At 33.3% G+C, this 67,598-nt stretch overlaps 6 protein-coding genes, 1 long non-coding RNA gene and 1 pseudogene across 10 annotated transcripts in view; 2 read left to right on the plus strand and 6 right to left on the minus strand.

Moving 5' to 3' along the window:
- The first annotated feature begins 8,130 nt into the window (after window positions 1-8,130).
- Window positions 8,131-8,618, plus strand: LOC131632770 (uncharacterized). The gene is made up of 3 exons (XR_009293130.1): window positions 8,131-8,236; window positions 8,323-8,413; window positions 8,502-8,618. It is a non-coding gene; the product is annotated as an uncharacterized LOC131632770 (long non-coding RNA).
- Window positions 8,619-10,622: 2,004 nt separating this feature from the next.
- Window positions 10,623-11,792, minus strand: LOC131632781 (uncharacterized). The gene has a single exon (XM_058903510.1). The coding sequence runs from the start codon at window positions 11,790-11,792 to the stop codon at window positions 10,623-10,625; it is 1,170 nt and encodes a 389-aa protein (XP_058759493.1).
- A 4,531-nt stretch (window positions 11,793-16,323) lies between these two features.
- LOC131632782 (uncharacterized) lies at window positions 16,324-17,493 on the minus strand. Its single transcript, XM_058903511.1, has one exon. The coding sequence runs from the start codon at window positions 17,491-17,493 to the stop codon at window positions 16,324-16,326; it is 1,170 nt and encodes a 389-aa protein (XP_058759494.1).
- A 5,250-nt stretch (window positions 17,494-22,743) lies between these two features.
- LOC131632776 (uncharacterized) lies at window positions 22,744-25,500 on the minus strand. 4 transcript variants are annotated; one of them, XM_058903502.1, is made up of 6 exons: window positions 25,326-25,500; window positions 24,389-24,677; window positions 24,205-24,282; window positions 23,997-24,095; window positions 23,294-23,486; window positions 22,744-23,188 (listed from the first exon to the last, which is right to left on the minus strand). In XM_058903502.1, exons 3-6 carry the CDS (start codon window positions 24,235-24,237, stop codon window positions 22,941-22,943), a joined length of 573 nt encoding a protein of 190 aa, XP_058759485.1. In that variant the 5' UTR covers window positions 24,238-24,282; window positions 24,389-24,677; window positions 25,326-25,500; the 3' UTR covers window positions 22,744-22,940. The 4 variants fall into 4 exon arrangements, with proteins under 4 accessions (XP_058759485.1, XP_058759487.1, XP_058759484.1 ...); XM_058903504.1 differs by lacking the exon at window positions 23,997-24,095; XM_058903501.1 differs by having other exon boundaries at window positions 24,205-24,677.
- Window positions 22,941-25,542, minus strand: LOC131632783 (uncharacterized). The gene is made up of 5 exons (XM_058903512.1): window positions 25,326-25,542; window positions 24,718-24,810; window positions 23,997-24,118; window positions 23,294-23,486; window positions 22,941-23,188 (listed from the first exon to the last, which is right to left on the minus strand). The coding sequence occupies exons 1-5, from the start codon at window positions 25,540-25,542 to the stop codon at window positions 22,941-22,943; spliced, it is 873 nt and encodes a 290-aa protein (XP_058759495.1).
- Window positions 25,543-38,555: 13,013 nt separating this feature from the next.
- Window positions 38,556-39,661, minus strand: LOC131632784 (uncharacterized; annotated as a pseudogene).
- Window positions 39,662-61,200: 21,539 nt separating this feature from the next.
- Window positions 61,201-62,296, plus strand: LOC131632785 (uncharacterized). The gene is made up of 2 exons (XM_058903513.1): window positions 61,201-62,049; window positions 62,132-62,296. The coding sequence occupies exons 1-2, from the start codon at window positions 61,201-61,203 to the stop codon at window positions 62,294-62,296; spliced, it is 1,014 nt and encodes a 337-aa protein (XP_058759496.1).
- A 4,317-nt stretch (window positions 62,297-66,613) lies between these two features.
- LOC131632786 (F-box protein At5g07610-like) overlaps window positions 66,614-67,598 on the minus strand; it is a 1,170-nt gene continuing 185 nt past the window's right edge. The window contains exon 1 of the mRNA XM_058903514.1: window positions 66,614-67,598. This exon is cut by the window's right edge and continues 185 nt beyond it. Within this exon, the coding sequence (XP_058759497.1) occupies window positions 66,614-67,598 (985 nt within the window).

Raw genomic sequence — 67,598 nt, forward strand, 5'->3', positions numbered from 1 at the left:
AGTTGGTCATATAGTTTACCCTAATTTTCGCTAAAGCTAAAGGAGTTACAGTTGGAGTTTCTTCCATGTTAGCAGATTTTCCTGAGGGAGAACAGCCATCTTCATCTATCCTAATTTTGCTAACTAATGGTCTGGTCTTGTAATAAGCAGGGAAGAATTTATTCAGAGATGGGATATTTTCACCTGGTAATGGACCCATAAAAGCGAGAGATTTTCCAGAAAGTTCAAAGGGAATGATTACCTGGGAAGCGTAAATAGCGCGTATTTCTTCGGTGTTAGGGTTTTGAACGTGCTCTTGTTCCCCAGATCGTGTTGTTGATTGGAGCTTCAGAGCAGGTTGAAGAACATTTGAAGATGAAGCCATAGAGAAATTTCTGATTAAGAGAACAAGATTTTGAAGAGATTGAAGATGTTTGGATTTTTTGAAGAAGATGAGGAAATAGGAATAAAAGGTTGTGTAGAAGTGCAAGACCAAGTATTTAAAGGTTTAACGGAAACCTTTTTTTTTTTAAATCTTTTGGGTAAAATCCAAAGAACACGTGGCGGCTGGTGATTTAATTTAACGGCGGTCGAATAAAGTTAGCTTCACTCCTAGTATGTAGGAGTAATGATCAAGAAGTAAGGTTAAAACGTGGGAATGTAAGTTATGAGAAGACATCTTTGAAAATGACAAGACGTTTCGGAAACAGGGTCATCTATGATTATGACGTTAGTCAGCAGTCTTGGAACTCTCAAAGATCAATAAAGAACGAAATCTTATAATAACAAGAAACGCCTATTTCTGTTGACTCTCGAAACATGCATTTATTGGGGGCAATTTGTTAGCTGAAGATTTCGTTTTATATTATTTATCCTTCGAAGAAGTAGAAGATCGAAGGAAAGATGGTTACTGATGGCCATCCCTTAAAAATAAAAGAATGGCTACTGATGGCCATGCTTCGAGAGTAAAGATTTCTAAGTTCGCTATGAAGATAATGAATACTGAAAGCTAGTGAAAAGTATGTGTCTTCGGGGACTTAGACAAATTTGTAAATATATTCAAGTATTACTACTTAGCGTGTTTTTTCGTAGTGTTTGTTTAATACACTGCCACGCGTCGAAGACAGGCTCAGGCGGGAAGATTTGAAATTCGAAGACGGTTTCGTAACTGTCCAAGTAACAGATGGCATCGCTAGAAGTCCTTATGAGAAACGTGGCAGCGGATTAGTATAGGACCGTTAAGGTCGAAACTAGTATAAATAGGAGTCTAAATGTTAGGATTCCGTGTGTTCATTTTGTACAAATCACTCACATATTTACTCAAGTATCAAGCGTTAAGAGAAAGAGTTCGCTGAGAAAATGTACGTATGACACCACCATTTTAATACATGTGTATTATCTTTTGTTTGTTTTTATCTTCCAGAATTACTGCATTTCGTTTACTTCTTGCCATTTACATTTCTGTATCTTTACTTTAACGTCATTTACTTTCGAATTACTTTCATGCTATTTACTTTCAAAGTCTTTTACATTTCTGCAGTTTAAGATTCTTTACGTTTCAATAGTCTTTTTAATTTTCTATGTTATGTTACTTATCTTTTCATTGAAGTCACATTTATAACAAAGTGATTGTCAAGACTATTTGTTCTTTAATCGAACAAAGCTTATCGAAGAAGACAAATAATGAATATGGTCCGAATGAACGTTGATGACAATCTTCTTGACTATGTGTCCTAGGATCAATCTAGTCGATCCTGCAAGTAACCAAATCATATTTATTATAGTTTGGAAGACTAGCGGTTGTTTACCGGAAATCACCGTAAACACATACACAAATTGTAACATTGCCAACATGATTATAGGTCACTATGGAACCTGTCAAGTTAGAGGTCTTATAGAACATTGCATTCAATTTCACAACATTGCATTCAATTTCAGAAACTTAAAATTGAACATTACACATTACAGAAAACTTAAAATTAAACATTACACATTACACAGGTTTAGGAAAACTTAAACTTGCACATGATCCTTAACATTTACATTTCATTAGCAAATACAAATTAACCATGAACAAAATTGCTAAGCAAATTGTCTTCATCTTTCCATAAAATCCCTCTGACTTCTGTTGGATATGCAATTCAACATTCTTCTTCATTGCTGACTCATATAACTCCTTCAAGGCTTCAACAGATTGCATCTCCCTTGTCTTAGTTGAATCATCTGTCCATTCTTCATTTAAACTCTCCATTATGTTATGCCCTGGTTCCATATCATCATCCCATTCGAAGAGGTTGCACGTTTCATCGCTTTGCCAAAAGGGACATCTCCAGAAAAGTCTTCCTCGATTACGGCCGTTCTTGCAGCGATATGATGTCATACGAACATTGCAGGCACACATTCTCCATCTACGATTGCTCACACTTGTTGAATGTACTGCTGAAACCGAATTGCCTCTATTTGAAGAAGAATATTAGTTGGAACAATGAAGAAGGAAGAAGACGATAAATGGGTGAGAGGGAGAATGAGGCAATGAGAGGGGACAATTAGGGTTTCTTGCGTAATTATAATGGGGCTCCAACGTGTCAAATGAAAACATACAGTTGGCAAGCCACGTCACCCTCCGTTAGTGAAAACTAACGGGAGGGACAATATATCCTGACGTCTAATTTTGTAGGGACCATTTTTCTAAGAAAATTTTTACAGGGACTAAAAGTGGAGGGTCGCGTTTTTGTAAGGACCCCTAGCATAATTAACGCTAAATTTAAAGCAAGTGAAGATTGGAAAAAAAATCCAAATAACCACGTTTAATAAATAATTTACACCAAAAACCATGTTTTCGGCAAAATTACGCATATGACCAGGTTTCAGAGGTGGTCTCCACGTAGGAGCCACCTCAGGTGGCGCCAATGCCTATTTTAATTGAACCTATGCGCCACCCAGGGTGGCTTCAATGTACATTTTTCTCTTTTAAGCCACCTAGGGTGGCGCCTATGTGCATGTTCTTTTTTTTTTTGTTTTTTTTTTAATTGTTTCTATACTATTTTTTTTTAAATTTTTTTTTATTATTTATAAAATTGTTATTATTTTAAAGTATTAAAAAAATATATATATTAAATTGCAACAGATAAGATCAGTGAATCACCTAACTCGAGCGTTCACGGAAAACAGTAGTTCATTCATTAATTAAAAGGTACATAGAAAATAACCAACAGAAAAAGATAAAGTAAAACATCTAAGAAATCACCACGGTTAAAACAATGTCATTAGGTCCATGCATCATTTGAATGGCATCAATGTCGTATTCCACGTTATCCCAGAAAGTTATCGTTGCTCCCGTCACAGCATCGACCCTTATTTTAAGCCTCTTGATGCTTCTTATCTGTTCGCCGGCTTCGTACTCCCCCTCTAAAAATCTCAGGAGAGTCCTCTTGAGTTGCTCGACGGAAGAGATATTCCAAAACGTAACCGGCATGGGAGGTTTGACGGCGGAGAATATGACATGTCCGGTCCTTCTGCGATACTCCGGTTCAGGTTCGGCACGCCATGTTGATCTCTGGGGCGGCAACTCTGTTGTCCGGTGACATCCATCTGGCCTAATGGTTGTCCGGCGAGGCATGGTTGTGTTTGTGTGATTGTTTGGTATTTGGAGTTTGTGTATCTGTGTGTAAACTCAACCATAGGAGCCACTAATTTATAATAGTAGTGGGTAGAAAAAAGTAATGATGTTGCGTACTGTTTACAAGCACGCCTAACATGTATGATAAATGCAGACACACTGATCAATGACTGACTTGATGGGACTAGACGAAAGCATGCGTATTTGACTGTCCAAAATAAAGAGTGGCAGCATGGGCCATGAAGACAATTTCACAACGAGACAAAGACATAACTAGTTGATTTAATAAAGGATAATACAAATACATAACCAATAGAAATACAAATACAAATACAAATACAAATACAAATACAAATACTAATACAAATACAAATACAAAAACATTATCAATAAAAATACAGATACAAAATACAAATGACATACAACTAATTGTTGGTGGAATTTGATCCACGGTTAGGACAGGTATTTTTATTGTGCCCGACTTCACGACATATGCTACACTTTCGTACCATTTTCTCATGATCCATCTCGGTTGTGATCCGGGTGCTGTTCGGGCGACCTCTTTTCTTTCTCCGCATGTTATCATTATGCCAAACCACGTCCCCTTCATACGCAGGCCAATAATCCTCCTTTGCCATCACTTGAAATGAGTTGTTGTACACCCCGAGCAAGGTATCCGCCTTGTAAATGGGAGATAAAAGTGCTAACGGATCTTGATGTGCATATGAACATGCTGCAATTACATGAGAGCATGGCATCCGAAAGGCTTGAAACTTTCCACAATCGCACCACCCTTCATCTATAAGAACCCTGTATTGTTGTCTCGGAAGGCCCTCGTTATGGTCAATTGTTTCTTTAACACTGAAGGTCCGGTTGAATCGATTGAAAGATGTCACAATGTGGCTGTTGGCTTTGGCAGATTTCTCTTTCATGAATTTGACGCATGTTTCGCTCCATAATTGTCCGGATTCTATAACTGCATTCCAACGCTCACCTCTTCTTGCGAAAAGAGAAGCCATCCTATAGTATGTTGCTTCCACCAAGGCAGTAACCGGAAGGTGTCTGATGCCCTTAAACACCCCGTTCATAGACTCCACAAGATTCGTAGTCATGTGCCCCCATCGCTTCCCGTTGTCGTATGATCTGGTCCATTTCTCTCTAGCAAGATTGTCTACCCATCTGCCTGCATCTGGATTTGCCGCTACAATTTCTTGGCGATAATATTGGAACGTTGGTTGAGTCAACGCATATCCGGCATTGACAAGAGTCTTCCGAAGAGCCCTGTCCTTTATCTCCCGCATGAAATTTTGTGCAATGTGTCGAATACAGTAAACATGCGTTGATGTTGGGTTTTGCCACCCGTTTGCTGGATTGTTGTACGCACTCTCGATGGCAGCATGTCTGTCTGAAATCAAGCAAAGTCCAGGTTGGGGGGCAACGTGTGTCCGAAGATTTCTGAGAAAGAAACCCCAACCTCTAGCAGTTTCTCCTTCCACAAGAGCGAACGCAACAGGAAAGATGTTAATATTTCCGTCTTGAGCCACAACCATCAACATGGTGCCTTTATATTTTCCGTACAACCAAGTTCCATCTATTTGAAGAATTGGTTTGCAATATGAAAATCCTCGAATTGGAATATCACATTTCCTTGAAGGGACGTTCCGTCTGGAGATTGCGCCGGAAGGGTCTCTAAAATAGTAACGGTTCCAGGAGTATAAATTTGAAGCGCATATAAGAAATGTGGGAGTCGTTTGTACGAATCCTCCCAATTTCCATACACAACTTCGATCGCTTTGGTCTTCGCCAGCCACGCCTTTCTATAAGACGGAGTGTAGTTGTATGTTGCAACGATATGAGAGATTATCGTTTTCACCTTTAACGGTGGATCTTTTTCAACTAGAGGCAAGATTTCTTGACAAATAATGTCATAACTTAGCTTACGGTGATCTTGTGAAACATTTGTGTTAACACATGTGTGATCTTGGGAAATATATCCTATAACCCATGAATCACTTCTCTTCCTGTATGATGCATGCAACCTGAATCCACAATCAGTGTTTCTACAATAAATTTTGTACCTTTCGACATTGGCGCGATCAACTCTAAAATCAACATTGTTTGCCATATGAAATCTTTTTATGGCCATGATACATGCCTCCTTAGAACGAAATCTGTCTCCTACTTTTAACCGTTGATCTGTTTGAGTGTATGGATCATAGAAAATATCAGTCGATGGTTCGTCATCCCCATCAAAATTCAAGTTCCTCATGTGCGCTGGAGGCATATGCACTTGATCTCGTGGTACAACAACTTCCGGTTCATCTTCACTTTCCTCGTTGACCAAGTTATCAACTTCTATTTTCGGTGCTTCTTCTTCTTCATCTACAACGTCGACCTCTGCTTGCTCGTCTCCAAGTGCATCAATGACTTGTGACTCAACCATTTGTGTGGGTTCAACTTCTGGTAGAGTAACATACAGTTCTATGCAGTCGTAACCAGAATACTCATGATTGGCGAACATATTCTGCATGTCTTCATCGTCTTTGATCTCAACTTGGATAAACTTGACCGGGTTGTCCCCACGAAGAAATCGATATTGGTAAAAAATCTGGGATACACCACCCATTGCAAGCTTCGTCTCTAATCTCCCTTTGAAGTAACTGAAATTTGCTTTTCTGCTTAAACAAAATCGTTTAACCTCGGTGTTTCTAAACAGAAAACCAACTTCTTCGTTGTCATATGTCTCGCCAAAAACATGAGCGTTGATAATGTATTGTGGAGGGGCCATTGTTGAGTGGGTAAAAAGTGTTATTTCAGTTGTGAAATGAGATGTGTAATGAGTTATGTTATTTTCCACATTAGAGGTATGCTTTTATCATCACAAACTTACTGTGTTGAGTTGAGATCATTATGACACTGGTGAACTGCTGCACAGTCGACTTGACCAGACTCCATCACACTGAGCAGTGCATACTGTACAATCACATGCGAATAAAGTTGATGGAAAATGAATGCCTGAATCGTCACAAACGTACTGAGTTGATTTGAGGTGTGCTTGACACTGGTGAACTGCAGCTTTGCCGACTTGACCAGACACAACCATACTGAGCAGTGCACACTGTACAATCACATGCGAAGACTGTATGCTAATTATTTTCGGTGAAACAACGGCTAGAAACCCCTAAACCCTAAAAATACAAAAAGTAACATAGAAAACCCTAACCCTAATTTTGGAAAAAAAAATGGGTTGCATGTTTGCGCCACCTGGGGTGGCGCATTAGTCCAAAATTTAACAGAATGGCGCCACCTGGGGTGGCGCATTAGTGCATTTTCTTTTTTTTTTGTTTTTTTTTTGCCCTAATTTTGTCTAGTGGTCCCCACTGCCAAAACCCTAATCTAATCCGCCAGCATGTGATCTACCTGCATCAAAATACTGTATGCATGCATGCTTAGACAATTCAGCACCGAACACGGGATGCAGGCCTAGTCTATTCTGCCAGAAACAATTAATGCATGCATGCTTAGACAATTCAGCACAAAACACGGGAATGCATGGTCAATTCAACACAGAATGCATGTGAACCCATCTTTATCACTTTGATATCTGTATCACATGCATGCTCACCACTTGGCCATCATGCACTAAACATCAGCAACCACCACCCCTCTATAAATACTCTCATAGAATACTTTCTTTTCACCAACATATCTTCTTCTTCTTCTTCAAAAAACCACTTTGCATTTTCAAATCCGCAGAAAAGTTAAAGAGTTCTTGAAAATGGCTCAACAACTTCTTACCATGGATGAAACACACAGAGGAACTAGAGCAAACTTGGCGACATTTGTAAGTTCATACTTATTTATTTCTAAACATCTATGCGTATATGACATCCAGTTTAATCGATTTATTTGTGGTTCTTAGGTTGTTGACCGATTCCGTACACGGTCTCACGCTTATGTTGAACCCGACGAGAGGATTATTCTGAATCTACAAGCATGTGGTTTCGGACATATCATAAAAATGCACAACAACACCATAGACAGAAAATTCATCCTTGCCTTACAAGAGCGATGGAGGCCTGAAACCCACACGTTTCATCTTCCAATAGGTGAGTGTACTGTTACTCTAGAGGATGTTTATATGTTGCTTGGTCTGCCCATTGATGGCAAGGCTGTTAATGGATCTGTTCAACATGCTAATTCACTGTGTGAGAGAGTGTTAGGAAGAGATCTAGTTGTGCCTACTCAAGGTTCAAGAGGCCAAGGTATCAGTCTGGCCTCCCTTAGAGCTTATTATGATGAACTCGTCTTGATGGACAACTCTACCGAGGAGCATGTTTGGTTAATGACTAAGGTCTATATAATGCTGATGTTTGGTAAATTTTTATTCTCGGAGTCGACAAGTAACACTGTCAACTTTTTTTATTTAAGTAAATTTGATAGTATTAGCAAGATTAGGAAATATAGTTGGGGGTCCGCCGTTTTGGCGATGTTATACCAATCTCTTTGTAAGAACGCGGTTGCCGAGAAGTGCACCTTCTATGGATGTGCGTTCCTCCTACAAGTATGGGGTTGGTGGAGACTGCCGACGCTATCCCCTGCAGGCAGGAACAACTACACGTTCCCTTATGCAACAAGGTACGTCTTTTTCAACGCTATCCCTTGAACGCTAACTCTCTTTTACATAAAAATCTGAAATAACATTTTTGCTCTTTTTTTGTTAGGTTCTGTGGTCCTAAATTGGATTACAGTAAGAATCCGAGGGGGAGTGTTATTTTGTATCGGGACCTAATTGATCACCTCCGAGCTGAAGATGTATTACCCCTAAACTTTTATATGATCATATAGATGTATTACAATCCATCATCTTTTTTAATAATATGTTATTTTTTCTCCTACGCAGTTTAATTGGAGACCATACTTGTTGCTAGACCATGAGCCAAACGAGAGTGACCGGGAAGTTTGGACTACAGTGACACCTATAATAAGGTTCAACATCGTGGAGATGCACCAATCTGACCGTGTGAGACTACAGTTTGGCATGCATCAACCAATCCCGGATCCCCCCACTGATTTGGATCGCTGGCATATTAAAAGAGTTAACAATCAATGGGACCACGCAGATTATCGTACATTCGCACCTGAATTTTGTGAGATGTGGAAGCAGCGTCGCAGCCGTCTGCTACAATTCCCTGTTGCCCAACTCCCTATGTTTCCAACCGCGGAATACGTTGCTTGGTTTAGAACAGTCACAACCCCCGATATGTATGTGTCCGACCCCTACTACCTACACGACCCCCGCCAACAACAATACGCACAACAACCACCCCAACAACCACCCCAACAACGCCAACAACGCCAGCAACGCCGACAACGCCAAACATCCGAACAACCTTACCATGAAGAATATCAAACAACACCAACAACGCCCTACCAAAGTCAACCCATCCAACAACAATCATGGGGCTTCACCCAACAACTCCATGACGCCGACCCCTCCACTAGGCTACCTGTCCAACAACAATCATGGGGCTTCACCCAACAACACTACGACGCCGGCCCCTCCACCTCCACTAGGCAACCCATCCAGCAACAATCATGGGGCTTCACCCAACAACACGGCGACGCCGGCCCCTCCAACTACAATAGGCAACCCAGCCCCGACGAAGGTCTAGATGACGATTACGACCCAAACGAGCAAATGACCACTCAATCGTCACAGTACCAACAACATGGATACCCCACACCCCAATTTTCACAACACCAACAATATGGGTACACCACACCCCAACAAACAATGCCATTTTTCCAAGGTCAATCAAGCGCTGGGTTTTACCGGCCATATGACGCAACTCCACCGCCAAGACCAATCTTTGAGGGCATGGGGACCCGACTATTTGACAGCAGCATACAAGAATACATGTCCAATGAGCGCATGGAGGGGCTAATCCGAGGACCACCTACCCAGACACAACAAGAACAACCAAGGAATAGGGGGGGTCGTGGAGAAGTGGGTCGTCGAGATCCTTCCAACCGGATTCGAACAGTTCCAGATTGCGGAACTGGCGGTGAGAGGGGTCATGGTCCGGCTCCGGGTCGGAGGGGTCATGGTCGGAGGGGTCGTGAATAGCATAATATGCATGTTTTAAAAATTATCTTTTTTTTACCGTATTTGTAATGTTTGAACTGTATGACCGTATTTGTAATGTTGTTTCTCCATTTCTCGTATTTGTAATGTTTGGAATGAATGAGTTGTGGTGTTTCATTATTTATTTAATTGTTTTTTAAATTATGTTAAAACAATTTTTAAAAAATCAAAAAACAAAATATAATTAATATAAATATATATATAGAAATAATTAAAAAAAAACAAAAAAAAAACAAAAAAAAAAAGAACTTGCATGTTGGCGCCACCCTAGGTGGCTTAAAAGAGGAAAATGGACATTGAAGCCACCCTGGGTGGCGCATATGTTATGGACAAATGGGCATTGGCGCCATCTAAGGTGGCTCCTACGTGGAGGCCACCTCTGAAACCTGGTCATATGCGTAATTTTGCCGAAAACATGGTTTTCGGTGTAAATAATTTTTTAAACATGGTTATTTGGATTTTTTTTCTGAAGATTGAGCCAAGGACCCCGGACTCGGTGCTTCTCCATAATAACTTTCATGCTCGGCATGATTTTAGTTCAGTGCATCCTTAAACATTATCAACAAAATGTTAACGTAGAAGATTTTATACAAACTTAATGACTATTGTTGTGATCATATTCTTCCTTTTAGAAATGCTTAATGACATTTTATTTTTTTATTTGGCCACAGTACTGTTGGTCTTCAAATTCCTATTGACTCTTGCATTGACAAGTCGTATAACTATATTATTAAGAGATTGTATCAAACACAGTAACTATAATAAATTCAAAATTAATAACTAATGTTTTGAGTTTTATTAAATGAAATTTCGATATTACAACTTCTCAAGAAACACTGCTAATCTACTAAACTTTGCAGCATACATTATTTGTTTCTAGCAAGGCATGGTTTCATCATTAGTCCCACATGAACGGAGAGTGTTTGAGTAAGAAAGAAAACGAGGATTGGATCTACAATTGTGTGAGCCTATTTCTTCAACAATCATGAATGTTTCTTCATCCAAACCACAACTATAAATCTTTTGTTCCGTTGAAAAAACTAAAATATTGCCATTCATGACAGTAAATCCGGTAACATGAGCATCTTTCTCTTCTAACCCCAATGCATTCACTCTAACCTTCAATATCTTTTTCCATGAACATGACTTGTAATCTTTTAAAACCCAAATGGAAAAAACAGACTTTCTTAATTTCACTAAACAAATAGAACTATAGAAACTTGTCAATTTACCCCAATTAAATATGCCCATGTCACACTCGATGTGAAAACCTTTTATAGCTTCCCTCGGCAATTTAAGAATAGTTGAAGTTCCTTTTTCAAAATTATAAGACATTATGTAAGGTTTATAAAAAGGACTCGATCTCATAAAGTAATCCGCACAATCTGAGATGAAGTGAACGGCTCCATTGTAAAACACCGGCATGTCAAATTTCATATTCCTACCACCACTTAAAAAGTTGTTTTCCATTGATTTCCACACGCCTTCTTTTCCATGATATATATTGCATGCATAACTAGTTGGTGACCATTCTTCTGTGTTTTCTAAAAGCAATATGAAATGGTCATCAGAAGAAGAGCTGTTAGAACAATCTAACATGACATTAAGAGTAGAAAAGTTATGGGTTTTTCTAAATGACTCAGGAGAAGGAATGAAAAAGCAAGACTTTGTAATTGGATTGCAAATAAACAATTCAATTGGATCTTCATTAATGGTATGACAAAGAAGCAAACCATTACTAGAAGCTAGAATACAAGCTGAGTTTGATAAGAACGTCAAAACATTGTTAGGAACACCAGAAAGTTGTTGCTCTTTAGGTAAATGGTGAAACTCAATCCTTTTTAGATATCTTTGACTTATTTGATCATGTTGGAGGAAGAAACACGCATCACTCATCCCTAACAAATTACAAGATTGCTTTGTTTTGAAAGGAGATTCTTCTGGAAATTTAGAAAATGAACTGCAAGTTAATTTAAATTTAAAAATGATTTTTGCGGGTAACCAAGAAAATATCTCATAAGCAATGTCTTCTTGAGAGACTGCCATATTTTCTAGGAATGAAAAAATTGAAAGATGAAAAATATATGAAGACTACAAAAAATAGCTAAAGAAAAAGAGTAACAAATAAATGCAAGATGTGTGTGATAATAAAAGTTATGTTAGAGTTCATATATATAATAATAATACTGTCACTGCAAAAACAAATCTTTTGTTTTTCAACATAAAATCTTTTGGCTGAAAAATAATAATCAATTCATATAATAGGTAAGGTCGTTAAAATAAGAATTTTGTTTTAAAATTAACTACTTTCCAAATATCAAGAGACGTATCCGTTGGCAAAGATTTTGAATTCATATAATAGGCAAGGTTCCTTTGAATTCATATAATAGGAATGAAATTTGTACGTTAATCTATTTTTTCTATATTTACATTCAATTAAGATTTGTACGTGAATGTATTTTTCTATATTAACATCATTTAAGATTAAGGTGACAAAATGACACGTAGATTAGGTTATATATTTTAGGGATAATAGACGTATATCCTCTGCTATATAGGTGAGATTCGGGTTACCCCTTGTATTTTTACGCACTACTTGAAAATTCGCTTTTAGTGACCGAATTAGAGACCGAAAAATTTTGGTCACTGTAGTGACCGAATTAGCCACCAAAATTTTATATTCATGAACAAATTTTAAGAGGTCACTAAATCGGTCACTAAAATAAATCAGATTTTGTGGCCGAAATTTCAGTGACTATAGTAACTGAATTAGCCACCAAAATTTAATATTCAGGAGCCAATTTTAAGTGGTCACTAAATCGGTCACACAAAATATTTTGATATTCAATTTAATTTTTATATATAAATTAGAGACCAAAATTTCGGTCACTAATATTTTTTGTTTTCTTTTTCTTTTTTTATCCTCTTTATTAATTTTCTATTTCCTTTTCATTTTTTTTAAAGATTTTAATTCTCTTTGAAATTTAAATTTTTACTAAAGTTTTCATATTTTTATTGCTTTAACATATAATATATTTATAAAAAACTATATGTATATATGTTTAAATATAAAATATAACAATAGTTGTTAAGTGGTGTAGTGGAAAGTTGTTATTAAAATACACGAAGGTCACAAGTTTGATTCCTAGGTATTACAATATTTTATTTTATTTTATGAAAAAGAATGTGACCGATTTTTAAGCTTTTTCGGTCACTAAAAGCAAATTTTCTAGTAGTGACGGTATCCCTAAACGTGTAAAAAACAATGAAAAATCAGGGGGATAAATCAAAAAAATAAGTTTACAGGGGTCCTAGGGATAAATCATAGAACTTTTCATATTTTAAGGGGGTAATTCAAAAAAAAAATAATAGGGGTTAACTCGAATCTCGCCTATATGGCAGGGTCCACTACAACACGGAAGGCCAACGACAGCGCTTATTTTGGGCTTTTAGAGCGCTTTAAAGCGCTGCCAAAGCCAGCGCTGGCGTAGGTAACGAAAGCGCTTTTAAAAGCGGTCTGGTAGCCCCCCTATAAGAGCGCTTTTTCTAGAAAAGCGCTCTGGTAGCTCCCCCTATAAGAGCGCTTTTTCCAGAAAAAGCGCTCTGGTAGACCCCCCTATAAGAGCGTTTTTTCTGGAAAAAGCGCTCTTGTAGCCCCCCTCTATAATAGCGCTTTTCCAAAAGCGCTTTCGTAGGTTGCGTTTATTTTATTTTATTTTCTTTTTTTTAATCTTAGGCAGCGCTTTTAGTAATAAAGCACTTTAGTAGGTGGCCCTTTAAGAGCGTTTTTTAAAAGTGCTGTCGTTGCTAAATGAGGTATTTTAAAGTGCAACCTGTAATTTCAGCCTCCCAGTTCGACCTGTAATATTTTCGACCTCTAATATATTTTCAACCTGTAATATTTTCGACCTGTAATATATTTTCGACGAGATATATTTTCAACCATAGGTAGGACTATATATATACTAATATAATACCATTATAATATCCAAAATTATATATATATACATCATTATAGTTCCAAAATTATATATATACATCATTATAGTAACCATATATCCTAGAGTACTATAATATTATACTTCAAATCGGCACAAATCCTACATGAATAGCTGATGAATATAAAATTGACACAAATCCTCTTTGATTTCTTCCAACTTAAGTCTCGTGTAAGAAGCAGCACGGAATTCGTCAAAGTACTACAGAACAAAAACATAATAAGAATGATTTAGTTAAATGTAATAACTTATAAGAAGTTATCTAATTAAGTTATAAATCCATACCGTGATTGGAATCTCTAATTGATTCATTTGAAGGATTTCTTTCATAAACCTCAAAACATAGTATCCGCAATCTGAACTGTTTCGTTGTATCGAACACTACATAGAAAAACAAATAAGATTTTATAGTTGTCTTGTTTTATAAAGTAGCATAAATATTATAAGCAAAATTGTGAAAAATAATGTACCTGCACTTTGATCCAAATAATGTTGTTTGATTTAGTCCGGGATACTTGTGCGTCTCGTTGACTTCGGAACACTTGTATTGATCTAACAAAAATATAAAAGCATATATTTAGATCAATCTCACAAATAATTAAATATATAAATATACAAGAATATTTAGAACGATCCCACTCACAAATCAATCATTTTCTTCATAGCGGGATAATTGCTCCACTCACCATCTACCCAATTCAGAAAATATACCACTTCTCTTATCGGGTTGATAGCAAGCAACAACCAGTGTGCTCTATAAATTAAAAAATAGGTTATATGAAAATTTTGCTACGCAAAAGAAACAAAGATTAGATGAACCAAGAATGAGAAACTAACCCTACTGGTCGGGTATTATACGCCCAAAGAATCAGACTTTCTGTATTGCCGGAGGACATGAATCTATCGACTAAGCGCTGTCTAACTGATTCCGGTTCCGAAGCAATTGTCATTCCGCTGCAATGGGCGGAAGACACGAAACGGAATCTGTTTGACAATGCAGTCCCGCGCAACACTCTGTCATACAACAACCCTAAATAAAAACATAATAAACATTAGATTATTTTCATTGAAATGTGTAAATAAATTGTTCGACTAATTAAATTATACATCGGATGAGTGAATATTACCGGATGTATGAGTGCATATTAGTGACGCCTAGTTGTTCAACAATGTGAGATTTAGGGAGTTCAATTGATTGAACATTTGACAGAAAATCATTACAAAATTCAACCGCTTCTTCAACAATGTATCGCTCGGCAATACAACCCTCCGGTCGACTTCTGTTTTTCACGTACCCTTTTAATATTTTCATATAACGTTCAGCAGGGTACATCCATCTCATATAAGCTGGTCCGCACAATTGTGTCTCTTTCACAAGATGAACGACTAGATGAACCATTATGTCAAAAAACGAGGGAGGAAAATACATTTCAAGATCACATAAAGTAACATCTATCTCTTTTTGCAATGTAGGTAAGATCGCGGGATCGATCACCTTACTGCAAATTGACCTAAAGAAAAAACACAGTTTAGTTATTGCGCTTCTTACTTTTTCTGGCAGAATAGAACGTATACCTATTGGTAAAAAATGTTCCATTATAACATGGCAATACATTTCATGCAATAGAATCAGACTATTAAATTGTAGCAATTTCATGCAATACATTTCTTATACCATTTTATACACATTATATTTAAAAATATCTTAGAAATTCGTAGCAATTTCGGTGACTATTAAATATTAAAGAAAGAATGTAACATGTGTAAATACAATTATGTAAGGGTTATTAATATTACATTGTTTGAGAATTATTATTGATGGAGATCGATAGCTTAACTGCATGAAATATATCATTTAATTTTTCAATGCATTTATATTACATTATATAACTCATTTGTTTTTTTTTTATACTTTTTATAGACTCTTCTCACATCAGATAACCTTATCAGATACATATTGAACACTAAATAAAATGAAATATTTAGTTGTTACACAAATTTTAACTTCTATATTGTAAGAATCTTATGTTATATTCAACCTATGTGAGTATATATAGATTATCTTATAATAGAAGCTTCAAATATGAAAAATTACGACAAATTGTATTTGAAATGATAAGAGAAGTGAATCTTTTTAATCATGCAGTATTTGTGCTCATATGACTAGGGAACGACAAAATCCATTCTTATTACCTTCAGCATTCTCCAAACAATCAACTGATGACTGAGTTGCAATAACCATGAAGCTGAGTAAATGAATTTCGTAAACTAAAATGTTAACTTAGAAGATTTTATATAAACTTAATGAACAATGTGTTGTGATCATATTCTTCCTTTTAGAAATGCTTAATGACGTTTTTAATTTTTATTTAGCCACCTGTTGGTCTTCCACATCCTATTGACTCTTGCATTGACAAGTTGTATAACTATATATATTAAGAGATTGTATCAAACAGTAACTATAATAATTTCAAAATTAATAACTAATGCCTTGAATTTTATTAAATGAAATTCAGATATTACAACTTCTCAAGAAACACTGCTAATCTACTAAACTTTGCAGCATACATTATTTGTTTCTAGCAAGGCATGGTTTCATCATTAGTCCCACATGAACGGAGAGTGTTTGAGTAAGAAAGAAAACGAGGATTGGATCTACAATTGTGTGAGCCTATTTCTTCAACAATCATGAATGTTTCTTCATCCAAACCACAACTATAAATCTTTTGTTCCGTTGAAAAAACTAAAATATTGCCATTCATGACAGTAAATCCGGTAACATGAGCATCTTTCTCTTCTAACCCCAATGCATTCACTCTAACCTTCAATATCTTTTTCCATGAACATGACTTGTAATCTTTTAAAACCCAAATGGAAAAAACAGACTTTCTTAATTTCACTAAACAAATAGAACTATAGAAACTTGTCAATTTACCCCAATTAAATATGCCCATGTCACACTCGATGTGAAAACCTTTTATAGCTTCCCTCGGCAATTTAAGAATAGTTGAAGTTCCTTTTTCAAAATTATAAGACATTATGTAAGGTTTATAAAAAGGACTCGATCTCATAAAGTAATCCGCACAATCTGAGATGAAGTGAACGGCTCCATTGTAAAACACCGGCATGTCAAATTTCATATTCCTACCACCACTTAAAAAGTTGTTTTCCATTGATTTCCACACGCCTTCTTTTCCATGATATATATTGCATGCATAACTAGTTGGTGACCATTCTTCTGTGTTTTCTAAAAGCAATATGAAATGGTCATCAGAAGAAGAGCTGTTAGAACAATCTAACATGACATTAAGAGTAGAAAAGTTATGGGTTTTTCTAAATGACTCAGGAGAAGGAATGAAAAAGCAAGACTTTGTAATTGGATTGCAAATAAACAATTCAATTGGATCTTCATTAATGGTATGACAAAGAAGCAAACCATTACTAGAAGCTAGAATACAAGCTGAGTTTGATAAGAACGTCAAAACATTGTTAGGAACACCAGAAAGTTGTTGCTCTTTAGGTAAATGGTGAAACTCAATCCTTTTTAGATATCTTTGACTTATTTGATCATGTTGGAGGAAGAAACACGCATCACTCATCCCTAACAAATTACAAGATTGCTTTGTTTTGAAAGGAGATTCTTCTGGAAATTTAGAAAATGAACTGCAAGTTAATTTAAATTTAAAAATGATTTTTGCGGGTAACCAAGAAAATATCTCATAAGCAATGTCTTCTTGAGAGACTGCCATATTTTCTAGGAATGAAAAAATTGAAAGATGAAAAATATATGAAGACTACAAAAAATAGCTAAAGAAAAAGAGTAACAAATAAATGCAAGATGTGTGTGATAATAAAAGTTATGTTAGAGTTCATATATATAATAATAATACTGTCACTGCAAAAACAAATCTTTTGTTTTTCAACATAAAATCTTTTGGCTGAAAAATAATAATCAATTCATATAATAGGTAAGGTCGTTAAAATAAGAATTTTGTTTTAAAATTAACTACTTTCCAAATATCAAGAGACGTATCCGTTGGCAAAGATTTTGAATTCATATAATAGGCAAGGTTCCTTTGAATTCATATAATAGGAATGAAATTTGTACGTGAATCTATTTTTTCTATATTTACATTCAATTAAGATTTGTACGTGAATGTATTTTTCTATATTAACATCATTTAAGATTAAGGTGACAAAATGACATGTAGATTAGGTTATATATTTTAGGGATAATAGACGTATATCCTCTGCTATATAGGTGAGATTCGGGTTACCCCTTGTATTTTTACGCACTACTTGAAAATTCGCTTTTAGTGACCGAATTAGAGACCGAAAAATTTTGGTCACTGTAGTGACCGAATTAGCCACCAAAATTTTATATTCATGAACAAATTTTAAGAGGTCACTAAATCGGTCACTAAAATAAATCAGCCACCGATTTATAGACCAATATTTTGTGGCCGAAATTTCAGTGACTATAGTGACTGAATTAGCCACCAAAATTTAATATTCATGAGCCAATTTTAAGTGGTCACTAAATCGGTCACAAAAAATATTTTGATATTCAATTTAATTTTTATATATAAATTAGAGACCAAAATTTCGGTCACTAATATTTTTTGTTTTCTTTTTCTTTTTTTATCCTCTTTATTAATTTGCTATTTCCTTTTCATTTTTTTTAAAGATTTTAATTCTCTTTGAAATTTAAATTTTTACTAAAGTTTTCATATTTTTATTGCTTTAACATATAATATATTTATAAAAAACTATATGTATATATGTTTAAATATAAAATATAACAATAGTTGTTAAGTGGTGTAGTGGAAAGTTGTTATTAAAATACACGAAGGTCACAAGTTTGATTCCTAGGTATTACAATATTTTATTTTATTTTATGAAAAAGAATGTGACCGATTTTTAAGCTTTTTCGGTTACTAAAAGCAAATTTTCTAGTAGTGACGGTATCCCTAAACATGTAAAAAACAATGAAAAATCAGGGGGATAAATCAAAAAAATAAGTTTACAGGGGTCCTAGGGATAAATCATAGAACTTTTCATATTTTAAGGGGGTAATTCAAAAAAAAAATAATAGGGGTTAACTCGAATCTCGCCTATATGGCAGGGTTCACTACAACACGGAAGGCAAATGACAGCGCTTATTTTGGGCTTTTAGAGCGCTTTAAAGCGCTGCCAAAGCCAGCGCTGGCGTAGGTAACGAAAGCGCTTTTAAAAGCGGTCTGGTAGCCCCCCCTATAAGAGCGCTTTTTCTAGAAAAGCGCTCTGGTAGCTCCCCCTATAAGAGCGCTTTTTCCAGAAAAAGCGCTCTGGTAGACCCCCTTATAAGAGCGTTTTTTCTGGAAAAAGCGCTCTTGTAGCCCCCTCTATAATAGCGCTTTTCCAAAAGCGCTTTCGTAGGTTGCGTTTATTTTATTTTATTTTCTTTTTTTTAATCTTAGGCAGCGCTTTTAGTAATAAAGCACTTTAGTAGGTGGCCCTTTAAGAGCGTTTTTTAAAAGCGCTGTCGTTGCTAAATGAGGTATTTTAAAGTGCAACCTGTAATTTCAGCCTCCCAGTTCGACCTGTAATATTTTCGACCTCTAATATATTTTCAACCTGTAATATTTTCGACCTGTAATATATTTTCGACGAGATATATTTTCAACCATAGGTAGGACTATATATATACTAATATAATACCATTATAATATCCAAAATTATATATATATATACATCATTATAGTTCCAAAATTATATATATACATCATTATAGTAACCATATATCCTAGAGTACTATAATATTATACTTCAAATCGACACAAATCCTACATGAATAGCTGATGAATATAAAATTGACACAAATCCTCTTTGATTTCTTCCAACTTAAGTCTCGTGTAAGAAGCAGCACGAAATTCGTCAAAGTACTACAGAACAAAAACATAATAAGAATGATTTAGTTAAATGTAATAACTTATAAGAAGTTATCTAATTAAGTTATAAATCCATACCGTGACTGGAATCTCTAATTGATTCATTTGAAGGATTTCTTTCATAAACCTCAAAACATAGTATCCGCAATCTGAACTGTTTCGCTGTATCGAACACTACATAGAAAAACAAATAAGATTTTATAGTTGTCTTGTTTTATAAAGTAGCATAAATATTATAAGCAAAATTGTGAAAAATAATGTACCTGCACTTTGATCCAATTAATGTTGTTTGATTTAGTCCGGGATACCTGTGCGTCTCGTTGACTTCGGAACACTTGTATTGATCTAACAAAAATATAAAAACATATATTTAGATCAATCTCACAAATAATTAAATATATAAATATACAAGAATATTTAGAACGATCCCACTCACAAATCAATCATTTTCTTCATAGCGGGATAATTGCTCCACTCACCATCTACCCAATTCAGAAAATATACCACTTCTCTTATCGGGTTGATAGCAAGCAACAACCAGTGTGCTCTATAAATTAAAAAATAGGTTATATGAAAATTTTGCTACGCAAAAGAAACAAAGATTAGATGAACCAAGAATGAGAAACTAACCCTACTGGTCGGATATTTTACGCCCAAAGAATCAGACTTTCTGTATTGCCGGAGGACATGAATCTATCGACTAAGCGCTGTCTAACTGATTTCGGTTCCGAAGCAATTGTCATTCCGCTGCAATGGGCGGAAGACACGAAACGGAATCTGTTTGACAATGCAGTCCCGCGCAACACTCTGTCATACAACAACCTTAAATAAAAACATAATAAACATTAGATTATTTTCATTGAAATGTGTAAATAAATTGTTTGACTAATTAAATTATACATCGGATGAGTGAATATTACCGGATGTATGAGTGCATATTAGTGACGCCTAGTTGTTCAACAATATGAGATTTAGGGAGTTCAATTGATTGAACATTTGACAGAAAATCATTACAAAACTCAACCGCTTCTTCAACAATGTATCGCTCGGCAATACAACCCTCCGGTCGACTTCTGTTTTTCACGTACCCTTTTAATATTTTCATATAACGTTCAGCAGGGTACATCCATCTCATATAAGCTGGTCCGCACAATTGTGTCTCTTTCACAAGATGAACGACTAGATGAACCATTATGTCAAAAAACGAGGGAGGAAAATACATTTCAAGATCACATAAAGTAACATCTATCTCTTTTTGCAATGTAGGTAAGATCGCGGGATCGATCACCTTACTGCAAATTGACCTGAAGAAAAAACACAGTTTAGTCATTGCGCTTCTTACTTTTTCTGGCAGAATAGAACGTATACCTATTGGTAAAAAATGTTCCATTATAACATGGCAATACATTTCATGCAATAGAATCAGACTATTAAATTGTAGCAATTTCATGCAATACATTTCTTATACCATTTTATACACATTATATTTAAAAATATCTTAGAAATTCGTAGCAATTTCGGTGACTATTAAATATTAAAGAAAGAATGTAACATGTGTAAATACAATTATGTAAGGGTTATTAGTATTACATTGTTTGAGAATTATTATTGATGGAGATCGATAGCTTAACTGCATGAAATATATCATTTAATTATTCAATGCATTTATATTACATTATATAACTCATTTGTTTTTTTTTTATACTTTTTATAGACTCTTCTCACATCAGATAACCTTATCAGATACATATTGAACACTAAATAAAATGAAATCTTTAGTTGTTACACAAATTTTAACTTCTATATTGTAAGAATCTTATGTTATATTCAACCTATGTGAGTATATATAGATTATCTTATAATAGAAGCTTCAAATATGAAAAATTACGACAAATTGTATTTGAAATGATAAGAGAAGTGAATCTTTTTAATCATGCAGTATTTGTGCTCATATGACTAGGGAACGACAAAATCCATTCTTATTACCTTCAGCATTCTCCAAACAATCAACTGATGACTGAGTTGCAATAACCATGAAGCTGAGTAAATGAATTTCGTAAACTAAAATGTTAACTTAGAAGATTTTATATAAACTTAATGAACAATGTGTTGTGATCATATTCTTCCTTTTAGAAATGCTTAATGACGTTTTTAATTTTTATTTAGCCACCTGTTGGTCTTCCACATCCTATTGACTCTTGCATTGACAAGTTGTATAACTATATATATTAAGAGATTGTATCAAACAGTAACTATAATAATTTCAAAATTAATAACTAATGCCTTGAATTTTATTAAATGAAATTCAGATATTACAACTTCTCAAGAAACACTGCTAATCTACTAAACTTTGCAGCATACATTATTTGTTTCTAGCAAGGCATGGTTTCATCATTAGTCCCACATGAACGGAGAGTGTTTGAGTAAGAAAGAAAACGAGGATTGGATCTACAATTGTGTGAGCCTATTTCTTCAACAATCATGAATGTTTCTTCATCCAAACCACAACTATAAATCTTTTGTTCCATTGAAAAAACTAAAATATTGCCATTCATGACAGTAAATCCGGTAACATGAGCATCTTTCTCTTCCACTACAAAAAAATTGACTTTCCGTGACACTCAAAAATTGTCACTAAAAGTCAATAATCTGTAGCTAAATGTTTCCAAAACTTTTAGTGACACCCTTCTTTGGCGTCAACTTTAAGGGGGTGTGGTGTGACGCTAAATTGGATGTCACTGTAACTTTTAGTTACAGACAAAATTTTACCTACAGCTATACGACTGTCACAATAGGTTATCCTAATATTATAATTAATAAAACTTATACCTACGACTTTTTAGGTGTCACTAAAACATATAAATTTTAATTTTTTTTAAATATAAAGTTTCTTTTTGCTGCCACTAAAACTTCAATAAACAAAATTTTTATTATATGAAAATATAATAAATTTATAATTTTACATTGACAAATATTACTAATATTAAAATTAAATGACTGATTATTTTAAAATACATTAAGAACCATAACAAAGTTAAATCACTAAAATTAAAAAATTATCCCATTTTATATTAAATTTAAATATTTCAACATAGAAAGTTTCATTCAATATACTAAGAATTTTACAAAAGAAATCAAATATATGAATCTTACAAAAGAAATCACATATATATGTATTTTAACATTCTTATATCTTCACGCCCATTAAGCCTCGCTAAGAACCATCTAATTCATACACCTATATGTCCAACCATGCAAGAAAACCACTACTCAGCAGCACTTCCACCATGTTTGAACTTAGCCTTTACAAATGCACCACTCACACCCCATAAAATACCCAATATCACCAAGAATATCACCATAGCTGTCATTTGGCGATGGTAGCTGTTTACTTTGTAGTTGACCTTAGAGATGCCATTTACTAGACTTGCAATATTCAACCTGTTGAGAAGCCACCTAAAACCCTTCGCAGTTTCAACCCCAAATGTGATGGAGACGACAACAAGAGATAAACCTGAGAATTTCCAATTGTAAAACTCAAAACTGAAGGAAAAAAATTTGAATGAAAGGGATATAAGCTTAAAATAATAGTACACCTTCATGACATGAACTTACTAACCTATTATAAAGCCCAATGCACAGATGACCCAGTGACCGGAAGCACTGAGTTCAAGCATTTTTTGATTCCAACCACTGAAGGTTGTAAGGCTCCCCAAGTAACCAGTCATTATTCCTATGGCTAGATGCTCTGATACATGAGATATGTCTTTTTTGAATTCAACACCAAACCATCCCATAAGAAATGAACCAATCTGAAATGATATGTAAAAAAATAAACAAAACACATTAACATCATGTTACCTGAATCACGTTCCTTTTTTGTGCACTTTAAAATGGACTTAACAAGTTTCACATTCATATAACAGCAATTTAAAACTTCTAAATTGATTATATTAAACAAGATACATAACTAATTTACAACTGTGTTCTACTGGTAAACAAAGCATGTTTCGTGCAATGTGTTGGTCTGATTTATTCCGAAAGACTATTTTACAAAGATGCAAAACAATTCCTTTCTATTGCTTATCCTGTAGATCATGGATTTAAGTTGTGCAAATGCATCCAATATTTTTCTGTCCTGACCCATGAGAAAAAGAATACCTAACTACTTCAACCTCAAAATTTAGAAAATTCCAATATGGACCCATCAACCGAAGGCGTTAATCTTTAACTGTATTGTTAAAAAAAGCAATAGATATGGTGAATTTGACATATATTGCGCTTTTAAGAATGTTATTACCATATTGTTTAAGAGGACATACCATATTAGAAGGAAGGTCAAGGTAAAGAATACTATGATTGCTTGTCAAATTAGCAACCCGAGGGCCAAATAACTTTTGCAGTAAATATCTCGTGAGGACCTGCATAGTTATTGTGACAATTTCTGTATAAGCATATAAGTACCATCATCAATATCAATATCAATATAATTAAAAATTCAAGGTAAGTGAAAGGTTATCATATTATTACCCCAAGAATTCCAAAAACAGCTAAGTGAGCCATACATGAAACATAGTCTAGGAACTATGGCAAACCTTTAGGAGGTTCCTGAAAGTATACAAAATCAACTATCCACATATATGATTAATTAACAAACATTAAGAAGGCGAGATCAATCACAATCACATGGCAAGTAGTGTTGAAGAGAGCTTACAAGTTTTGAACCTTCTAAACCAACCACTGCATCAGGTGGGGTGGGTGAGAGTTCTTGTGGCAAAGGTCTTTGTAAATTTGATCGAAAGATAAATATTTAACCCCCAGAAAGGTAACCCAACCAAGGCTGACTACTATTTGATTATAACTTGTAATATATTGTAAGGCAGGAAATGTTGCAACAGTCAAAAGTTATGGATGACTCACTGAGCTTTTAACTGAGCCTATTTCTCTTCTATATCAACAAGTTCTGATCGAAGAGATTTTACTTCCGCAGCTGTTAATTCAACCTACAAAATGTAAATGGCGCTGGTAAGATATAACAAGAACCTTCATAAACGACAACAACAACAACAACAGAAGCAGCATCAGCATAGTTAGAAGTGAAGACAGTGGGAGGAAAGGCAATGTGGATGAAAAAAACTGTGAATGATATTCAGAGTAACATGTCTAGCAGGGGAAATCATCATTGGGCAAACAGGGAAGAAATTATATGCAAATTTAAAGGTGAAAAACACCATTGACGATGCAAACATTCATTTCAAACAACAAAGTCCCATCAACATCACATCACCACAAGATTTTAAGTTCCTTCATATCAATCTTCAATCAAAAACAAATATGTAGAAGCTAATCCTACAAACTAGAACACACCTATGACCATGAAGCTGATTAACAAACTAGAACACACCCAATGACCCCCAATCACCTCAGAACCAAACACACACTAAGTTCAAAAAACCAAAATTATTTTCATTTGCAAATCATTTCTCCCCTATAATCAAAACTCATCCACACCATAATTCAAAATCCTATGTTCTTCCCTCTAATCAACAACACAATCCTTCAATTAAACTTCACTTTCAATTAATACTTCAATTCGAACCCTAATTCATTGCATCAAAAATGAAAAACCGAAAATGAAAAAAAGAGATTACCTTCGGATCTTGTTACCCTGTCCAAAACCTGGTACCTTCCCCACGAGAAAGCACCAAACGTGGTGAGAAAAATCGCAATGGCACTCGGACCAGTATTAGGGATAGGACGAGCGAACCGGACCGAAGCAAAACCGTCGGGAGGTGGACCGTCCTGAAGAACCGGCATGTCCTTCACGCTGGCCATTCCTGGCTTCTTCCTTATCATCGCTTCCGCCATTTTTAGCTACCTTGGTTATTCTCTCTCTGGTTCTTCTTCTGTTTTGCGTTCTAGAATGATAGTTGATTATGCTCTCGATTCTCGATTTCGATTTCTGATTTGTGGAATTTTTGTGTTGTGTGAGCAATTGAATTGGTTCAGCGTTTGGGTTTGAATTTTGGAATAGGATATAGTAATAAATAAAAATTTTTATGGTGAAAATAAATTAAAATAATTTTTTATCTATAATAATTGTTTCACAATTTATAATTTAGTTTTGTCAAAAATTATTATTTTTGTAAAGTATAAATAAAAGGAAAAAAAGTACAAGTATCAATAAAAGAAAAAAGGGTACTAAATAGAAAGATATTTTAGTAATAAATAAAAATTGTTATGGTGAGAATAAATTATAATAATTTTTTATCTATAATAATTGTTTTACAATTTACGATTTATTTTTGTCAAAATTTTTTTTTATTTAAATAAAAAAAGTTATTTTAATTTTTGTTATCATAAATAATTAAATTGTTTTTAATGAAAATAGTAATATTTTTTAAAAATATAAAGTTAATTTTGTTTGCTTAAGAGTAAAAGTCAATTCTATGTTTTTTGTCTAATTGGACAATAGTGATAGAGTAAAGTTGAAGGTAAAAGTGGTATTTAATGACAAACATTAGTGATAAGAGTAAAACTGTAGGTAAAAGTGGTGTTTATTTGTCTAGTAGGACAATAGTGATAGAGTAAAGCTGTAGGTAAAAGTTGTATTCAGTGACAAATACTAGTGATAGAGTAAAACTGTAGGTAAAAGTGGTATTTAGTGACAAATATTGAGCCATCACTGTAAATGAGTGTCACAATATGGCTTTTTCCTTGTAGTGTTCTAACCCCAATGCATTCACTCTAACCTTCAATATCTTTTGCCACGAACATGACTTGTAATCTTTTAAAATCCAAATGGAAAAAATAGACTTTCTTAATTTCACTAAACAAATAGAACTATAGAAACTTGTCAATTTACCCCAATTAAATATGCCCATGTCACACTCGATGTGAAAACCTTTTATAGCTTCCCTCGGCAATTTAAGAATAGTTGAAGTTCCTTTTTCAAAATTATAAGACACTATGTAAGGCTTATAAAAAGGACTCGATCTCATAAAGTAATCTGTGCAATCTGAGATGAAGTGAACGGCTCCATTGTAAAACACCGGCATGTCAAATTTCATATTCCTACCACCACTTAAAAAGTTGTTTTCCAATGATTTCCACACGCCTTGTTTTCCATGATATATATTGCATGCATAACTAGTTGGTGACCATTCTTCTGTGTTTTCTAAAAGAAGTATGAAATAGTCATCAGAAGAAGAGCTGTTAGAACAATCTAACATGACATTTATAGTAGAAAAGTTATGGATTTTTCTAAATGACTCAGGAGAAGGAATGAAAAAGAAAGACTTTGTAATTGGATTGCAAATAAACAATTCAATTGGATCTTCATTAATGGTATGACAAAGAAGCAAACCATTACTAGAAGCTAGAATACAAGCTGAGCTTGATAGGAAGGTGAGAACATTGTTAGGAACACCTGAAAATTGTTGCTCTTTAGGTAAATGGTGCAACTCAATCCTTTTTTGATATCTTTGACTTATTTGATCATGTTGGAGGAAGAAGCATGTATCACTCATCCCTAACAAATTACAAGATTGTTTTGTTTTGAAAGGAGATTCTTCTGAAAATTTGGAGAATGAAGTGCAAGTTAATTTAAATTTACAAATGATTTTTGCAGGTAACCAAGAAAATATCTCATAAGCAATGTCTTCTTGAGAGACTGCCATATTTTATAGGAATAAAGAAGAAAAATAGATAAAAATTACAAAGAATAGCGAAGGAGATAAGCAATACAAAATGTGTCTGATAATTAGAGTTATGATAGTTTATATATATAATAACAGTGCCACTGAAAAAACAAATCTTTTTCTTTTTTTAACATAAAATCTTTTCGTTGAAAATAATAATCAATTCATATAATAGATAAGGTTGTGTTGAATTTTAAAATAAAGATTTTGTTTTAAAAATAACTACTTTCCAAATATTTGAATTCATATAATAGGTAAGGTTGTTTTGAATTCATATAATAGGAATGAAATTTGTAAGTGAATGTATTTTTCTATATTTACATTCAATTAAGATAAGGTGACAAAGTTACACGTATCTGTTTTTATAAGATTAGATTTGAGTTTATATATTTTATTTTTAAAAAAGAATATTTATTGAAATGATTATAAAAAGAAATATAATAAACCATCTGTAAATAGAAAATAGTTAATAAAATATTATTGAGTAGAATATAACATTAATTAGTGGCTAACATACCTTACTAATAGATTAAATATCTCTTCCATTATTAACTTCTATTTGGAATAGATTAAATATATTTTTTACCAGTTAGATATTATCCAGAAGTTATTAAAGTATAATTGATGGTAAAATTCTCTTTGAAAATTTTAATACTTTTGAATTGAGTTAGGAGGAGAGATGTGAACTATCTTTATGAAAACAATTTAGAATTGAGTTTAAATGCATCAAATCTAAAACAAAAAATATAAAAAATCAAATAATCTAATATACATGTATAAAGTATCTGGAAAAACCATATACACCCTTCTGACTAAATGACTTAATTTTTCTTATTTTAGGGTTAAAAGTTAATATTTACACTCTTTGATAATGGGGTTAATAGTAATTCACCCATGCAATGTTAGTGAATTTTTCTTTTCCACCCTCCCTACCTTTTGGCAACCTTTTTTTTTAAAAAAACCGTTGTCAAAACCTGCCTTTGGCAACGGTGGGGGTAAACCGAAACACGCTCATATTACAGAGGTAAATTACTATTAACCATTTGATAATTATAATTAATGCTGCTTATGTGTCACTCTCTCGATTTTTATTCCTATTTTTTATTTTCTTTAAATAACCATAAATGTAATCTATCTACTTAATCTAAATGCAAGGTTGTCTTGATGACAACTTTTGCAACAATCCTAACCTAACAATGATGTGTCATTCTAATATAGCACTAATGCTTACATGTCAATCTTTTAAAATTTCTAATATTAATTAACTATTTGTATTATAATATTTTAAAACATTAATTAGACAAATCTATTAATAATAACAATAATAATAATATTAAACAATCAATATTAATAAAATAATAATATAAATAATAATGTAATATTCATCTAATAATAATATAAATTAATAATAATGATATCATAATAATATTAATTATTATAATAATAATAATAATAATAATAATAATAATAATAATAATAATAATAATCGATGCAATTCTATATTTACCTTTTAATTTATTTTAATATTTTATACAATTCTATGTTAAGTAGATTACTTTATTTTAATTATTTTATATTTAATTGTTTCTTAAATAATTATCAACTTAAATATTTAATAAAATTTACGTATTTAAATCCCTAAATACTACATCAATTTCTTAAATAACATTTTTATATATTAAATTAATAGATTAAATAAATAAAAACTTCTATTTGTAACTTTTAAAAGGATGCAATTTTTACTTATTTAATGGTACAAATACTACATAATTTTCTTTATATGTTAGATTATCATATACATTTCCATATTCCTATATGTTTTATAAGAAATGTAATAGTTTTTAAAATTATTTTATATTTCATTATTTTTTAAAGAATCTACTCAAATATTTAATAAATTTTATGTTTTCAAATCCCTAAATATTTCATAAATTTCTTAAGTAATATTTTTATGTATTAAATTAATAAGAGATTAAATACATAATGAGAGCATCCCTAAATATTTGTATATATAACTTTTAAAAAGACGTAATATTAACTTATTTAATGGTATAAATACTACGTAACTTTTATATATGTTAGCTTTCCATAAAAATCGTAACTGTTTTTCGTTAGATATAAATTTTCTATGAATAAAAAAATTTAAGAATAATTATTCATATATAGGAATATGAGTAAATATGGTTAGGATTTTATTAGATTATACATTTTAGTTATTTAATAATAGAAAATGATGATTTTAACATTGGGATACCAAACAATAAAATCATTAAAAAGTCGATTAAATTTGATAACCCCTCAAATTTTTATTGTCCGTTTTAGAATAACAATACATTAAAATTAGTTATTGCCAATTATTAGTATTCAATCAAATAACTTTTCATTTAATATTTAAATTTCTTTGTTAAAAAATAAATAACTCATTTAATGAAAAAAATTTATTAAGTTTTATATATAGTTATTAGTCATTAGTTTTCGGTTATGAAATCACAATAATATTGATTTATCTCTCAATTTATATAACTCACTCAAATCATAGTATTGTTCTCCATTTAAAAAAAATCATAGCAGCAAAACGGAACACGTTAATCAAGACATGAAAACCTGCACAATTTGGCTTAAAAAAGCCCCGCAATTCAACTGCATTTTTTGTAGTGGTCACAAAAAACACAAACCTGTCAAACAAATAAAATTTATCTTCATTATTTTTATCTTTCTGTTTTCTATAATTTGCTATTTCAATCTTAATTTTGAATTTTTGTTAAAGATTCCTATGTTTTGCAGATTTGTAAAATAAAATGAAGATAGTTATTAAGGCAAGAAGAGTTGGCAAAAATGAAATATGAGTATAACAACTAAAGTCAGGAGTATCACAAGCAAATAAATGCCATAAAATTTGAAGAAAGTATATTGGCAAATGTTTCTCTCTTCTTAGGATTGATCTATTTTTTTTTATAATTTACTATTTCAATCCTAATTTGAATTTTTTGTTAAAGATTCATATGTTTGGCAGATTTGTAAAATGAAATGAAGATAGTTGTTATGGCAAGAACAATGGGCTAAAATGAAATATGAGCAAATAAATGCCATAAAAGTTATTGAAATTAAATTGTCAAATGTTTTTCTCTTTAGGATTCATCTATATTTTATAATTTACTATTTTAATCATATGGTGATGTATACATACAAATTTGAATTTTTGTTAAACATTCATACGTTTTGCAGATTTTTTAAATGAAAGGAAGATAGTTGTTGTGACAACAACAATTGGCTTAAATAAAATATGAGTATAACAACTACAACAGGATCAAAAGCAAACCAAATGTCATAAAATTGAAAGAAAGTAAATTGAAAAATATTTCTCTCCTTAAAATGTCTTTTTTTCCTTGATCAACCATTTATAACTGTAAGAAATATCATGATTATCTCTCGATGTAGTAATAAAATGTCTTTTTTTCCTTGATCAACCATTTACTCTTAGTTTTCTTACGTGGCATGTCCACGTGGATTTCCTTTTATTTAAATTTATTTTTCATAATCCACGTGGAGAATGGAATGAAGCTATGGGTCAAACTACCACAATTGTCTGTCCATTTGTGGGGAGCTAGGAGTTTGGGAAAGGTAGCGAACGCTATTGGTAAACCTATGTTCACTGATAAGTGCACAGCGGGTAAACTAAGAGTAACCTTTGCCTGAATCTTGGTTGAAATGGATGTGACATAGGAGTTGTGTAAAACAATCACCATAAAGGACAATGAGGGAAGGAAAATTCAGCAAAATCTGGAGTATGAATGGAGGCCCCAATATTGTGATAAATGTCAAAAGATAGACCATACGTACCATAAAGAGAAGAAGCAGCCTATTAAGGAATGGAAGCCAAAACAGGTGAACACACAACACCCTGAAGCATCTGAACAAACAAAGAAGCATAGACAATAATGATATTCAAATCCTCAAAAGCAATAATGATAGGAATGAAACTCCAGATGATGCAAGCAATTGGACAACAGTTAACAGGGGGCTGGGAGACACAGGCAAGCGTATTATGGAAGGAGGACCAAGTAACAGGTAACATGTTCTAATGGATTTGCCTCCTTGGGACTTTGGGATGACCTTTAGAAGAATCCCTTACTAAATAAATGATACTTTCATGGAATATTAAGAGGCTTAATAAGACAGCCAAGAAAAGAGAATGGCAAAAGACAGTGCAAACACATAAATTCAAAATAAAGACAATATTTTATATCCAAAAATATAATATAATTTAATAATTTAAATAGATACTTGTTTTTATATCCAAAACAAAAGAACTGTATTTTATCCCCTGCAATGTTAGCAAATTTTGATTACCCCCTTATAATAAAAGAAATAAAAAAAATTCAAAAAAAAAAAGTCCATGTGGATTTTAAATAAAAAAATAATAAAAGAAAATCCATGTGGACATGTCACGTAAGCAAAATTGAAGACTCCATGCCACTTAGTCAATGTTGAAGCATGCATAGCGGCAAACAACAAAAGATTTGGAAATATTTATCCAGGAATTATCGTGTCCACAAAGATGATATAGAATGCCATTCAACGTTTTCAATGATTTCGTGCTTGGGTTTGATGAACAAAAATATAAAACGGAAAAGTAAATATAAACATAAAAAGAATTCATTCTTCGGAAAGATAAGATTTATCAAGCATTGCATATAATCTACTTCTCACAAACTTAAACTTATCGACCGGTTATACTTAACCTACGATACTCGTCTATGTCATCACGTATCTCTCACATCAGTGTCCATCTCTAGAGCACCTACGAGATTAACTCACAATCAAGATTATCTCTAACGCAAAGCTGCGAGAACATCTGTATTCTTGCGTAGGCGATCTCTCGCGCGCCGCTCAAACATGAAAGCATTAATAACAGATACACAAGTGATTGTCAGATCTAAATCTATCTATAGAGTTCAGAAACTAAAAGACAATCATCCTAGATATGGATTCAAGAATTTTATTTCAAAAGCAACCCAAATCCCAAGCACAGAGGAAAAATCTAAGATGAAAATCAACACAGATTTGTAAAACAAGTTTTATATAACGCCATGGGCGACAAATATACACGAGTTCAAAGTAAATATATATATATATATATATATATATATATATATATATATATATATATATATATATATATATATATATATATATATATATATATATATATATACAAATACCAACTAAAAGAGAAAACACAAAGAGGAAGAGAAATGAACCAAAAATCTCCCAGTTTGTCAGCTCAGTTTGACAATTAATCCACCTCCAATCATCCAAATGCAAGCTCCATAGTTTTTTTCTAACTTAATCTAACCTAAAAATGATAGTTTGATGAGTTAGGAACATATACCCCACAACATAACCTAAAAAAATGTGATCTTTGCCCCTTTTAACAATGACTAAATGAAAACCAAATTTATGATTTTTCTCATCCTTATTTAGAGCCTATGCAAGCGCACTTAAAGATGGCTAAGCGAGCTTCTGCATGATTTTCATTTTATTGCTCCAAAACTGCGAAACTGAAGTCGTGCCTTCAACACTTTATTCCTAGAGACTCTGATACGCATAAATACCTATAAAACAAAGGAAAACTGTCAAAAATATACAAAACGAATCAAAACTCAAGAATACGAATATTTACACAAAAGTTGGGATTTTATTACAAAAACCAAAAGAATAGAATCGATAAGTGCCACAATTATATACTCAATATAACGACATTTTGGAACTTATCAAACTCTCCCCAACTTGAAACTTTGTTTGTCCTCAAACAGTATTAAATAAATCAAAGAATCAAAAGTAATAAACCAAAGAATCGTGAATCAACAAGTTTTGAAAAACCAAGAACAAATGTATGTCTCAATACAAAAACGTATAAACAAAGTAATACTTACCGCTATCCTACAAAGGCAACATGTAAACGAAACAAATCCTAAGTACAAAAATCATGCTAAACATTCTAAAACAATACAAGCTCACTTCATGAATCACACCTAGCAAAAATCCATCAATGGATGAAAAACACACAAAGGTGGAGGACTTTGACACTCATCCAACAATCTTGCAAACGATAGACTAAATTATACATTCATCCTAAAATCATATTGAAACTACAAAAGCAAGAATCCCAAGGGCTTTTCTAGGTTGTAATGTGGCTTGGTTATCAAACAAGGGATAAGTTCTAAGGCTAATCGAAACAAAAACTTGCCTAAACCTAAGGGAGTGATCAATTCACACAGGTTCAAACAACACAATTCCGATAAAAACTTCTTCCTTATTCCAAGTTGTCACAACCAAAACACCATACTTGTTAGCACAATTATTCCATACTTGTTAGCACAATTATTCCATACTCTTTTCTTTTTTGTTTTTCAAAACTTATTCTATTTTTTCTTTCTTTTTCTTTTCTTTCTCTTTTCACATTTTTTTTCTTTTCTTTTCTTTTCAACCTCATAGCAACTAACCACAAGTGCACAATCATTTTTCTCCCCAAATTGAATTCAACTACATCATAATATGAATACTCCCTACTTTCTAAGGCAAGGTAAAAATTCATACAATAACACAAAGTTGAGGGTTTAAGAAAAAAGAATCAACATCCATACAAAAATAAGTGAACTAAATGCAAGCATAGAAGTTCAAGAAATAACATGGATGTTGACAAAAAGCTCAAAGGGGTTAACAAATGCTCACACAATCACAAGGTGAATTGACTATTTGGCTAAGGTGGTTGTGCTCAAAATGAAACAAAATGCCTTGATTCTTTTTCATGCTTTCATAAAATCAACATAAATAAAAGATTAAACATAATAAAATCCAGTTAAAACAAAGATTGTGGCCTCAAGCATATAATGGAAAGCTTCCTCACATTAATGGTTTGGGAAATAAATTGATTCAATCAAGAAGCAAGTAATGCGAAAGAATGAATGTTATGATAATTATACAAATGAAAAGTTTTCTAAACATGTTATGCTATAGAAAGCGATAAATGAGTACCTTGACTAATACAACTTCAAAAATAATATCCTACAATACATCCTCAAGTTAAAACACTCAAGCTTTGGAAAATCACCTCAAAAATATTTATTTACCAGACCAAAATTTGAGTACAAACAACCAATAAAAGAATTAAAACAATGAATACTAGTATTTAATACTAAATAGCCTTGGTGAGAGTGGGAAAAAGGAGTGAACCAAGTAGAATAGGAATCCCATTGGAATTTTCTCCGTGTTGCTAATTGAGCCTGACTTTGCTCTAAATCTATCTCTAGAGTTCAGAAACTAACAGATAATCATTCTAGATAAGGATTCAAGAAGTTTTTCTCTAAAGCAACCCAAATCCCAAGCACAAAGCAAAAATCTAAGATGACAATCAACACATATTTGTAAAGCAAGTTTTATATAACGCCATGGGTGACAAATATACATGAGTTTAAAGTAAATACATATACAAAACCCAACTAAAAGAGAAAACACAAGGAGGAAGAGAAATGAACCGAAAATCTCCCGGCTTGTCAGCTTTGATTGACAATTAATCCACCTTCAATCATCCAAATGCAAGCTCCATAGTTGTTTTCTAACCTAATCTAACCTAAAAATGATAGTTTGATGAGTTGGGAACAAATACCACAAAACATAACCTGAAAAATGTGATTTTTGCCCCTTTTAACGAGCTGCTGTCTCAGGCAATCTCGCTTAGCGAGTAGTAGAAAAAATCAAAATTTTTTCGCCATAACTTGGATTCGTAACTCCGAATTGTGCCCGGTTCGAAGTGTTGGGTAGCTTATTCAATGCTCTATCTAACAATGACTAAATGGAAACCAAATTGATGGCTTTTATCATCCTTATTTTGAGCCTATGCAAGCGCGCTTGAAGGTGGCTAAGCGAGCTTCTGCATGATTTTCATTTTAATGCTCCAAAACTGCGAAATCAAAGTCCTTCCTTTGACACTTTATTCCTCGAGACTCCGATATGCATAAATACCTATAAAACAAAGGAAAACTATCAAACAATACACAAAATGAATCAAAACTTAAGAATATGAATATTTACACAAAAGTTGGGATTTTATTACAAAAACCAAAAGAATAGAATCGATAAGTGCCACAATTATATACTCAAAATAACGATATTTTGCCTCTTATCAGTCAACCGAGTGGCTAAAAACATGGAATCTTAATATTACAAGGGGAAATCCAAAAAAAAAATTTACGGGGCTAAAAACAAAACTTGCTAACATTACTTGGGTGTTTTGCATATTTAACCCTAAAAAATATTAGTGTTCTTGAAAGTTTGAAGAGAAATGTTTCTAGAAGAGAAAGAGTTGCTGGAAGAGAAAGAGAAAAAAGAAGGGAAATAAAAATGAAGAAGAGAAAGAGAAATTGTGTACTAGTTGGGGAAAGAATTGGATAATTATTTATTGCCAAATTTGCTACTCACAAATAATAAATTAAGTAGATTTTGCTTGGGGCTACCCCTCACAAATGACAAAGTAATAATGACCGCAACAGATAAGTGTAGTAAGGTCTCTGACTAAATTGACAAAGCAAAAATTTGTTACAGGTTGCCCCTGACAAATGCTTAATTTTGAAATTCACAATTCACTATGTATTATTTGCTAGGGGCTGCCCCTGGCAAATGTCATATTTTGTTTTTTGCGTTGTGGGGGAATTAACCCTGAGCAACTTATTAATTTAGTGATGGGTTTTATTCCTGGAAAATACCTCTGGCTAAACAAGGTTTTTTTTGTAGTGTTAGTTTTCTTCAACTCTTTTTCTTGAGCTGCATTTAGAGCTGAAGTATCCGCGGGAGCGAAGAAGCCTTCTTCTACTATATGTCCCACAAATCTTGAGATCAAAAAAGTCACATTTTTAACACGCCAAAAATCATGATTTTCACAATTGAACATTGGGAGAAATGTATGATGATTGAATGGTGTCATTTATAGCTTAAAAAAATTATTGGAGTGAATTTATAGTAAAAGGGAAATTTTTAGAAGTAGTTAGAAAGATTTTGGAATAATAGGTAGGTAATATTACTACACTTCATCATAGCTCTGATGCCACTGTTGGTATTTCATAGCTCTGATGCCATTGGTGGTATTTCAATAGTTGATATAAGATACTTTTAGAGAATTATTTAGAAAGAAGGCTATGACATTGATTTCTTGGATTATGAATTATAAAATATCAATTTCCTATTTATAGGCTCAAGTCATCAGAGTCGTCTTTAAGGGCGTGCAAGGTGGGCTACCGCACAGGGCCTCGAAAATTTTACGGTTAAACCGTAACTAAATAAAGCCTCATAAATCTTTGTCATGGTTGAATCATAACTAACCTATACAGAGCCTCCAAAAACTTGAGACGTCTCTATTTTAATTCTTTCTAGATATTTCATGATAGATTGTTGTCGTAATAATTTTAAATTCTTCTACCATTTTTATACACAATATGATTCTAGGTTCTTGTACTACTTTTATACATATTATATTTAAAAATATTTTGAAAATTTATAGAAATTTTCACAACTTTTAAATATACCACACATAGGCTATGAAAAGAAAGAATGTAACATGTGTGCATGCAATTAGTAAGCATTATTTATATGTCATTGTTTGAGAATTATTGTATATTTATTTGGATGAAAATCGATAGCATAACAACATGAAATATATGGGTGGCAAACTGACATTCCTGTGTCCTGTTTAATTCCGTTGCGTAAAAACCTATAAAAAAAAAGGCAGGACAGACATAATTAAGGATGTGTGTCTAAAATTTTTCCCGTGAAAAATAGGACACAGCGGAGAATGATCGTGGGATTTGTACCTATTAGGCCTAAAAATATAAAATTTTATGTAAAAGTCTGTGCACTAAAAATAAAACGGGGCAAATGTATTAGATGTTGCAAGATTAAAATCTTGGCTCGTCCCGCAGAAAAATGCGGACAAAACATACATATCCAACAGGCAGGCCCTGTTTCACCAACCCTATCGAAATATATCATTAAATTACTCAATGCATTTATTACATTATATAATTCTTTCGTTTTTTTTTTTTTTTACTTTTAATAGAATCTCCTCTCATGAGATAACCTTATCTGATAAATATTGATAGTGAAGTTTTTAGTAGTTACTCAAATTTTAACTTCTATATATTGTAAAAATCTTCGGTTATATAACCTATGCCATCATATATATAAATTATCTTATAATAGAAGTTTAAAATTTTTTTTTTCAACAAAATGTATTTTAAAAGATAAGAGAAGTGAATATTAACCTATGTCATCATATAAAAATTATCTTATAATACAAGTTTAAATTATATATTTTTCAACAAAATATATTTTAAATGATAAGAGAAGTGAATATTTTTAATCATTCAGTAATATTGTGTGTATGATATTTGTAACATATCTTTAGCCGGCGAAGGTAATTTTAAAGCAAGTGAAGATTGAGCCAAGGGAGCATCTCTGGTTAATCTGTTTATTGAGGCAGCTGTTAAAGGCCCATTACTTTCATCAGATAACCAATTCTACATTGGCAATCAGATTCAAGTTGGGGACTTCAGGCAATCAGACTCAAGTCTTAGTGGAAGAAAATATTGTAGATTAGGATCTTGCAGTCAAGATGTGTGCCTTAAGGTACTAAATCAGGATTCAGAATGGAAAGCAATGCAACTCTTTAAGTGCTTATGACGACATAATTTCTGATATGAATCTTATGGCACCTATGATTCATATATGTCCAGCTGTTTCTAACTATCTTTCTTTGGATGGATGGAATAGGAACAACATTCAGGACTAGGTGCTTCTCGCCAATAACTTTCATGCTCTTCTTCATTTGAGGTCATTGAGTACATCCTTATTAACCATTAAGATGAGTAAATGAATTTCATAAACTAAAATGTTAATTTAGAAGATTTTATATAAACTTAATCACTATTGTGTTGTGATGATATTCTTCCAATTGCAGTCCTCACTATCCTATTGACTCTTGCATGTATCAAAGACAATAACTATAATAAATTCAAAATTAATAACTAATGCTCTGAGTTTTATTAAATGAAATATCGATATTACAATTTACAACTTCACAAAAATCCTAATAATCTACTAAATTTGGCCAGCATACATCATTTGTTTCTAGCAAGGCATGGTTTGAGCATTAGTCCCACACGAACGAAGAGTGTTTGAGTAAGAAAGAAAGTGAGGATTAGATCCACAATTGTGTGAGCCTATTTCTTCAACCATCATGAATGTTTCTTCATCCAAACCACAACTATAAATCTTGTGTTCAGTAGAAAAAATTAAAATATTGCCGTTCATGACAGTAAATCCGGTAACATGAGCATCTTTCTCTTCTAACCCCAATGCATTCGCTCTCACCTTCAAAATCTTTTTCCATGAACATGAGTTGTAATCTTTTAAAATCCAAATGGAAAAAACAGACTTTCTTAATTTCACTAAACAAATAGAACTATTGAAACTTGTCACTTTACCCCAATTAAATATGCCCATGTCACACTCGATGTGAAAACCTTTTATAGCTTCCCTCGGCAATTTAAGAATAGTTGAAGTTCCTTTTTCCAAATCATAAGACATTATGTAAGGCTTAAAAAAAGGACTCGGTCTCATAAAGTAATCTGAGCAATCTGAGATGAAGTGAACGGCTCCATTGTAAAACACCGGCATGTCAAATTTCATATTCCTACCACCACTTAAAAAGTTGTTTTCCATTGATTTCCACACGCCTTGTTTTCCATGATATATATTGCATGCATAACTGGTTGGTGACCATTCTGCTGTGTTTTCTAAAAGAAATATGAAATAGTCATTAGAAGAAGAGCTGTTAGAACAATCTAACATGACATTTATAGTAGAAAAGTTATGGATTTTTCTAAATGACTCAGGAGAAGGAATGAAAAAGCAAGACTTTGTAATTGGATTGCAAATAAACAATTCAATTGGATCTTCATTAATGGTATGACAAAGAAGCAAACCATTACTAGAAGCTAGAATACAAGCTGAGTTTGATAGGAACGTTAAAACATTGTTAGGAACACCAGAAAGTTGTTGCTCTTTAGGTAAATGGTGCAACTCAATCCTTTTTTGATATCTTTGACTTATTTGAAAGGAGATTCTTCTGGAAATTTAGAAAATGAAGTGCAAGTTAATTTAAATTTAAAAATGATATTTGCGGGTAACCAAGAAAATATCTCATAAGCAATGTCTTCTTGAGAGATTGCCATATTTTCTAGGAATGGAAAAATTGAAAGATGAAAAATCTATGAAGATTACAAAAAATAGCTAAAGAAAAAGAGCAACAAATGAATGCAAGATGTGTGTGATAATAAAAGTTATGTTAGAGTTCATATATATAATAATAATAGTGTCACTGAAAAAACAAATCTTTTCTTTTTGAAAATAAAATCTTTTGGTTGAAAAATAATAATCAATTCATATAATAGGTAAAGTTGTTAAAATAAGAATTTTGTTTTAAAAATAACAACTTTCCAAATATTTGAATTCATATAATAGGTAAGGTTCTTTTGAATTCATATAATAGGTAAAGTTGTTAAAATAAGAATTTTGTTTTAAAAATAACAACTTTTCAAATATTTGAATTCATATAATAGGTAAGTTTCTTTTGAATTCATATAATAGGAATGAAATTTGTACGTGAATGTATTTTTTCTATATTTACATTCAATTAAGATTTGAACGTGAATGTATTTTTCTATATTAACATTCATTTAAGATTAAGATGACAAAGTGACATGTATCTGTTTTTATAAGATTAGGTTTGAATTTATATATTTTATTGTTAAAAGAGAATATTTATTGAAAAGATCATGAAAAGAAATATGGTAAACAATCTGTAAATAGAAAATAGTTAATAAAATATTATTAGAGTAGAATATAACGTTAATTACTGGCTAACAACTTACCATACTAATAGATTAAATATTTTTTTCATTATTAAATTCTATTTGGAATAGATTAAATATATCTTTTTACCAGATATTATCTAGAAGCTATTAAAGTATAACTGATGGTAAAATTCTATTTGAAAATTTTTAATACTTTTGAATCTATATCAAAACTAGATTCAAACTCATAATTTCTAGTTAAGTTATGAGAAGAGATGTGAACTATCTTTATGAAAACACTTTCGAATATAGTTTAAATGCATTAATCTAAAACAAAAATCTGAAAAATCAAATAATTAAAATTATAAAGGTGAATTCTTATTTACCCATCTAAAAAAGGTGGGTAAGGTTACCTTTAGTGTAGAATGCATTGAAAACATCAAATAATTGTTTTATATGATAAATAATTAAATACATAAAAATTAAATGGTGTCATCGGATTGGTGGAATGTACACTACCCATCTTTTTGTGATGGGTAGAGAAGTTGTCACCAATTATAAAACCAAATAAAATCGCTTACAATTTTGTTAAATTTTTGTTATATATATATATATATATATATATATATATATATATATATATATATATATATATATATATATATATATATATATATATATATATATATATATATATATATATATATATATTGTTTTGTCTACTGTAATATACAAGTAATCTAAAAGTTTGTTACTTTTGAAATTATCATCCACTCCTTGATTTTATATTTAACAAAAAATTCAAATATTTAATTCTAAATTTAGAAAGACTTTTATTTAAAAAATAAAAATTAAATCAACCATTAAAATAATAATAATAATTTTTATTATTATTATTACTATTATTATTACTATTATTACTATTATTATTATTATATCGTTCTAGAAGCAAAAATAGAATGAGAAGCGGAAGCTGCGGCAGAGTAGAGCTTCGAATGCGATAGAGCGGGGGTGTTCATGCAAAGTTAACACTCTGACGCTCAAAGTAAGTGGAAGAGTAGAGAGCATTCAAATTGTGTTTGAAATTTATTATTTTAAACGGCGTCATTTCTATATATAAGGGAGAAGAATAGCGACCTCGCTATCTTTCAGGCGTGGGATCCGGAGAACCTTTGGATGTGCTTGAGGTGTACATCTCTTGCAGCGAGACATGTGATAGTCGAGTAGTCAGGAGAAGAATCTAGAAGTGCGATTGAGAAATGTGTGCCCGGCCAGAAAAGTTTTCCCAAAACCCTCGTGCTTGAATATCATGGTGAGGTTTTGGAGAATTTCGTTCTCGACTGCCGACCACTCTTCTTAATGCTTCTGATGTTTGGAATGGCAAACATCTATTCAAAGGCGTAATTATGATCATTCTTGGGAGCTGAAACACTTGAGTGTTACGTGCGAGAAATGTAATTGTTGATAGGACATCTTTCTTCTATATTGCCAATACATAAGTATAGAAAGAACTATAGTCACTTACCTTTTACACCCCTCTTTCATCTCCATTCTATTCTTGAGCGGTTACTTCTTTTCTCCTCTTAAATTTTGTCATCTTGTTCTTAAGATTATTAATGCCTCATGGATAAAAAATCGCGGAATACTGTGAGAAGGAACCTAGTGAACCCAATGTCTCGGTGGGAAGATTCCATATACTTTTCGAATGTTTTTATTTTTGCCAAAGAGGGGAGTCTAAATAAGGATTCCTCTGAAGAGAGGGATTCTTCGCTTTGGGGTCTCATTATCCCTGGTGAAGATGATAGAATATGCAGTGAGTATTGTAATCGTACCATCCCTCTATATGAGTATCTCTTCTCATACTTGAGTGTTCTCCTTCCCTTCATCGCTTTTGAGATATGTGTTTTCAACTACTTGAAGGTGGCCCCGTTTCAACTTCACCCAACAAGTTGGGCATATGTAAAGGCTTATCAATATTGGTGTGAATATTTGAAAGAGAACGCTTCTGTCACCAACAATTTTTCATCTTTTCCCCTGTAATTGTGGCACTTAGGCCCAACCAAGGGAACAAGAGTTACTTTCCTTAGTACTGACGATGCAAGTCTTTGAAGGCTTTCTTAAATTTTCGACCTTTGCAGGCCGGTTCTATTCTTGGTAACTCCTCTTCATCCCCTGACTCATGCGGCCATTTACGGAACTGAGTTAGAGGTAGAGGGTAAGTGCAAACATTTGTTTCCCATTGTTGCTCAGCGAAGCATTTCTGCAAGGAGAACGACACATACACTTACGAAGAGGAGGGTTTTTTTGTCGAGAATTCGTATCAGAAGAAGAAGCTGGTGGACTTTTTAACCACCTGGATTATATTGGCGGTGTAGTTCCCTCGGTTGAAGCTGATAAAAAAATGTTTAAAGCATATAATAGATGTTTCACTGTCGATAATGGCTCTCTCTTGCGAGGATCGTCGAACTTCCTGCGGTAAGTTGGGATTTTTTTATAGTTGTGTATAGCAAAGTGGGAGTGTGAATGTTAGGCCCAATAAGAGAAATAGAAAATTATATGGTTAATAGGAATGAAAGAAAATTAGGTTAATTGTGGAGAGTTAGTCTTAGAGAGAGAACGTAGAAGTTGTTGTGAAGAGGAAAAGTGGGAAAGGAGGCACAAAGCTAGATTTTCAATCGGAGAGTTAGAGCAACCTTCAATCCAAGGTAAGGGTGGGGTTCTGACTATATAATGGGAATTATGATGATTGGTATGTGGGGATTTAGTTTTGTTTATGTAATCGCAGTTAGTACGTTGTGTTGAGTTGATGGCTTTGTTGTATGATTGTGATTATGCTGTGTTGATCCATGAATTTCTGTGATAAGAATGTTGCCCTGAGATTTGAGTTAAATTCAATTTAGCAATCAGATACTGATATAGGAAAATTATGAGTTGTTGTGTGGTTGTAGGAATTAATTGGAAAATTAAGGTAAACTGTAAGTGAATAATTTATCATGTGATGTTCCGAACTGGGCATGATTAATCGAGGGAAAATTCCATGGAAGAATCGACTGAGTTTTGGATGAAAATGGTGAATTTATGATACACAGTATAGCAGGGACGAGTGCCTCAATATTAAGTGGCGAAGTGGCGAGCGCCACAATGATTTGAAAAACAAATTAAGTGTGTAAGATAGGAAGGGGGCACCTGCCACCATGAAGAGGGGTGGCTGCCCTTATAAAGTGTGAGGGAGGGGGCGCTCACCCCCTGGAGTGGAAAGAGGTAGGGGCGCTGGCCCCTAGTGGTGGTGAGTGCCACCAATTCTTTTTTTACTATATAAATAAATCCCTGCACATGCACATGTAGTTAGTAACATCCATTAAACAATTCATGCACATGTGGTTAGTGGATTACTCTTCTTAAATAGGTTTTAATAACAATTAACTATGATGATAAACCATGATGGAAGCACAAGAAGGGTTCAGGCACAATAATGGAAAATAATTAGCAGACAAACATAACTGTAACTAACACAATAATTTAGTAGTGAAGATTTGTAAGGAAGTGGAGTAGCAGAAGAATCTTATAGTAGTAGACAGTGAGTAACAGGAAAAATAGTGGAAGCTAGTTGACAGTAAAATAATAGTATTATTAGAATGAATTGTTCATATCAGTACATAGCAGAAAAGTAATTGTAGCAGAAAAAAATTAATTAGCAGGATATAGTCGAATTACCTGAATACTTGTACCGAGCGGGTAGCGAATATTTTGGTCGAGACAGTGGGTTGTATAAGTTGTTGTACATGTATATTACAGTTGTGAATTCGCAGGTTATATCGATGTTGTTGAATTGTTGTTGAGTTGTCGTTGTTATTGTTGTTGCGTTGTTGTTGTTATGTTGTTGTTATCGTTGTCATGTTGTGGTTGCTGGTAATTGTTGCGATCGTTGTCATGTTGTGGTTGTTGATAATTGTTGCTATCGTTGTTATGTTGTGGTTGTTGATAATTGTTGTTGTTGTTTTGTGTATATTGTTTGATATCTCACCTCTTCTGTTTGAATGTTACTTCTATGTTGGTAACGTGCAGGTAATCCGGAATGAAGGTTATTTACCTTCATTAGTTCGAGTCGATGTCATTGCTCTGATATGTAACACTCAGGGGGGTGAACGCATGTTGCTTTATTTTTTATTTTATTTTTGTTGCTGAATTTAAAGTTGAATTTTGTTAAATACTTTGTTGCTTTGAAGTTGTTTATGTCGGACAAACATTTTATGCTTTTGAGTTGAAGTTTATGAATCCGCTGCGTGGTAATTTAAAAGTTGTTTTATTTCAGAAGACATAAAGTTGTTGTTATTTGTTCATCCAAGTTTTAATGTGTTATGTATCTGTATTATATGCGATTATATGTTGAAGTTTTAAGTTGAAAAAAATATGGCATCCTATATGTGTTGTGACTCTGATTTTAATATTATCCGCCTATTTGTGTTGTGTTCTTCTCTTTCTTCAGAAACTCCTCAAAATGTTTCTCTTTTGATGTCCCCTCCATACTTGCAAATGGGTCTAGGGTCTTATCTTGTTCCTTCTAGTGATCACTAGGATTTAGTATTTCATGACGACATGGAATTTTTCACCAACCTCTCTGAGCAAGCTCTAAGGTATGAGTTGAATAGTCAGATGTGGTCTGCTAGAGGGGCCTCCGTCGCTCTAACACTAGGAAAATCTGGTTGTTGGGAAGTTCTTTGGACATATCGGGTGCATGACAAAAAGAGACACTTAGAGAGGAGAGTGAGAAGTTTGAGTTTCCAACAGGAAACATATTTAAGAAAACTGAAGGAAGTTTCCGCTTCTTAACAAGAGGTAATAAAAAATCTAGCTTCGCTCAATTTTCCTAGTATTGTGTGTAGTCAGGTGATGCATCTAGAAAGAATGATGGAAAGGAAAACTGAGGCTCTTAATTCGGCCTAGAAGGAGTTGGAGTTCTTTCACAGTCAAATTTTTTCTTTGACCCAAAAATTGAGAGAATGTGCTTCTATGGGCCTTAAGGAAATTACAAAGTCTTTTGAGAATATGTTGCAGATGGTGGAGCATTTTCACCGTCCAATGGTTGTTTCGAGGGAGCAGATCCGACCGGGTCAGATTCTTTTAGATGGGCAAATCATCTCGATTCTCAAATAGTCTCATGTTCCCCCCTTTTTTTTGGGAGATTTTGCGCCTTTAATTATAAATAATACTTTGTTTGTATTAACACTATTTATCTTTTGCATCTTTATGCTTTGGTTTTGCATTGTGATCCTGTCAATCATAATTTTTAACCGACTAGAAGCCGAGGAGCGCCAAGGTTTGCTTTTGAACCCTGCAGTTCTTATAATTTTTCATTATAAAGATCGGCAAATAATATTTGCTTACAACATAAATAACATTAAGTTTTTTGTTATGCCATGTTCGACAGCTTTGTTTGTGAGTATTTCGTGTTAATATGTATTTGTTACCTTGGTAAGATGCTGAATCGGCTGGTCGCGGTCGTAATAAAAACATTTTTTAATAAATAATGTGTTGGCTCAGCCGGATGTGTTTGCGCGTTATATCTATGATGGTGAAACATGAGTTTGGCTATTAGTGTTTGCGCTTTGAATTTCACCTGTAATGATTTCGGATGGAACAACCTAGATTTGGCTCTCCTTTGAATTATATTAATAAGAATAAGGCATGAGATCGGCTAAATACGATTATGCTTTGAATTATAATTACAAGTGAGGGGCATGAAATTAGCTAGAGGGGGCCATGTCAAATTTGCATGAGCTTATTTTATATAGTTTATTATATATTTACAGAGTATTGTCATACATTTTATATTTGTAACAAATCTTAATCTTAATCTTAATATATATATATATATATATATATATATATATATATATATATATATATATATATATATATATATATATATATATATAAGATAATACTACTTATCACAAAATTTTAGCTCACGAAGGCAACACGATAATGTTGTAAGTTTTAATTTATAACTATAGCCAATTCATTATTTTTATCCAACCACGCATGTTTTTTGCTCAAGGCAATCCAACGATGGCAGCCGCTTTGTGAGTTGTTCGTGAAGTTCTTGTTCGCTACAAATAACAGTGCTCATATATAAATTCAAGGTTGTCATGATGGTAACCCTAGCCATGTGTCATCATATAACAACTCTTGACAACCTTTGACAAATGTCACTCTAATATCAACCCTAATTCTATTATTTTAAAATTGGTTTTATTTTATCTTATTCCTTTAATTCTCACATTTCTAGCATTATTTCTTCTCATTATTTTTTAATTTGTATTTATAGAGGTCAATTTTTAGTATATTCTAATATAAAATATTCTACCATATTTTTTTTGCTTTTGTCAATAAAGATAAGCAAAAAATTAATATTTAAATATATTATGACAAAGACTCTTATAAATTTATGATCGATATTTTTATAATATAATTTTCATAGCTAAATTTTGGTATTATCATATAAAATTTATATTTATCTATATCCCATCAAAAAATATCTCTCAAGTAAATAATAGGACAAATGTAAAATATTCTACCACGTGTTTTTGTTTTTGTCAATAAAGATAAGCGAAAAAATAAGATTTAAATATATTATTACAAAGACTCTTATAAATTTATGATATTTTTATAATATAATTTTCATAGCTAAATTTTGATATTATCATATAAAATTTATATTTATCTGTATCCCATCAAAAAATATCTCTCAAGTAAATAATAGGATAAAAAAATATGATTATTAAAATACAGCATGATCCCAAGGAGTGGTCACTTGATATTAATTGGATTATGCATAATACTGGCAGGAAGGGTTGGAAAGCTAGTATGTTGAAACTAGCTGTTACAGAGACGATTTATGGTATTTGGCACTATAGGAATGACAAGATTTTTGGAGGAAATACTCATAGGTGCAATTGTATAGACATTTGTAAAGATATCATAGATAAAATCATATATAGAGGGTGGGGATCAAAGAAGCTAAGGGAACATGTAGCTACTTTTTTTTTTAATAGGCAATTGATTGATAAAGCTCGCACTACGGGTGCAACCCTTACAAACAGAGAACACTAGAGAATGATTGAGTCGTATAAAGGAAGTTTAAACCAATCATAGTAATTGGATCTAAACTTAGAATATCCACTAGATAACCATCTCCAAGAAAGGAAAATAATATTAGAACAAACAACATCAAAACAAAAATCTTTCCCGTCGAAGATAATAGCGTTCCGCATAATCCAAAGACACCAAATCATAGTTATCCACACCACATTGATCTTAGCCTTTCTATGACTATTAATCACCTTGTCTTGTAAAACCCCAAACTCAAGAAACTCCTCTATAGGGATCACCTCCGGTATGCCAAGCCAAGCGTAAATATGATTCCAAATCTCTTTCGCCCTATGACAATGAAAAAAGAGATGAAAAGAAGTTTCTACATGAACACCACAAAACTCACAATCCGGATTTGACACATTGTTAACTCCTCTTATCAATAAAAGATCTTTTGACGGAAGACGATCAATGAAAAATCTCCAAGAAATCAACTTAATCTTTGGCGGTAATGGAATGCTCCACATGACTTTCAACGAATGAATCACATGAAGATCCCAAACAAAGGATTTAGAGTTGTTGATTATCCACGAAATGCCCGCTACCGTAAAATCCTTTTCCGAATTAAAGAACCAACCGAAAGTATCGCTCGCGACCTCACTCGGAATGTGACCCCCACTAGCTCACGAAACCGGTGCCAACTCGGCAAAGCAGCCGCTGCTGCCCCCAAAGCTGAACCGCTACCATCTCCCTGGGAAAATAAAGCTTCAACATCTCACAAATGTCTTCTGTAACACCCCGATATCCGTTGCACGCATCAACCTTGTCGGCCAACCGAGCATGTTACCGGCTTAATCAATAATCCCCCTAGGTCCGCTTATCGGCTACCCAGGAAATATTGTTTTTGCCTCCCGCAGGAATCGAACCATGTACCTAGGGGTTAAGTACATATTCATAGCAATTCCTTCTACCAATTGAGCATGTTACCCGGCTTAATCAATAATCCCCCCTAGGTCCGCTTACCGGCTGCCCAGGAAATATTGTTTTTGCCTCCCGCAGGAATCGAGCCATGTACCTAGGGGTTAAGTACATATTCATAGCAATTCCTGCTACCACTTGAGCTAGTAGCTCAATTGGTAGCAGGAATTGCTATGAATATGTACTTAACCCCTAGGTACATGGTTCGATTCCCGCGGGAGGCAAAACCAATATTTCCTGGGCAGCCGATAAGCGGACCTAGGGGGATTATTGATTAAGCCGGGTAACATGCTCGGTTGGCCGACACGGTTGATGCGTGCAGCGGATATCGGGGTGTTACATCTTCCGTCGACCCAAATCAAAATCTCCGCCACCGAACAATTTTTCTTAGTAGATAAATCATACAAATCCGGGAAAGAAAAGCGAAGAGGTTTGTCTCCCACCCACAAGGTATGCCAAAAAAGAGTATCCTTCCCATTCTTGCAACAACTTTTGAAACATCCGGGAAAACCATACTCCACATAATCATCTAGCAAATTGATCTTGCACAAGTCCCTCCACCAAATCGAATCTTCGCAACTAAGTAATTCTCCACTAGAATCTTGCATCTTTAATTTTGGGCTAACATACCTCACATTAAGAAATCTACTCCATATTGCATTATCTTCGTTTAAAATTCTCCACTTCCACTTCAAAAGTAAAGCTTTATTTACCTCCTTCACATCTCTAACACCCAATCCACCTTTCTCCTTAGGCCTACAAACAACATCCCACCTCACCCAATGGATGCTCCTTTTTTCAAAGTTACCTCTCCATAGAAACTCACTTTGAAGCCTTCTAATCTCTTTGGCAATGTTTCCCGGAACTTTGAAGAAGGAAAGATTAAAAATGGGAATTGAATTCAAGACCGAATTGATAAGAGTAAGTCTACCGCCCATCGAAATGTTCCTTCCCTTCCACAAAGAAAGACGCCCTTTAATTTTATTAACAACTTCCGTCCACACTTTCTTTTTTCTAGGGCTTTCCCCCACCATAATACCTAAAAATTTGAAAGGAAATGTACCTTTCTTGCAAGCAAGAAACGTCGTGGCGGCATTGAAGTACCAATCACCCACATTAACACCTAAGATGTTGCTTTTTGAAAAATTAATCTTCAACCCGGACACCAACTCGAACCCTCTCAATAAAACCTTTAAATTCCAAATGTTGTCACAATGAGCTTCTCCTAACATAATGGTATCATCCGCGAATTGAAGAATATCCACTAACTCCCCATCCCCATACTTGAAAGGCTTGAATTTACCCAACTCAACCGACCTTTTCACGAGAGCGGTTAGACCCTCCATGGCAAGAACAAAAAGAAACGGAGACAAAGGATCACCTTGTCTTAGACCCCTATGCACCTTAAATTCTTTCGTAGCACTTCCATTAACCAAAACGGACATATAGTTACTAAAAATGCAAGCTTCCATCCACCTCATCCACCTATCCCCAAAACCCATCATAGCCATAATATCTCTAAGATATTGCCAAGAAACGGAATCATAAGCCTTTTCGAAGTCCACCTTGAGTAAAAGACAACTTCTTTTCTTCCTCTTCGACCAATCGACGATCTCATTAACCAAAAGAACCCCATCCATCATGTTTCTACCCGGGACAAAGGCGGTTTGGTTGGGAGAAACCAAACCTCCTATCACCTCTTTCAATCTAGCCGCCAACAACTTAGCAATAATCTTGTAAATACTTCCCACCAAACAAATGGGACGGTACTCTCCTAAGGATTGAGGATTGACTACTTTGGGGATCAAAGCAAGAAAGGATGATGTAATCGATTTCACAAGAGAGCATTTACTATGAAAATCATTGCACATCTTCACCACGTCTTCACGAATCACCATCCAAAACTTCTTATAAAACTCTAAAGAGAAACCATCCGGCTCCGCACTTTTATTACCATCACACGACCAAATAGCTACCTTCACTTCCTCCTCCGTGAATGGACGTTCAATGCCTAAGGCCTCCCTCTCAAGAAGCTTCTTCAAACCCAAACCACCAAACTTCGGCCTTCTCTCCACCTCTTCTTCAAAAAAAGACTTAAAGAAATCATGAACATAGTCTTTAACCTCCACCACATTCTCCAACAAGCCTCTACTAGAGGAAAGAGAACATAAAGCATTCCGCCTTCTTCTAACTTTAAGGGAATTGTGGAAAAAACGCGTGTTACTATCACCATCGGATAACCATAATTGCCTCGACTTGAGACGGAGAAAACCTTCCTTTTTATAAAGATTGTTCCAAAAATCAATAGCCGCCTTCGATCTTTGAAGAACAATCTCCTCCGGAACATTACCTGCAAAATGAGCAAACTTGTTATCTAAAAAGTGCATATCTTTCCCCGCTTCTTCTATATTTAGATCAATCCATCCGAAGATCTCTTTATTCCAAAGGCGGATTTTGCTTTTGATAGCTCTCAACTTCTCCACAAAGCAAAAATCCCCTCTATCCTTCACCTCAAGATTTTTCCACTCCACCTCCACAAAACTAAAAAAATCTTCATGAGAAAACCAAATATTGTTGAATCTAAAAGGTTTAGGTCCCCAATCTCTCTTATTATCTTTGATCCATATGGGAGCATGGTCCGAGACATCTCTTTCACCTATAGATTGACCTTCTACCTTCCAATCATTAAAAAAAGAGTTGGATAGAAGAAATCTATCCAATCTACTCAACGCACTTCCACTTTTGTTGGACCAAGTGAACGAGGCGGTATGGCGGGGATTTCTCTCTCAAATGATTCGCTCACTCATTCTGATGTGATAAATTGAAATGCTAGAGTTATTAAGAGGAATTTAGGTAATACTTCGGAGGGGTTGTGGAAATCTATGAATAATTTGGGAATTTCAAACTCCTCTGTGCTTTTCGATCCTATTAAGAGACTGAAGGAGATGGAGTCTAGAGGTGTCAAAGGGGGAGAAGTTTCTAAGGTGACTTTTAATAGGTTGAAATGATTATTTACTCTCTCAATATTAGAGGTGGTGGTAAGAGAGTGAAGAGGAGGAGAGTCGGTTTCAACATTCAAAAGGGAAGGGCGGATATAGCTTTTATTCAAGAAACTAAATTGAGTGCTTTTCATCATAAACATGCCGAGGAGTTGTGGGGTAATGATATGGTGGAATGGTCTCACATGGAGGCGGTAGGGGCTTCGGGGGGACTTCTAACTATGTGGAGGAAAGATTTTTTTTAGCTTGATTTATAGCTTCCGGGGTGAAGGTTACTTAGGTGTTTGCGTGGAAAAAGGTAATAGAAGAATTTACTTTGTCAATATTTATGCCTCTTGTGATCACAATGAGAGGATGGTTTCTTGGAAGAAGTTAGTGGATTTAAAAAGAAGGAGTGTAGCCGGATCGTGGTGCTTAGGAGGTGACTTCAATATTGTTTCGTCATTGGAAGAGAGAGTCGACATTTCAAAAAAGAACTACAAGAGGGAGATTGAAGGCTTTAATGAGTTCATTGTTGATATGGATGTAGCTACTTTGATGATATAGTTTTAGTTGTCGTGATGGTTGGTTGGATCTATTGATCACCTTGTATTTAATGGTTTTTTTGAATTAATAAAATATCTTGATTCAAAAAAAAAAAACTCCTATATTTCTTAATTCACATTCTTTTTTTTTTATTTTCTTCCTTAACTTTTCATTAAATTTCGTATTTCAAACTTCTCACTTTTTGTAACTTCTCACATTTATAATTCCATTAATTCTACTTATTATTTTTAACTTTTATTTATATTGTTTAAACTTTTAGCTTCTTTTTAAGTAAAATATTCTACCATTTGTTGTTTGTTTTTGTCAATGAATATAAGCGAAAAATTAAGATTAAAAAATATTATGACAGAGACTCTTATAAATTTATGAAACTGTTACATTAAAGTTTTTATAGCTAAATTTAGATAATATAATATAAAGTTTATATTCATATATACCCCATCAAAATATATCTTTCGAGTAAAAAATAGGATAAAATATATTTTTTTGAAAGGAAAATATCTCTTCTATATCTTAGTTGACATTCCCTATTTTATTTTTTTCTTTAACTATTCATTTAATTGTCCGTTTCAAATTTTATAACTTTCATTCTCACAATTATTTAAATTTATTTTGTTTAATTGTCATTTTAATGGGCATTAAATTTTTAACTAACATCCACTATAACGAAGATAATACATAAGAATTAAAAACAAAAGTTAAATACACTAAAAATTATTTTATAACAAAAATTAAAAAGAAAAGGAAAGAAGTAAGAATGAAAGTATTAGATATGTTATATATATTATTATTTATGAAAAATGTGTTTTTAATTGAGTTAAATTTTAATATACTTAACACTTAATTTTATTTATTCATATTTTATGAATTAGTTTTTAATTATTCAGTTTTTAGAATTATTTGTTAAAAATTATTTTTTTTACATTTTTTGTTCTAAATAAAAAAATGTTTCATTCGATGGTATTAGATTACAACTAGGTTTTAATAAAATTAACATTAACTTACTATATTTTTTTATTTATATTTGTAAACAATGATTTAAATAAATCACATTTAAAATTTCTCTCCAACTTTATATAAATTTTTTAAAAATGATTTATTTTATAATTGAGTTAAATATTAATAATACAAAATATTCAGTTTAATTTTTCATATCATAAATAAAAAATAATAGGTCATAATATTAATGATAATATAGTAAAACACTAATAAAATGTCATGTCTCTTTGCATTCCTTCACACATATATAACATCACTTAGTCTCATATTCATATGCATTGTCTGCTACACATTTCACAAACTCACTATTTTATACGATTTTTTTTATCATGTATGCTACTGATACAATTTCAACAAGTAACTTTTTTTTTTTGTTTTTCTCCCAATATTTTTTAAATCACTATGTTTTAAAGGTAAGTTTATCTTTTTATTAGATCTCATATTCAATTATTATGTTTTCATGTAAAATATATTATATGTTTTTGTTGATCAGATGTAAATGAGTTTATTATTGAAGTAAATCTAATTGAGAAGACCGGACATACAAATGTTGATATCAAGTTCCTCAATATTTAAAGAACCAAAGACACACATAGATTAAAGATAACTATTTCTTCCTATTTATTTCTTTAATACTTATATGGATGAACTATGTATCACGTCAATAAAAATTATATCAAATACTAACACTATTTAGCTTCAAATTGTATAACTTAAAACAATATTTGTCTACTTTTTATTCGCATGCAACTCTTTGTCCAAATCAACTATTAGAGATCTAAGTGATATTATGGGAGATTTAGATCATCAAAAAGTAAAGAATTGATGACAAAATAAGAAGGATATTATGTATATTAATAATTTCTATTATACTATAGTAAATTAATAGTAGTAAACATGCTTATATTATTAAATTATTTGAGAGATTTTTATTCACTTTTTAAATTGATGTTATTGAACATGTGTCATATATTATATAATTGTATTTAAAAACCTTTTACTCTAAATTATGACTATTTTTAAAATATTGATTTAATATTAGATTATTTTAAAAAAAAATATTAATAAAAAAAATCTCACAACTGTTTTTGAATATTCTATACACTCTTACATTATTATTACATTTATAGAAAGAAAATTATACTAACCTTTAAATTTATAATTTTGAAATTCTTAAGTGTATCTACTATGCTATTAAATAGAAAATAAATTTACTAATAATAATCATATATATTTAGTACCAATAGAGAGACTAAAAGCTATTTATGTGATATGATTTTTAATTGAATGCACTTTTTTTATAAATAATATAATATATTTTATTTTAATAATATATAATAATCAATTCCATTTACTCGATTTAAAAAAAATTAATTGAGCTATATTTTATTTTAATATTTAATACTCAAATCATTTTCTCATTTTTTAAATAAAAATGATAGGTCATAAGATTAATACTATTATAGATTATAAATATAGATTATTTAGAAGTACATTTGTCTCAGAATTCTCCTATACATTTTTAACCATTAAAATTGTATATTATAATAGACACTTTAATAATATAGTATCAGGCATTTTTTAACACATTATTTTCTATAATCAAATAATTTTAATTTTATGTTTTCCTAAATCAATTTAAATTTTCATAGCATTAGGAGAATTCTTGAGGTTTTGCGGGCAAATTTTGTAAAGAATAGGATTGGTTTGTCTTTCTTTAGATTTATGTCTAATTTGGGAGGGTTTTGGTTTTTGTCCCCCTCTAATCTGGATCAGCTTTTTTGGTTTAATCTTAATCTTATTAAAAAAAATATAAATTTCAAAAAAAATCTTTATAAATGAATTGTTTTTTTCAAATATCAATAAAAAAGAATGTTCTAATCATTATAATTTTTCCAAAAAAAATAAAAATATACTATTTTTTAACATTATTGTCTTTGTTTCCGCCTCTTAGACCACTTTTGGTATCATTTGTCCTCACTATTTTAATATCTTATACAGTTTTTTCTTCTTTTATTATGCAGCAAGCAAATCCTTGATCATATACATGTAAAGCTAATTTAATTATAAAAAATATGCACGTTTTTTTCAAGCCATCATTTTTTTCCCAGCAAATAATAAAGTTAATTTTCGTAATTATACATATCAAAATCATCGTTTTAGTTCTAAAAAATTATATTCAAACCATATACAACTATTTATCAAAAAAATAAATTATAGAAAATCAAGTAAACCAAAATAATTTATTTTCCTACCATAAAATATTTATTTAAAAACCTTCTAATTAATCTCGTGCAACACACGAGTTTATTACCTACTATGACTTAATAAGAAGGTTTTAGGTTTTTAATTTAACGGGGAGTTGTCATACATCGTAGGTTGTAAAATATGTAAATATGATATAATAAGATAAGAAAGTTTGAGTTGTCATACATCGTAGGTTGTAAAAATTGTAAATATGATATAATAAGATAAGAAAGTTTTAAAACTAAAATTTGACGGGCAGCTATCATACATTTTAGGTTTGGAAAAATGGGCTAATAAATTTTTAGAATTAGCTTATTTAAATTCACGGGTAGATGTAATGTCAACCCAAACTGGACCCGAGCGATAGCACGGGTTTCTTTTCTTACTAGTTAAAATTATAAAAACCAAATAAAATGGCTTACAATTTTGTTAAATTTCTGTTATTTATAATCTATATTTTTTATATATTTTTTTAATTTATTTTTTTCTACTATAATATACAATTACTCTAAAAGTTTGTTACTTTTGAAATTATCATCCACTCCTTAATTTAATATTTAACAAAAAATTCAAATACTTAATTCTAAATTTAGAAAGACTTAAAAAAAATTAAATCAACCATTCAAATAATAATAATTATTATTGTGCCGTTCTAGAAGTAGAAATAAAGAAGCAGAAGCTACGGCGGAGTAGAGCTTCTAATGCGGCAGAGCGGAGGTGTCTCTGCAAGGTTAACACTTAAACGCTCAAAATATATGGAAGAGTATAGAGCATTAAAATTGTGTTTGAGATTTATTATTTTAAATGGTGTCATTTCTTATATATAAGAGAGAAGAAAAACGACCTCGCTATCTTTCAGGCGTGGGATCAGGAGAACCTTTAGATGTGCTTGAGGTGTACATCTCCTGCAGCGAAACACATGATAGTCGAGTAGTCGGGAGGAGATTCTAGAAGTACGATTGAGAAATGTGTGCACGGCCAGAAAAGTTTCCCCAAAACCCTCGTGCTTGAATATCATAGTGAGGGTTTGGAGAATTTCGTCCTCGACTATCGACCACCCTTCTTCATGCTTCTAATGTTTGGAACGTCAAACGTCTATTCGAAGGCGTAATTATGATCATTCTTGGAAGCTGAAACACTTGAGTGTTACGTGCGAGAAACGTGATTGTTGATAGGACACCTTTCTTCTATACTGCCAATACATAAGTATAGAAATAACTAGAGTCACTTCCCTTTTAGACATCTCTTTCCTCTCCATTCTATTCTTGAGCGGTTACTTATTTTCTCCTCTTAAATTTTGTCTTCTTGTTCTTGATATTATTAATGCCTCGTGGTGAAAAAATCACAGAATAATGTGAGAAGTAACCTAGTGAACTCAATGTCTCAGTGAGAAGGTTCCATATACTTTTCGAATATTTTAATTTTTGTCAAAGAGGGGAGTCTAAATAAGGATTCCTCTGAAGAGAGGGAATCTTCGCTTTAGGGTCTCATTATCCCTGGTGAAGATGACTGAATATGCATTGAGTATGGTAATTGTACCATCTCTTTATATGAATATCTCTTCTCATACTTGAGTGTTCTCCTTCCCTTCATCGCTTTTGAGATATGTGTTTTCAACTACTTGAAGGTGGCCCCGTCTCAACTTCACCCAACAAGTTAGGCATATGTAAATCTTATCAATATTGGTGTGAATATTTGAAGGAGAACCCTTCTGTCACCTTCAATTTTTCATCTTTTCCCCTGTCATCGTGGCACTTCGGCCTGACCAAAGGAACAAGAGTCACTTCGGCCTAAAAATATTAGTGTTGTTGAAGGTTTGAAGAGAAATGTTTCTAGAAGAGAAAGAGTTGCTGGAAGGGAAAGGGAAAAAAGAAGAGAAATAAAAAATGAAGAGGAGAAAGAGAAAGTGTGTACTAGTTAGGGAAAGAATTGGATAATTATTTATTGCAAAATTTGCTAGGGACTACCCCTCACAAATGATAAATTAAGTAGATTTTGCTTGGGGCTACCCCTCACAAATGACAAAGTAATAATGACCACAACAAATAAGCGTAATAAGGTCTCTGACTAATTTGACAAAGCAAAAATTTGTTACACGTTGCCCCTGACAAATGCTTAATTTTGAAATTCACAATTCACTCTATATTATTTGCTAAGGGTTGCTCCTGGCAAATGCTTTATTTTAAAATTCAAAATTTCTTTCGTATTATTTGCTAGGTGCTGCCCCTCGCAAAGCAACGTATTAATTTAGTGATGGATTTTACCCCTGGCAAAAATCTCTGGCTAAACAAGGTTTTTTTGTAGTGTTAGTTTTCTTCAACTCTTTTTCTTGAGCTGCATTTAGAGCTGAAGTATCTGCGGGAGCGAAGAAGCCTTCTTCTACTATATGTCCCACAAATCTTGAGATAAAAAAGTCATCTTTTAAACACGCCAAAAATCATGATTTTCACAATTGAACATTGGGATAAAAATATATGATGATTGAATGGTGTCATGTATAGCTTACAAAAATTATTGGAGTGAGTATAAGGGAAATTTTTAGAAGTAGTTAGAAAGATTTGGGAATAATAGATAGGTAATATTACTACGCTTTATGTATGATCGGACGTAGCTCTGATGCCACTGTTAGTATTTCAATAGTTGATATAAGATACTTTAATAGAATTATTTAGAAAGAAGGCTATGACATTGATTTCTTGGATTATGAATTATAAAATATCAATTTCCTATTTATAGGCTCAAGACACCAGGGCCGTCTTTGAGAGTTTGCAAGGTGGGCTACTGCACAGGGCCTTGAAAATTTTACGGTTAAACTGTAACTAAATAAGGCCTCATAAATCTTTGTCATGGTCGAATCATAAATAACCTACACAGAGCCCCCAAAAACTTGAGACGTCTCTATTTTAATTCTTTCTAGATATTTCATGATAGATTGTTGTCGTAATAATTTTAGATTCTTCTACCATTTTTATACACAATATAATTCTAGGTTCTTGTACTACTTTTATACATATTATATTTAAAAATATTTTGAAAATTTATAGCAATTTTCACAACTTTTAAATATATCACACATATGCTATGAAAAGAAAGAATGTAACATGTGTGCATGCAATTAGTAAGCATTATTTATATGTCATTGTTTGAGAATTATTGTATATTAAATGGATGAAAATCGATAGCATAAAGAAGGAAAAACATAATTAAGGGTGTGTCTAAAATTTTTCCCGTAAAAAATAGGACGGGGTGGAGAATGATCGCAGCCTTTATATCTATTAGGTCTAAAAATGTAAAATTTTATGTAAAAGTCTGTACACCAAAAATAAAACGGGGCAGATGTATTAGATGTTGCAAGACTAAAATCTTGGCTCGTCCCGCAGAAAAATGCGGACAAAACATACATGTCCAACGGGCCGGACCCGTTTCACCAACCCTAATAAAATATATCATTAAATTATTCAATGCATTTATTACATTATATAATTCTTTCGTTTTTTTTTTACTTTTAAAAGAATCTTCACTCAGAGATAGCCTTATCAGATAAATATTGATCACTAAATAGTGAAGTTTTTAGTAGTTACTCAAATTTTAACTTCTATATATTGTTAAAATCTTCTGTTATATAACCGATGTCATTGTAACACCCGTAATTTCGTAAACTAATTTAATTGAATTTTTAATTTAATTATTTGAATTTAATTAATTATTCGGGGATTAAATTAAAATTTGGAAGAATTATGGGAATAAGATTATTGGGCCAGAGTCGTAGTTAGTAAAAAGGGGGTGTCAATTGTTGAGCCTTTTACTAAGTTAGTCTATTTTTCATAAAAGAAGTACAACAGAGGGAATTGGAAAAATAGAAGAGAATGAGCATTTTGGAGAAAAGAGAAGAACGTGAAAGAGCTGAAGAGCATAGGAAGGGGAAGAACCAAACCAAACTCTAAGGTAAGGGGGGGCTCTTCCGATTAATCTCTTTTATCGATTCATGAGTAGTAGGATTGATTGTATGTTGTTTGATTCGATTGAGATATGTTAGGTTTTGGGAAATTTTGGAGTTTTGGGAAGATTTGATGAATTGGAATGATAGTGTTTGTATATGGTGTTAATTGGTTCCCCAAACATGTTAATGTTGTGTTATAACATGAATTATGGTGTTGTTTTTGTGTTTGAATCGTTTTGGTACGAATTGGGTGGAAATAGAAATGGTTGGATGATGTAAAACTGTGTTTTGAGGGCTGCAGGTACGAGGTAACCAGTTACCTGGGGGTGGTAACCGATTACCTGAGTTACGTCAACAAGGAATTTCTATTTGTTGTGAAGTAACCGGTTACTTGAGATGCAGTAACTGGTTACTGCTATTTGAAAATGTGTTATTGTTGCTGTCTGGGAGGTAGTAACCGGTTACTTGAAGTGAGGTAACTAGTTACCACTGAACGTTTTTAGAATAAAGGTTTCTGCCAGATGCGGTAACCGGTTACTTGGATTGAGGTAACCGGTTATCGCTGTCTGTTTTTGAAAAATAAAGTATTTTATAAAACTCATATCTTTTAAACCTTTTATCCGTTTTGAGTACCGTTTTGAGCATCGTGAAGCTAATAAAATATTTTATAATACTGAATGATGTGTTGGAATAGTAGTTGGCTTTATTTTAAATGCCTCGATTTAAGTTCTTGGTATTGTATCGTACACTGTATGCATAAACAGATAAATGTGACAATGTGGATGTGCTGTGACAATATGGTTGTGATGAACTATTGTGCCTGGTGTGAACTATATACTGTGATTGTTTGGACTATGTTGAGGTGTGAATACATTATCCATGATTGTTGTTGGTGTTGATGATTAGCATGCGATAGGTGATGCATGCATACATAGTCATAATTGTGGCTGTATCCTGGTGGTGTTGGATGAGCGGTAGCTAATTCCCATTGTGTGGAATTGGTGAGTGGAGGTAGCCGTATCCTTGACGATGGTGGATCGGTGAGATGGGTTAATCCCATAGATTGGAACCACATGCATGTAGTTGCATTGCATTAGGTTGTGTGTAAGATTATAACATGAATGGAAGATGTCCAATGTTATAATGTGTTGTAATTGACTTAATTGGTGTGTTTGATGTACCATTGTTGAATACCTGAATATGTTCGATTGGGTGAATAATATGCATGATGTATTGTTATTTATGGATTTATAACATTGATTAATTGTAAATGAGACTCACCTTTACTGTTGACATTTTTCAGATTAAGGAGTAGCGGCTTGTGCTTGGTGAGGATAACTCGTATAGTTACTTCGTTTAGTTCGGTTGTGTCGGTGTCATGCTCTGGTCTTGTAACACTGGGAGACGTTTATTTTAGTATTTGTTTGATGGATTATTTCTTATGTTAGAATAATGTTTTGTTGGTTTGAATCGGTGAATTTTGGTGTGAATACCGATTATTTATATTATTCAGTTGTTGAAGTATTTTCCGCTGTGTTTACATATTTACTGAATAATATGTGTTGATGTTTCCCCTAATGCATGACACGGTTTATTGTTTTTAATATTATGAAGTTGTAATACCCTTTTTATGTTTTACTCTGAATTTTATTTGATATTCCGCAGGGTTTTAGAAGAGTGTTACAATGTCATCATATATAAATTATCTTATAATAGAAGTTTAAAATATATATTTTTTAACAAAATGTATTTTAAAAGATAAGAGAAGTGAATATTAACCTATGTTAACAAATAATAATTATGCTATACATTAATTCTGTTTCATTTTTCTCCGCATAACTAGCACATTACCGTTACTGCTTTTACCACTATATAATGTGGTTTTCACCCTTGTATAGTTTTCAAGTTGAATAATGAAATATTATTTGATGACATTTTATTTGGAATTATGCACATCTGATATGGTATCAGCCTCACAATACTTTCTCTCTCTCTCCACGTGATCTTATCAAGATCCACGATCTCAAAATCCTTTCTCTCTCTCTCTCTCCTAGCCTTTCTCCTCATCGTCATCTTCTCCTCAAAATTCTTCCCTCACAGAACACTAACCTTCTCCAATGGCAGAAATCCCCTTTTCTGATTTCGCCACCAATCCCTCAAACCCTTATTACCTTCACCCCAATGAAAACCCTTCCCTCACCCTCGTCACACCCCCTCTTGATCATAGCAATTACATTTCTTGGTCAAGATCGATGAGAGTTGCCCTAATTTCAAAGAACAAACTTCGTTTTATCGACGGAACCTTTGTTCAACCTGCTCAAGGTCACCTCTTGCACGATCCATGGCTCCGCTGCAACAACATGGTCCTCTCATGGCTTCAACGTTCTATATCAGAAAACATTGCTCAATCAATTCTCTGGATCGATCAAGCTCATGCTGTTTGGAAAAATTTGGAAACAAGATTTGCTCAAGGTGACATTTTCAAAGTTTCAGATCTGCAAGATGACCTCTCCAACCTCCATCAAGGAACCCTAGACGTTTCAACATATTTCACTAAACTCACCTCAATTTGGGAACAAATCGATTCGCTTCGTCCAACACGTGATTGCACTTGCGCCATCCCCTGCACATGTGGAGCTGCTACTGATCTTCGGAAATACAAAGACCAAGATCGTGTTCTCAAATTCCTCAAAGGCCTCACTGATTCTTTCGCAACGGTTCGTTCTCAAATATTTCTTCTAGAACCCATTCCCTCTTTGGAGAAAACCTTCTCCATGGTCTTAGGTCAAGAACGCAGATCTCATGTGCCTCTCTCTGACTCCACTGATATCTCTTCGATGGCGATGGCTTTTCACCCTACTACTGCCTTTGGGGGAGCTTCATCTCGTGGTCGTGGCAGAACATCCCCAGGTCGTGGCAATTTTCCCCCACGCACTTGTACTCACTGCGGTCGTCACAATCACACTGTGGATACATGTTTCATGAAACATGGTTATCCCCCAGGTTACCACTACAAAAGTCCTAAGCCTTCTATCAATCATGCTGCAGAATCCAGCTCCAGCGATCACACTATCACCTCTCCTCCAGAACAATCTTTGGCTTCCATTCAACACCAATACAACCAAATACTTCAGCTCCTACAACAACATCAAATCTCTCCTGCTCCTATCCCTAATGGATGCCCTCAAGATGGTGCTACCCTCCCTAATGTGAACTCTATTACTACTTCAAAAGATGGTAAGCCACCTGTATACTGGGTAATCGATACAGGTGCTACTCATCACATCACACCTAATTTACACAATTTTCAATTTCACTCTGTAGTTCCTACTATTTATCTTAAACTTCCTAATGGAACCACTGTCTCAACTAACATTGCAGGCACTGTACACCTCTCAAATTCCTTAATTTTATATGATGTTTATTACATTCCCACGTTTCATGTCAACTTAATTTCTGCTACTAAACTTATAGATTCTTCTACTTGTACCTTGACTTTCACTAATAAAGACTGTTTCATTTTGCAGAAAAACTCAACGAGGACGATTGGTTTAGCTGAGCGATATGGAGACTTATATGTGCTTCAAGCTCAGGCCACTCCTACTCACCCTTTACCCTCCTTTAGTAGCAATAATGTTTCTGATTCTACTTCTATTCTATGGCATAGACGATTAGGACACCCTTCCCCTTCTGTTCATAAAATTCTTGCTAAACAATGTTCTGATATCTCTTACAATTTCAATAAAGAATTGCCTTGTCATTTTTGTCATCTATCTAAGCAAAAACGTTTACCGTATAATGATAGCACTAGTAATTCTTCTAGACCTTTTGATGTTCTGCATGCTGACATTTGGGGGCCATACTCAACACCTTCCATCCACAACCATCGTTTTTTCTTAACCCTTGTGGATGACTATACGCGTTTTACTTGGGTTATCCTAATGACTCAAAAGAGCGAAACTAGAAAACATTTAACCAATTTTATTTCATTTATCAAAAATCAGTTTTCCACTACCCTTAAATGCTTACGTAGTGACAATGGCCAGGAATTTCTAATGCATGATTTTTATAAAACCAACGGAATCTTGCATCAAAGGACTTGTGTTGAATGCCCTCAACAAAATGGTATTGTTGAGAGGAAACATCAACATATCCTAAACGTTGCAAGATCCCTTCTATTCCAAGCCAATCTACCTAAATCTTTTTGGCATTTCTCTGTCACTCATGCCACCCACTTAATTAACCGTTTACCGTCACCTCTTTTAAACAATACAACACCTTATTTTTTACTTTATAACAAACAACCGGATTACTCAACTTTCAAAAGTTTTGGTTGCCTCGCTTACACCTCAACCCTTTTACAGAATAGGACTAAATTTGACTATAGATCTCACAACTCTGTTTTTCTAGGGTATCGAGACGGCACCAAAGGTTACTTTTTATATGATCTCGTGACTAACAAATTTCTTGTTTCCAGGAATGTCACCTTCTATGAACTCATTTACCCTTTTTCCAAGACTCATGACCATCGACCCTTGCCCCCTATCTCCACCTTAAATCCTACTGATACTGACCTTGAACCTCTTCACAATCAACTACCCCAAACTCCTCCCAATACACCCCCTTCCCCTATTACTAATCCCAGCCCCAATCACCCTCCTCCAGCCCCTAATACCAGCCCCAATATCCCTCTTACAGACCCTAATCCCAACACAAATATCCCTCCTACAACCGCTAATCCCCCACCTGCACCACAAAGAAAATCCACAAGGATAACCAAGCAACCCTCTTACTTAAATGACTATCACTGCAACATCATAAACAACACTACTACCTTCCCTAAAATCAGTCCCAAGTTCCCTCTTTCCTCGGTCCTCAACTACAACAATTGCAACAAGAACTTCAAAAACTTTTGCCTTTCCATCTCTTCTGCCACCGAACCAACCACATACAACCAAGCTTGCAAACATGAATGTTGGCTGACAGCTATGCAATCAGAATTACAAGCTCTAGAACAAACAAAAACTTGGACAATTGTTGACCTCCCTCCAAACAAATCCCCAATTGGTTGTAAATGGGTCTACCGTATCAAATATCTCGCTGATGGTAGTATTGACAGGTACAAAGCACGTCTTGTGGCAAAGGGATACACCCAACAAGAAGGCATTGACTACTTCGATACTTTCTCCCCCGTAGCTAAGTTAACCACTGTAAGAACACTTCTATCCTTGGCCTCTATAAAGCATTGGCATCTCGAGCAACTCGATGTCAATAACGCCTTTCTCCATGGAGATTTAAATGAGGAAGTTTACATGACAATTCCTCAAGGTTACAAACTTACTCACTCATCTCCACATACCAAAGTCTGCAAACTTAACAAAAGTTTATATGGCCTCAAACAGGCCAGCAGACAATGGTACTCTAAATTATCTGATGTTTTACTATCTTTAGGCTATTCTCACTCTCATGCTGACTATTCACTTTTCATTAAACATGATTCTTCCACTTTAACTGCCTTACTTGTATACGTAGATGATATTGTGTTAGCAGGTGACAACTTCAATGAAATCACACATGTCAAAGCTATTCTCAATCACAAGTTTCGTATCAAGGACTTAGGTCCCTTACGATACTTTCTTGGTCTTGAAGTAGCTCGCTCCTCTTCAGGTATTTTATTAAATCAACGAAATTACACTCTCGATCTTCTAAACAACACAGGTATGTTAGCTTCAAAACCTTCCCCTACTCCATACAATCTTTCCATTAAACTGTCTGCTGCTGCTTCCGAAATTTATCATGACCCTACCCAATATCGACGAATAATAGGGCAATTAATTTATTTAACAACCACACGTCCTGACATTTCATTTGCAGTTCAACAATTGAGTCAGTTTGTGGCTAGCCCCACTGACACTCACTTCCAAGCTGCACGTCGTATTCTCCAATATTTAAAATCCAATCCTGCACAAGGATTGTTTTACCCGACATCTTCTAATTTTACACTTTCTGGTTTTGCAGATAGTGATTGGGCAACTTGTCCAACCACAAGACGTTCTACTACGGGTTTCGCAGTCTTTCTAGGCAAATCACTCATTTCCTGGAAATCCAAAAAGCAAACTACAGTGTCCAGATCCAGTTCTGAAGCTGAGTACCGCGCTCTCGCTGCTCTCACATGTGAAATCCAATGGCTACATTATCTGTTCAAAGACCTTGGCATTCAATTTGAGAAACCAACTTCAATCTATTGCGACAACCGTTCCGCTGTCTATCTCGCACACAATCCAACCTTCCATGAAAGATCAAAGCACATTGAAATTGACTGCCACCTCATCCGTGAAAAACTGGAAAATGGCATCATCAAACTCTTCCCTATTCCATCTTCTGCCCAGCTAGCTGATGTCCTAACTAAACCTCTTCCGGGCCCGACTTTTTCATCATTTCTTAGCAAGCTAGGACTTCTTTCCATCCATAGTCCTGCTTGTGGGGGAGTAACAAATAATAATTATGCTATACATTAATTCTGTTTCATTTTTCTCCGCATAACTAGCACATTACCGTTACTGCTTTTACCACTATATAATGTGGTTTTCACCCTTGTATAGTTTTCAAGTTGAATAATGAAATATTATTTGATGACATTTTATTTGGAATTATGCACATCTGATATATGTCATCATATAAAAATTATCTTATAATACAAGTTTAAAATATATATTTTTCAACAAAATATATTTTAAATGATAAGAGAAGTGAATATTTTTAATCATTCAGTAATATTGTGTGTATGATATTTGTAACATATCTTTAGCCGGCGAAGGTAATTTTAAAGCAAGTGAAGATTGAGCCAAGGGAGCATCTCTGGTTAATCTGTTTATTGAGGCAGCTGTTAAAGGCCCATTACTTTCATCAGATAACCAATTCTACATTGGCAATCAGATTCAAGTTGGGGACTTCAGGCAATCAGACTCAAGTCTTAGTGGAAGAAAATATTGTAGATTAGGATCTTGCAGTCAAGATGTGTGCCTTAAGGTACTAAATCAGGATTCAGAATGGAAAGCAATGCAACTCTTTAAGTGCTTATGACGACATAATTTCTGATATGAATCTTATGGCACCTATGATTCATATATGTCCAGCTGTTTCTAACTATCTTTCTTTGGATGGATGGAATAGGAACAACATTCAGGACTAGGTGCTTCTCGCCAATAACTTTCATGCTCTTCTTCATTTGAGGTCATTGAGTACATCCTTATTAACCATTAAGATGAGTAAATGAATTTCATAAACTAAAATGTTAATTTAGAAGATTTTATATAAACTTAATCACTATTGTGTTGTGATGATATTCTTCCAATTGCAGTCCTCACTATCCTATTGACTCTTGCATGTATCAAAGACAATAACTATAATAAATTCAAAATTAATAACTAATGCTCTGAGTTTTATTAAATGAAATATCGATATTACAATTTACAACTTCACAAAAATCCTAATAATCTACTAAATTTGGCCAGCATACATCATTTGTTTCTAGCAAGGCATGGTTTGAGCATTAGTCCCACACGAACGAAGAGTGTTTGAGTAAGAAAGAAAGTGAGGATTAGATCCACAATTGTGTGAGCCTATTTCTTCAACCATCATGAATGTTTCTTCATCCAAACCACAACTATAAATCTTGTGTTCAGTAGAAAAAATTAAAATATTGCCGTTCATGACAGTAAATCCGGTAACATGAGCATCTTTCTCTTCTAACCCCAATGCATTCGCTCTCACCTTCAAAATCTTTTTCCATGAACATGAGTTGTAATCTTTTAAAATCCAAATGGAAAAAACAGACTTTCTTAATTTCACTAAACAAATAGAACTATTGAAACTTGTCACTTTACCCCAATTAAATATGCCCATGTCACACTCGATGTGAAAACCTTTTATAGCTTCCCTCGGCAATTTAAGAATAGTTGAAGTTCCTTTTTCCAAATCATAAGACATTATGTAAGGCTTAAAAAAAGGACTCGGTCTCATAAAGTAATCTGAGCAATCTGAGATGAAGTGAACGGCTCCATTGTAAAACACCGGCATGTCAAATTTCATATTCCTACCACCACTTAAAAAGTTGTTTTCCATTGATTTCCACACGCCTTGTTTTCCATGATATATATTGCATGCATAACTGGTTGGTGACCATTCTGCTGTGTTTTCTAAAAGAAATATGAAATAGTCATTAGAAGAAGAGCTGTTAGAACAATCTAACATGACATTTATAGTAGAAAAGTTATGGATTTTTCTAAATGACTCAGGAGAAGGAATGAAAAAGCAAGACTTTGTAATTGGATTGCAAATAAACAATTCAATTGGATCTTCATTAATGGTATGACAAAGAAGCAAACCATTACTAGAAGCTAGAATACAAGCTGAGTTTGATAGGAACGTTAAAACATTGTTAGGAACACCAGAAAGTTGTTGCTCTTTAGGTAAATGGTGCAACTCAATCCTTTTTTGATATCTCTGACTAATT

The sequence above is a fragment of the Vicia villosa genome, unplaced genomic scaffold, assembly GCF_029867415.1.
Source record: "Vicia villosa cultivar HV-30 ecotype Madison, WI unplaced genomic scaffold, Vvil1.0 ctg.001020F_1_1, whole genome shotgun sequence".
NCBI classification, from domain to species: domain Eukaryota; kingdom Viridiplantae; phylum Streptophyta; class Magnoliopsida; order Fabales; family Fabaceae; genus Vicia; species Vicia villosa.

What these genes read in the sequence shown, in the direction of transcription:
- LOC131632781 (XM_058903510.1), bottom strand. Translation starts at nt 11,792, where the DNA reads ATGGCAGTCTCTCAAGAAGACATTGCTTATGAGATATTTTCTTGGTTA.
- LOC131632782 (XM_058903511.1), bottom strand. Translation starts at nt 17,493, where the DNA reads ATGGCAGTCTCTCAAGAAGACATTGCTTATGAGATATTTTCTTGGTTA.
- LOC131632776 (XM_058903502.1), bottom strand. Translation starts at nt 24,237, where the DNA reads ATGGCTCACTTAGCTGTTTTTGGAATTCTTGGG. An exon ending in CTGTTTTTGGAATTCTTGGG is followed by an intron (nt 24,096 to 24,204) that starts GTAATAATATGA and finishes ATAACTATGCAG; the next exon opens with GTCCTCACGAGATATTTACT. An exon ending in TTGACCTTCCTTCTAATATG is followed by an intron (nt 23,487 to 23,996) that starts GTATGTCCTCTT and finishes ATATCATTTCAG; the next exon opens with ATTGGTTCATTTCTTATGGG.
- LOC131632783 (XM_058903512.1), bottom strand. Translation starts at nt 25,542, where the DNA reads ATGGCGGAAGCGATGATAAGGAAGAAGCCAGGAATGGCCAGCGTGAAG. An exon ending in CAGGGTAACAAGATCCGAAG is followed by an intron (nt 24,811 to 25,325) that starts GTAATCTCTTTT and finishes TATCATTCACAG; the next exon opens with TTTTTTTCATCCACATTGCC. An exon ending in TTGACCTTCCTTCTAATATG is followed by an intron (nt 23,487 to 23,996) that starts GTATGTCCTCTT and finishes ATATCATTTCAG; the next exon opens with ATTGGTTCATTTCTTATGGG.
- LOC131632785 (XM_058903513.1), top strand. Translation starts at nt 61,201, where the DNA reads ATGGCAGAAATCCCCTTTTCTGATTTCGCCACCAATCCCTCAAACCCT. An exon ending in GCGGTCGTCACAATCACACT is followed by an intron (nt 62,050 to 62,131) that starts GTGGATACATGT and finishes ATCATGCTGCAG; the next exon opens with AATCCAGCTCCAGCGATCAC.